Raw genomic sequence first — 72,089 nt, 5'->3', positions numbered from 1 at the left:
GCTGCCAGGCATTGTTCAGGAGCTGTGAAATGGCAAAAGGGAACACCACTCTGCTCATCAACTTTCCCAAGCGCTGCAGACTTGCTGCTTAACTAAGCAAAACCCAAGTTCTTTTGGCTGTGTCCCTGCAAGGTGTCACCCCTGCCTCTCCTTATGACAGCGCTCCCGAATTCGTCTGCGAGATAACTCTTCCAAATCAGAACTTACAGAGTATTCACCACCCGGCTCGAGGACCCCACATTCTGGGCAGTAAAACAAGCCTTTCCTTACGACTCGGGTACTGGTTTGCCTTCCACGACAGGGATCCTTCCCGAGAGGAACCCTCTGCCTCAGGTACTTAGCAAAGGGACCGCACAGGTCTGAAACACGCGAGCAACACAGACCGCGCTTACGGGGGAGACCGACAAGCAGCACCTGCACAATGCAAACCCGCACGAGTCATCCCGGGCCGCTTTTCCTTGAAAATCTTTTAGTTATCTTAGCAAGCGCCGTTCCCAACTCGCTCCCCTGCCCGGCGCTGGATGGAGGCGCCGGGGGCGCACCGGCCGCTGGCAGCGGCAGAGCCCCGAGCTCCCCGCATCCCCCCCCGCGGGCGTGTCGGTACTGACCGGCCGTGGGCACGTCGGGGACCAGCTTGAGGGGCCCGATCTGCCGCAGCTGGAACGCCGTCCGCACTTCGTGGCAGCTGGGGGACCTGCCCGCCGCCGCCCCGCCGCACAGCCCCGCCGCCGCCAGCAGCCACAGCCCCAGGACGGCGCCGGCGGCCATCTCGCAGCCCGGCACACGGCCGCGGGCCGCCCGAGCGCTGCGGGGCGCGGGCCGGGTACCGCTGGCGGTCCCGGTACCGCTGCCGGTCCCGGCGGCGGCAGCGCTGCCCTCCCCGCCGCCCGCGCTCCTCCTCGGCGGGAGCGGCCGCCGCCGCCCGCCCCTCCCCTCCTCTCCCCTCCCCTCCTCTCCCCTCCCCGCGGGGTCCGAGGGGCGCCACCGCCCCCCGATCGCGGCAGGAGGGGAGGGGGAGAGAGGGGAGAGCCCTGACACAGCTCCCGTGACACCCCTCAGCGGGACCACCCGGCGCTGCTGCCCGGCCCCGCGGGACACCCACACGCAAGTTCTCAGGGGGCACCGGTGCGGTCCCTGCGGGCCACGCAGACCGAGGGAGCAAACCGAGGTCAGCGGAAAGAGCCCCGAAGGGAGGGAGATAGATCAGCACCCGATCGCGGCGTGGGGCTGTTGGTAACAACAGGTACAGGGGGCAGACGGAGCAGGAGGGAAAAAGCCCCTGAGCGCTGCAGGGTGCACGGTTTGCTTCGATCCCGAAATTCCTAGCAGATAGCACGGAAGGGTCTTCACGAGACAAGGGTTAACTCCAACCAACAGTCCCAGGTGAGACGCGAAACTTTGCACCAGGATACATATCTTTCTGTACCAACTGCGGATATAAATTGTTCATTTGCACAAAAGCCAGCGTCAGACCCATCCTATATGTTCTGGGGGACATAGCCCCCTCCTGGGCATGACACCACCTTGAGAGCCGCCACTGTCACCATCAGAGAGCTGGTCCCCGATCTTTTTTCACCGTCCTAAGCTGCTCTACCACACACTTGAGCACAGAACTACGCTCAACACCCATGAATATTTTCCATTTCACACAAAACACTTCATTCCCAGAAAAACCAAACCCAAGCGGTCTCTCACAAAGAGCCCCATTTGCACAGTACCTTTCAGGCATCTGGAGCACGTTAGGAGCTATAAGAATGACTATTGTTTGAGGCCATTATGTGTGATTTCTTTAAGGTTACTTGCAACCTTCAAGATGCTTCTAATGTGCTTCTGGAGCAACGGGGGAGCCCACCTGCAGCTAATTTAACCATTATACATTCCCATAGGTAGTAATGAGAGGCTGAGCTCAGTGCTGAAGTTGCCCAAGTTGTATTTTAATAGCTAGAAGTGCAAATCCTTTAAACGATATGCTTGTATTAACTTTGTTCCTATCAAGACAAGAAGAGATAATTCTCACTTTTTTGAAGAAAAAGTAATTTGATTCAGAACATTTAACTGTTGACTAAAAAAAAAACCAATCTGGAAGAACAAACCAGCCATTTAATCAGGATTCTAAACTCCAAAGCAGAGAACAAGTCACCCTCCAAGCCCTCTGTTCTCAGTCCTTGGCTCATCCTGCAGTTTTCCAAGGTCAGACAAGAGCCTAGGACACCACAACACACCACACCACAAGGGCTGATGGCCATGGACACCAGTACAGGTTAACTTTGCTGTCAGCTTGATATGGGTTATACAGCCAGCAAGATTTAAGTTACATACACATATTAAAAGGCTAAAATCGAGGTGGCAACAGGTAGATTAAGGGAGACGAGGGAGCATCAGTCAAAGAACAATTAGCATCGTAAGGCACAGTACCCTGGCTGACAAACTATTGTCCAGCATGAGGGCTTATGTGCACAAGGAAGACAAACAAGTTGCCCCCAGTAGCATTTTGCTTTACCTTGGGCCCAATCCTAAGAGACTTTAATTCAGACAATACTCCCATTGACTTCAGTGGGAGCTCTGCCAGAAAAGAAATGGCAGGATGATGGATCTGATGAATAATTTACTTGACAAACAGCAGCATTATTTGGCATATGCATTATTCTATGAATATCATCAAATGAGTCCTGTGCAAGGGATTTTTGCCATTGTTTTCAGTGGGTGGCAAGTTCAAATCTCAAACAGCTAATTATTTTCTAGCATGATTTATTTTAATGCCTCATCTTTACATGCTAGGTGTTCTTTTCCTCACCTGTCTTTTTAAGTCAGGTGACACTTATTTTACTTTTTAATTGGTCCTCAGATCGTTAGTAAAGAACAGTCCATTATGTTACCATTTTCAGCTCCCCTCCTGTCCTCAAAGTCCTGCCGTGGAACCCAAGTTATCCACATGCCCAAATTCAATAAAAAGTGTGTCAGTGAATTGGAACATCCATACATTTAATACTGGTTACTTCAATTCATAAGGAACTATTGATGTTTCCTGTTGTTTTGTGATAGCTATAGAAGCATTAAATAAAGATGACATGTTATGTTTTTTGGGCTGGAGGTTAATTTTTTCCCCCCTCTGCAAAAAAATGTCGATCTTCCACACATTGTTCAGGTGTATGTTTTTATCACTGATTACATCCACAGCAATGGGATGGTCATTACCACCGTCAGCAGCCCCAGGTGTTTACACACACACACAACCCACAGGTAAACACTGGCCTCCCTGCATCTCTGGGCTGACATGTTACCATCACACCTCTCTCCTGACACTGCTTTGGTGACAAACAATAACCTCCTGGCACCAGTGAGTGTGCAAGATTGCTACTGGAACCCACAAAGTGTCAAGTGACAGGCACTTCAGGTGTTTCTCCCTGACCAAAGTGTCATGTTTGGAAGTGACTGACTCCCCAAAGGACTGAGAACACACACCACAGGCATAATACAGTGGGATTCAATTAATTTAGGCCTTATTTCTCTGAAATACATGCTCCACACACAGCAGGGCAGCCAGACTGACTTTATGGAGGTAGTCAGGTGCTTCATGGCAAACACACGCCTGGGGGCTCTGCTGGAAGGGGACTGCAGATAACAGAAGAGCTATTTAACCAATTATTGTACATGACATTCTATCACACTTGAGCAATTTGACTGGAACAATCACACCTTGTCAACAGGTGTCTTGTATTATAACATGAATATTTATTAACTGGTCATCACCAACTGTATCAGTACTTCTTACAATGAATAGCAATATAAATCTGCCCAAACAATCTGCTCAGCCTTAATCCTGCTAAAGTGACCACAATACCCAGCATGAGCTTTGGGTGTATAAGAAAAGCTGGGATCAGGCCTACAAACAGGGTTTTGTGTGCCTGCTGCCTCAGCCCTTCTCTTGTTGAATATAACTGGAGCTTTGGCAGTGATTTAAATGGAAGCTGGACTAATTCCCTTATGTTTAAGATAAGCTCATCTCCAACACTGCATTTTCCACCAATGGGACTTAATGGGCACCAGGTCTGCTCTTGCCAATTCAGCTGCCAGAGGAAAGCCTTGTGTGCGGGTCTCAGCCAGTAATCTAGTCTTTAAAGCCTTATCTTTAGAGGTCTGATTTTCTAAGGTTCATGTTTTACTGAAGCACCTCAAACAGGTTCCTTAATTTTACTTCTGTCCACTAAGTCACTGGAAGGAGCCCAAAACACATGCTGGTTTTCATTTTAAAAAACTTAATCAGCTTCAAAAGAAATGCAAAATCCTCTCTCTATAATTAGACAAGTTTCTTTTTTTCAGGTTTTTATAATTTTCATTTTTTTCTTCTTTTAAGAAAGTTAAACCCATTTTCTAAAGACTATTATACTTCAAGTCAGAGCAAACTTTAAAGCTGACTATGAAATTTTAAATATAGATCTTAAATAGTAAAAAAGTCATGCATGAAATATACATAAATATGCCAAGACTAAAAAGCACTGCTTGAAAATCATTTCTGGTAGTTTTACTCAATTTTCTCATCATGTTAAGCGATGAGCACTAGGAAACTAAAATAAAAATTACTGGTAGAAACCTATCATTCTCTTTTTTGTTTAGAGATCCCGTTTTGTTCTCTCATTTGCTCCAAGTCCTGAGCAGAAGGAGAAGGAGCATTCTGCCATACCATGAACTGTTTCCTGTGTTGTATGTACTCCACATGGAAAAAATGTGTGCAGACCTTTTTGGTGGTCAGAATGCAGGATTGCTGTGCTGGCTCATTATTTCATAGATATTTTTCACTTTACCAAATGTACAGTTGCCTGTCATATTTTTTTCTGAAAGAAAAAAAAACAACCATGCCTGAAAAGCACAGCTGTTAAACTCTACCATAAGACTCATTTTTAAAAACATTATTAGGCCACCAACCAGCCAAAGATCTATGACAGAAATACAGTTGATATGACAACACAGCGTGTCAGGACAGCCACTAGTTAAGAGAAAACATCCTACAGACGATGCTGAACACAATTCCACTTTTTCATAATTTTCTAGTGTTTCCTCTTAACAGTGTGAGAGCAATTATTTTGGTTCAGACCAAAAACCCTTCACAGCCCAATGACTTGTCTCCCATGGCAGACATCAGACCCACCGTGCTTATTTACAGATTACACTGTGTGCAGCGTATCACAGTTCTCCCTCTCCAGACCTCGGCTCCAAGTCCCACTCTGGCACCCAGAGGCTGCTGAGCATGTTCTCTGACATGAGCTGAGAACATCAGTCTAATCCTCAGAAGAGCAGCTTTTCTTTATGGCCATAAAAAAGACAGCCCTGAGAAATTAGTATCTTAGTCTCAGTAGAGGTGTAAGGGAGGAAAAGGTACAGATTTTAATGACTCAGTAAAACAGCACCTCCCAGGGCTGGTCACTGCCATGATCCAAGAGGAACAGGCTGTGGAGGTGACTGCATGATAACAGTTTTCCCATCTCAGTAGCACCAGCTCTTTCTGTTTGAATTCTTCCTCAAGCATCCTGGTCACCAGGCAGCTGAGAAGATGAATGTACTCTTTGCCCTTACCTGCATGGCTCAGCATACAAATTAACTTAACTGGGACAAGCAAGTAGGCTCTGAACTTACTCGTGTGAGAAGCTGCCACACACAGCCCCAGGGAAATCAGGGAGATTACTCAAGGAGCAAAGGTTGCATAACGTAAGCAGGAGTATCTAGCTCTGGTTTCACATACTTCAAAAGGCCAATAATGGAAATAAGTTCCATATAAAAGAAGGCAGTAACTTATGTAGCATCTTTCAGAAGCTGCTCCCCCCCAACAGCAGGAGAGCAATACCACAGCAAACACCAAGAATTCACAGCTGGTTCCAAAGACACCAGCACCGAACTCACAGTGCTAAGGATTATAATACACTGCTAAGAGGACACTTATAGGAAGTCATTTTTTGCCCTCCAGAACGGTCCAGCTGGGTGGACACACAGGGCAGGGGGATGTGTGGACTCAGGCCGGGACACACATGCCCCACTGAGCAGTTCTAATGCAGAGCACCCACCCCCTTTGCCTCCCACAAAATGTGTACTTGGGGCTTCCATAGTGACAGGCATACATCACATTTAAAGTGCCAGATTTAGCCTTAAAGGCTGATTTTGATGTGTATTTTAATTTCTGATAATTTTACAAGAACTCCTGGCTGTTTCTTCTCTGACTGGTAAAAGTCACAACACGTTTAATGGACATTGTTAATGAATTCAAAACAGCTTCTAAAAATTCAATCTATTCTTCCAAAGTAGTGCCCTTATTTAAAGGCTTATGGTATGGAACAAGATCATCTTCCAAAAGTACAGTTCATAAAAAATTAAAAAGATCACATAATACTTATAATAGAGGTGTGAATAGCATCATTATAATACTTGTAATAGCTTCTTCTAGCAGAACATAATGCCCCAACTTTCATTTGTCTAGCTGGGCACTCAAAAGATGATTTTTAACTATGTGTCAGAATTTGAAGTTAATTAAAACTAATTGCCCACTGTACTGTAAGTGATGCCACTGCATTTCCAAATAGCTCTGTTTCCGTGGGATGATTTACTTAACACTGGTGTCTCTCACTGACTGAATTCTCTGTTTGCCTTAATTGTGTTGTTCAAGTTGTTTATCTTTCTGCCTTGCAACTTTACATGAAAGGTCATCAATAGCAAAGTTCATCATAAGATTGACACTTGATCAACATGACAGAAAGCATCCTAGAATATCAACTAGTTTATCAAAATAAATCAACTCCTCTGGTATCTCACATTACTGTTCCCACCAGCCAGCACTTTCAGTCCTCAGAATACTTGTTTATGTGCTCAGCTCTGTAGGAAAACTTTATAGCTCAGCACCACTGCACTGGTACACAGTATTTGTTATCTTTACCATATGGGTGCAAAGTAAATCTCTTTAATGAGAACACACAGAGCCAGAAAAGATTGCTGCTGCTCCCTCACACCACTAGCACATGCGCAGACCTTTTCAACTTTTTTGTGTCCAGAGTGGAAGTGTCCACATGGTGGATCACATAACATGGTAGTACCTCCTCCCTTCAGGGGGGGGGTATGAAGGGTGTGAACCCTTAAATAAGAGCAAAGGTAGCCAGGCACAAGTTTCTGCAGCTGCCCCCCAGCATGAGGGACTGTGGGACTGCAGCAGCAGGCAGGGATGATTTCTGGAAGGAGCACAAGAAACTGAGGAGGAAGAGAAGGCTCTGGATTTCCAGCAAGCCACAGGTCGAGTCTGGTGAAAAAGCACAGCCCTTCCTGCAACTATGACACAGGCAGGCTGGTTGCCACCACACATGTACAGCATGGCAGGTTCACATCACCTGCTCACTTCAACCCACTCAACTTCCCCCATCTGACATCTGCAAAGGGTGCTAGGACAGAATTTCTAGGACTCCTATCAGCCTTGTGACATCACACCTGCAAAGCCTGATGGTGGTAATGGAAGCTCCCACGTGGAGCCCTTGACATGGTATCAGTCTTTTCCTTACACTTTGGTCGTAGGAGTTACATCAACAGACCCAACAATACACCTGTGTGAAGCACCTGCCCTTGGGCCAAAGCATTTTCCAGTCAGCACACAGCATCCTAAACAGAGAGCTGGAACAAGCCCTGAAGGAAACTTTGGTTGCAATAAAAAACTTATTATAGAGGACCAACAGCTGTATGCTTATGTTTTCCAGCCTAAAAACATGCCTTAAAAATTACTTAACACCCACAAACTTGCCTCTCTCCCTGAAGTCAAATCCTGCCTAAACCCATCCCAAGTGCCAAGAATCCTACCCAAGCCCAGCTCCCCAAGGCAGGTGGTGGTCAGATGGGACAGACAGCTCGCTCTGTGGACAGCCATCAGCTCGCCCTGTGCTCTTGGGCAGGAGCCTCTGCAAAACCACTCAGCACAGCTCATCCACAACCTGTACAGAGACCCACTGGATATGAGGGACTGCAGGGGAAGACTGTGTTAAAATTGCTGGCATGGAGACAGACCATCATTTACTAGTAAAATCTGCAGTGGAGAGATGTACAAACTGACAGATGTGAAAAAAGCACCACATTTCACCAAGTTCAACTGCCAGATGTTGGATTCACACCATACTCCTAGAGCACTTTGTTATGAAGGGCAACAGCAGCTTGATAGCCTGGAGACTGGATCAGCATTAGCAGAACAGGCACTGCTGAATATGCCTGGGAAGTTTGCCTATGCAGTCTGAAACACATGTGGTTAAAACATGCTATTCATAAAAAATACATGTTGAAAAGAGCTTTTTCTAATTGGCATTCACTGTTGTCAGTTTTATACAGACACTTCTGCTAAAGATCTCAGTGCTGAGGAGCTTGTGATAAACATTTCCAATAGGAGAATTCTGAAGTAGAAATCTACACTTCGAGAAAACGGTGGAAAGCTTCCTGGTTCCACAGTGCTGGAAGCAAGTTTCACAGTTTCTCTCTGGTTCAACATCTGCCCAGTATGTTCACTGCAAGTGGACTTGTAGGGGTGTCCCTCAGAACAGGAGCTGGAAATGGTGGAATTAGGTGAGTCACTGGGCCTGACTTCTCCTGCATGATCATTGTCAGGGCAAATACTCAACCCCTTTGCAAACTAAGCCAGTGTGATACAGAATCAGAAAAAATAAAAAGTAAGCACACTGGGCTGCATCTGAAGGTCTGATAGATACTAATGCGTACACTGCATTTTTCAATAGCTATATTTAATAACTGGTTTCTTTTGTTTAAATATTGAAAGTCACCTTTTGCTGTTTTGTCTTACACCATAAAGGGACTTGTAGATCTAATGCAATGAGTAATCCTGGAGCTGCAAAGTGCTTTTCCAAGTGAGAGAACATGAACACAACAGCTCAGTTAAACCTCGTGTGTGAGTGCAAACTTTTCCCAGTTGCTTTTGCTCATGAGCAGTACAGCAATTGCTGCAATTCTTCACATAAGCAAAATAGGGATAATTTACCCCTTTATCTCCAGCCCTACTATGGGAACTACTCTTAGCAAAGTAAGTTTTTTCCCTGCTCTATATCAGTGGTTCTTGCCAGCAGATCAGCAGTTTAAGTTGCAGCTCCTCTGGGGAGGCATCACTGCAGCTTGATGACGTGACTTTTATGGTGCTTTCTTTAACAGAGGGTGTAACAAGCAGTGACACAACCCCTCTGCTTGGGGGTCAGCCTGCTGCCATTCCTCCCTGAGCACACACCTCTCTCCAGGAGTCCCAGCGATTCCTGGCTTCATCTGCTACACACCAACTTTTTCATGCACATGACTGTAATCTCTCTTCTCCAAGAGACTGCAGGAAAAAGCAGATGAGCCCTGAGCAAGTATAAGTTAATGCTGACATTTGCTGGAATAACGTGCTCTCTCGAGCCTCTGCATCTGACGCCAACAGAGGCTGCTGGCGACACGCGTTTATATGAGACTTTCTGCTAAATCAGAGCATCATCTGCACAAATCAAGCACTTAGGAGACATTCTGAGATTTGTGGTAGTCCCTAGAGCCATAGCTGAGTTCTGAGCCATCTATTCTCACTGACTGCTGAGATTTCTTACAGGCAATTTTTAGTGACAAAACTCAGGATAAATCCCACCCGTGATTCACAAGGTAACAGGAAACCTTTGTTCGACTTTGAAGTACAGATTACTCGGTGGTGATAGCACTACCTATTCTATACAGCTCATTTTCTTTCTTCAAAACCACATCCAGGGCTGGTCATAAGTGATTTTCTGCCCTGCACAATAAATCTGGAACAATTGTGGGCCCCAACACATGACACCTGTTGTCCTCAAGTTCTTCACACAGTTGGAGAATTGAAGGAATCAGGATTTTCTACCTAGTGGCAACTGTCTGCATGCAATCCAAGATTCTTCAAAGGCAGTGCAAAGCTCCTGTGACCCCAGTGAGCTTTGGAACAGGTCTGCTGGTGCTCCTGTACATGAGTCATCTCTGACCAGTCAGAGACAACAGCTCATGCCACGCTGTAGCTCAAAGGGGTGACACCCACTTATTGCTCTATTTTCAGATTGATCCATGTGGAAAGATCTACAAAATCTTCACCCTCCGAGGCAGCAGTTACAGCTGCAAATCCAGGAAGATCTCAGCCTGAAGCTGAGAGTGACAATATTTTTTTTTAATAGGGTTTATGTACCTTCCTCCAAGCAAGGTCTTAGCCACAGCTCCCCTCACTGACTGAAGTCAGCATGCAAGAATTTAGCCCTTTAAGTTATGAATTACAGGAATAGACGTGTTCAAAACAAAGCCTTGAAAGTCACAATAAACTAGACACTAGGACTTGGTGTTTACTCACAAACAGAATTTGCAAGATGTAGCAAGCTTCCTCATGAGGGAAAACAGTACAAATGGGGTATTTTTTTAGCTCTGATATACCTCTTAAGCTGTGGCATGCTTCATTTGCTCAAATGGAATATAATACATCTTTGTATTGAATTATACTTGGGTTGATTATTAAATGAAAACTATTATTCCATTATGGCCATAAGAAATGGAAATGCTGCATATGGCTGTGTGCAATCCATTAACTGGCTCACAGAGCCAAAGGCCCTTCAGAGACCATTACAAATCCATCCCATGTCCCTCTCTGCCAGATTTTACACACTGATATCTGCACTGGATGCAAGAAGCATCACGTATAGAACCACTATTAATCAGCCTTTATATACTGTTTGTGCCAACAAAGAATATTCTGAACTTAAACTTACTCTTCATATATTGTTTTTAGGTAAGTGTGTGATGCATGGAGAACAATTTAACTACTCTAGCAAAAGTGCCTCACACTGCAGAGTTCCCAGCCCATTGGTCTGCAGCAATGTCCACCTTAACTTGCCTCTTGCAAGACAAATAATTAACCTAACACATCTTGCAGTTTGGGGATATTATCAAAGTGGGAATAAACAGGAGAGTTGCCTCAGTTGGACCTTTCAAAATCTTCCACAATACTCCTGCTTTGTTTTTTTTTTTTTTTTGGTTTTTTTTTTTTTTTTTTTTTTTTTTTTTTTTTTTTTTTTTTTTTTTTTTTTTTTTTTTTTTTTTATGCTGCATGCCATTTTCTGTGTGCAGAACCTTTAATATTAGAATTATTTACAATGATTCAGCATGATCCTTTGTTTTTGCAATATTCTTTGAAACAATCTGATCCTCCAGCTATGAGGCTGCGTGGTTTCTATTTAAAAAAAAAGGTCAGGTTTACAATGTGAAATCGATCTTTTGTTATTTCCTTTGTATCATCTGATGGGGGCAGGCAGCTTGGATTCAAAATGACACAAAGATAACGACTCAACAACAGATACTAGTTAAAAGCAAAAAGTTGGATCCAAGTTTTAAGTAGGAATGTTTTGCTACCCGAAACAAATCTTCCCTTTTGGTTTTATTTTGTTACATGAATTTTCCAGGCTGTTTGATACAATCAGTTCCCTCCTTTCTCCATTTTCCATGCCATATTCACAAACTCACAGCAGTACTCAAAGTTTTACCTGGAAAGGGGGATCACAGAATGAGGTTTCAGCTACCTGTGAGTGACGGGACAGATGGACAGGACTGAGGGACATGTGACACAGAAGCTACACAGGAAGTGGTTTGGCACCAAAGGAGGACAAAACGCTCCAGTGAGTTGCAACTATCTGGACACTTTGTACACAGCAGGATTCCAATCGGGATAAGCACAGAAGGGAGACACTTTTAAGGGTGGGGAGGTAGGGAAAACAGATCTAAGGCATTGAAATTACCAGCTGGCTCTCTTTGATCCTGTAAGATAGCACTGAGCACCTCTTTTCTGATGGTCAGAGAATGTTTCTTAATAACACCTAAAAGAGAGAAAAACTCGGAAAACAAGCACAAGGAAGAACTAGGTAAGAACTGGGAGCTGCTTGGAGAGCAACAACATCAAGTGCAGTCCAGTGTGTTGGTACTTTCATTGCCAGAGCTTTCAAATGTCTTTACTTAACCAAAATCTTATGTAGTTAGTACATTTTCTAGCAATAGAGTGAAAGCTGATGTGCTAAAAATGTGTGACTCATGCAGGCTGTTCCGTTTCATTTCCTCCTGAGTAAAGACGACTGCTGTCATCTTTGTCTTAGGGCCAACATTTTGGATAATCTACCTTTGACACTTAGAGCCCTAAGCCAGCCGGGATTTCTCCTTGGGTCAGTTCCCAGCCCCTCTTCCCAGAGGAACAAACACAGAAAGCCGATGCAATTCCTCAAAAGTGAGGTGGCTCTGCAATGGGCGTGGCCAGCCTTAGCCAGGCAGTAATTAATTATCTAATTAACTGATCCAAATCCCTTCCACTGTGCACACAGGGATCCACAGGCCAGCTGCGACAGCATCTTTTTGGCAAGTCTGTTCTGATCTCTCATAGCTCAGCACACAAGTTGGGACAGCCCCACCTCCAAGGTATCCAATCCACCTCACAGGAATGAACTCTGAGCTGCAGGAGAATGGAACCCAAGGGTTTTTTTCCCATTTTTGTTGACCTGTTGTTACCAGGGTCAGTGTTATTTCAAGTCACACCAAACAGGAATGGCAGATAATCCACCCTGCTAACTCTAATTCATGGCAGACATGCTCTTATTAGGCATTTAAGGTCCTCCTATCTGATCAGTTCAGGCTCCCAAGCCCCTTCCTAGGAACCTGTGAAAAATCTAAATGTCCTTTTTAATCACCAGGCTAAAAATCCAGTGAGCTGCCACCATGCCCACTCCAAATTCTCTTAATAGAAGCACATCTTTTAAACAGGAAAATTAAATTCTGTTGATACCTCAGGTCACCCATGAGAAAACAAGCGTGAAAGTAGCACTTTTTCCTGGACAACAGCATTATTTACACCAAGCTGCTTGCACTAAATCATCTTTCCTCATTTTGTTTTTTTTCTGGAAAGACTCTCTCCTCCCAGTACTTGTTTCATAACAAGAGAAAGATGAACATGCACAGAAATTCGCAATCAGGACTTCCACAGCTGTTCACTGCAGCAGAGAAATCATACAAACGACTCCCTCCTGTGCCCCTTGCTGCACCCTCATAAATCTGCATTCCCATTTCCCCTGGCACAAGGACAGCGGAGTTCACAAACTGCCAGAGCCAAGAGAACAAGCTCTCATCCTTATTACTGTCCAACTGCAAAGGAGAAAAAACAAAACCACCCTGCTTTGGTAGAGCACAGAGGGTTTGGAGGTCTCTGCAGCAGCCAGGCATCCCTGGAATTGCAATTAGCTGACAGAAATGGGCACACCAGGGCTGCTCCTGGCTGTCAGGGAACTGCCCTCTTCAGATGGAGCCTTGCTCTGTTAGGAAGCACCCTGCAGAAAAAGGCACTGTCACTAATTTAGAATTCCACCTGAAAAAAGGGTAAGAATGTCACAGGAATTGTAAGATTTCAGGCAAGTTGGGACAAAGCTCCACAGGGAGCTAAAACTTCAAATAGAAACATAAAACTTACCATTAAAGGCAAAGCTAGTTCAAAGTATTTCATAGGGAGGAAAAAAAAAAATCAAACTGTAAAACCTTGGATCTTCTAAGGACCACAATCCTCTTTCAGTTATGGCAGCAACTGGGGGATGCATTTACCCCTCAACCCTTCTTGACTCACCTCATCACTGGGATCAGGTTGTTTTAGGAGGGTAATTTCTCCCTGCAGCAACAGGTCTGGCCTCAGCTATCAATCCACTGCCCTGCCAGCTGAATAACAGTCTATCCCAACAAAAGCAGAACTGGACTAGAGCCAAAGCTCTTGGTACCACAAAGTTCACATTTTAAATGGGGTATTTTCCTGCTATTTAGTAATTTAACAAGAAAGCAGATTTTTCCCCATTTTAAAAAACCCAAGTATCAGTATCTCTGGCTGGATATTATACATGAATTCTTGAGCATCTCCCATTTAGAGAATATCACTGGCTTCTATTTGGTTTTTTCCCCACATTTTTGGAGGTAAAACAAAATAAGCTTTTCCTTTCTAAAGCCAAACCCTCTCTCCAGATGACAAAACTCTGTAGCCATGAACTGAAAATGATACATAAGGAAAGCCACCTCTGCTCAGAAGAGTTACTGCAATTGGTTGATGAAAGGCATTCTGATATGGTCAAGTTGGGTTAGAAATAGAACAGAATTTCTGCTAATAAAAAAAAAAAAAACAGTTCTCAAGTATTGACTATTAATTTCAAATGAAATTTGCTTAACAATGCTTTAAGATAGCAGTATAATTATGTCATTTCCCCAATAGATTTATTAAGTCCTTCTGTGTGCACCAAGATGACATAAAACACGATACACAAATCAGAAAAAAGAATTACTGAACACTTCTCATAATTTTTTCCAAGGACACTGAAATTTCTCATTAAAAGAGGGCCTGGCTGCAAAGAACAAATCCATATAACAAATTAATATACTGTTGACGAAACATGTGGAATATATACAAGATTATAAATATGGATTTTATGCATCACTGTACAGAATATGCAGTGAAATCTCCACTTCCCACAAATGTAACAAAGGAATAAACATGTTGCAGGAATGGATTTATTGCACAAAGTTCCACATTTAAGAGGTCTCCAGAGCAATATTATATACTAGGTACACTCTGATTGATAGCAGCTTCCACTGCAGGCCCCTTTATCCCACAGCTTATTTCCCTGTCAAAGCTACAAACTAATTTTTTTCCCTTTTGCCTTTTTCTTCCATTCACTGATAGTTAAAACACTTCTAAGCAAAGTTTCTGAAAACTCTTTCTAATATTAAAAATGCTATACTTGCACAGATTCCTAAAAACATCCTTGCTCATGAAGTGCACTTTGACTCTGCTCTCTAGTAAAGGAATCCCACCCTATGGGAGAAACCTAAACAGTCTTTTGAAACCTGGGTTGTGAGCAAGGAATGTCAGAGCAGCCTCTGGCCCTTCCCATTTATAGCCATGGGAATCTCTTTACCAATCACACAACCTGCAGATCATCCCATTTTCCTGAAAAGAGGCACTGCCATTTAACAGAAAGCTGCACAGGGTTCATCTTGTCCTAAGGAAGGAGGGTACATCCCTCTGCAACTCCAGCTGAACCCTACTGACAAATCCATTAGGAAAAATGGCAAGGAAGAGATGATCTCCCTTTTGAAACCGATGGGAAGTGAGTCAGCATTATCTGAACGAGATTGTATTGTTATTTTTCTGTCTGATTGTCACATGCATTTGAAGCTTTGCTAAAGAATCAATCTGTAGTGCCCCTTTGATGATAACATGAGCTCATTTATTAACATGAAAATTAAAATCTGACAGACACCTGCACATATGCTCACTGAAGACTCTGTTACTGGCATTCAAACTGCTAGTGTTACTTGCAAGGCTGACATAAATCCCCTCATCTGCAGAACTGGGGCCTGCAGAGTGGACAAATATACTGCACAGTGGCTTTCAGACACATTGTACCAATTTATTCACAAGTCCAAAGCAAAATCTGCTCTAATTGCATTGAATCAGCCTCACTTCCTTTGAAGACACCAGTTTTATGCCAAACCTTGGTAACTGAACATCATTTGTTTGTTGTTTGTATTGAAATGAAGTGCTAACTAGTACATCTCCTGTTAAAGAAAGAGTGGCATTGAGTAATTCTAATCAGTTCCTTTATGAGAAAGTCTGTTTCCCTTCTGCCCATGTTTGCTGTCTGCATGCTAATTCACCCTTGCTTAAACATGCAGTGTTGTCACCCCTTACCTAACTGAATCTGGATTTTTCTTATTAAGCCACATTAAGACTGGTGTAATAAATGATTTATTCACCTGAAGTGCATTTTTCCTGAGATAGAGACATACACAAACACCATCATAAGTCAGTGTCAAATACATGCTTGCTTCTACTACACTGTACCATTACTGATTTCCTGCAGTTTGAGTGGTTTTTTATATATTCTTGTCTCCTCTGGCTTGTGCAAAATGCTGCCACTTACTGCATTCACTAGAGAAAACCTATGGCCTACTACCCTACATTAAAGCCCTGCTAATTAATTACAGATATTCTTCCACTGTGTTCTGGATCAATGGAAGAAAAAAAATGTCCCACACTTTCCCTTTGTTTTTCCATTTCCACACCACATCTAATGGCTCTTGTATTGAAACCCTATGCTGAATCTAATGAGATGCAAGACTCCACCATGTCCATGGTTACTATTTACTAACAAACCTGATGATGTCAGGAATTTAATTAGGTTGTTTCTAGCACAGAGATTTTAAACCATGAAATCACTAAAGTGTCTAATCTTTTCTTTGTTTGGATTTTATAAAAAAGTAAACCCCAAACTAAACACTGTTCCTGTCCCAGAAAGTTGAGCTTCTCAGGGTTTGCCAGGCATAACACACTAACAGGTTTAAGAGTAATTAACACACGCTATTCCACACACTGTTTTTTTTTCCAAACTACACCACAGCAGCAACTGCCACTAGCACTGCTGGACTTCAAGATTGTAATAGTGTTTTTCTTACTTTCAAGATTTATAACTTGGCTGCAAAAGTGAGCTTCGGGCTAAGATCTGGCATACAGGCTCAAGCAATTAATTTTTTAGCATCAGAGTTGTTATAAACTAGCACGGAGTTGGGATGTGTCTGTGTACCCCTCTCCTCACTACAGAGCAAAATGAGGCTGTGGAAATACCCCTTGACTGTCTCTGCACAACCTGGTGCCCTTGTCCTGCTGCCCTGTGCATCCCCTGTGCATGAGAGCCCCTGCCTGCCCCACTGTCAGGGGCTAAGCAGCCTTTGATGGGAACACAACTTCCTCGGCCTCAAAGAGGATCCAGCCCAGAGGTCAATGTAGGGAAGGACAGGGATCTCCCGAGCACTCCTGCCCTGGGCAAACCTTTCCCAAGGTCCAGGAGCTCTTTAGGGAGTCAACAACAAAGCCACCGAGCACAGGGGAGTGAGTTCCAGGAATCCATTTCATGATTTGTGTGCAGAATTTTCTTCCAGGGCAAAGGGAACTGCAATCACCCACATACTCATGTATACTTTTTTTTTTTTTTTTGGTCAAGTCCTTACAGCCCGTAAAGATCCCAGGGCCAGACTAAGCTGGTCTTGGGTAGGCAGACCATTCTGTCACGGTGCTGCTGCCTGCAACAGCTCCATGTTACAGGAGTAAGGACAGGAGCGGACAAAGCACCTCCCACACCTGGTCATCCCTGCCAGCTGAGCTCACAAACCTAGGACACACATTGTTCCAAGGTGGGATCATCAGAGGGCTCTGCAGCAGAGATGCAGCCTGTGTTCAACCAGAGACAGAGCCTACAGGATTATCAGCGAGCAGGGAAGTACAGGTAAGTAAGACCTGTTACATTCTCTGCTCTAATCTAACTAAAGGAAAGCAGGAAACTCAAGGCAGCGATGAACAAGGTCCCTATCCCTGCTTTCACCACCTGCAACCCAACCTGATCAGAGAAATTCTTCCTTGAGCAAGACTTCAGTCAGAAAACAACTTTCAAGACCCCTTTCTTTGCACGATATCAAGGTAGTTTCCCCCAGTTACAGTGGGATGGAAATGCAGCTCTTCACCATCAGCATCATACTCATATCAAACTCTGGGCCACCTGTTATGTCTCCTGTTCATGCTGATCTCCAGCTGAATAGCTGTGTATTCATTACCTCTGCATGAAACCCGCCCTGCACAATGGAGTCAGGGTCCCTGCAAGGAGGCTACTATAGTACAGACAAGTGACAAATGTGAGGATTACTGTAATGCCCTCGGGAGAATTAGAGCATGCCAGGAAAACGCAGTCCCGTTCATCTCTACAAAAGGGATAAACCCATTCTTTATCACTATTACCACCAAAGCTTCTTAATGTGCAAAGCCAGAGGTATCCTGTCGAAAAGCAGTAGGATATCAGACAAACTAAAGAACTCCATTAAACACAAATTTCCCAGAGTCATATCTCTGCAGTTTTGACAGCTTCCTCTTTGGCATCAAGAGCAGAAATTTCAGGAAAGTGTCTGAAGTTCTAAGTGACGGGAATGTGATCACAAAGACAGAGAAGGGAAAAAAAAGAAAATCAAAGGTATAACTTCAAAGGAAAAATAGGCTAGAAGTCAAACTCAAGTAAATTAACACATGGAATTACTAAAGGCCCCAAAGAAGAGTTTTCCTGAGCATATCCTTTTGAATAGAAAGATGTTGAAAGGTAGATTGGTAGAAGATCATTGCACTGGAGTTTTAAGACAGTGGTTTGGCTTTGTCGTGTAAGATAAAAGCAACTCAGATTTACTGCTACTTCATGTAGCAAGATTCTCATGAAGTTCAAGATAAACACTGAAGAGGATTATAGTGGGGTAAGAGGGTTTTTACTTCTGAATGATTAAACTTTTCCTAAAAAATTCTAACATGGTTTGGTGAAAGCATTTTGCTAATCTTAAGCAAGTTGTTTTGGTTACAGAAGAAACCAGAATCTGAAGTTTCCTCAGTTCAAATCCACTTATTTTCTGATTAAGACTTTAGGAATTAATACCAAGATGTAAGTATTTAACAGAAGTTCTTTTCAAGTTTTTTGTTTGTTTAGGTTTTTTTTAATTTTGAACTTTGAAAGTGAGGCTGCAGTTGAAGTACTTTGTGCTTCATTTTTAAATCACTAGAGACACTGGTAGAAATAAACTGAGTCAAAGATGCAATCATGCCACAGCCTAGAGAGACTACAGAATGGGTGTCCCTGAAGAATCTCAGCTAGCTTGTTCAGAATGCTCTGCACCTGAGTTTGGAGCAGCCTGTCTCCCCAGGTCCCTCCATCTCAATGACTCAGTGAAGCCAGTTCTCATTTATTCAGAGAGTTCTGAAGACAGTGCCCATCTCGGTATACTTCAGTCTCTAAGCTTATTGGCAAAAGCCAGTCCCTTACAAACTCAAAACCATTTTATTGAATTTCTACACAGGCTCGTGCCAGCCTTCCAGAAACAGGAAGGAAATAATCTGTTCCTGTAAAAGCAAAGTAGCAGTTAAAAAGACTTTTGGACAGAAGGATGGATAATTGTCCACTGTTCCCAGACAAGTTAAATTCCATGCACTGCATTGGTAGGTGAAGGCTGCCAGCTCAGCACAGCACTCTGTCATTTAGATTTTGCTTCCCCCATTTTTCAAGGCATGACTCCCGAAATGAATGAAGGGACTCCTGCATGTGACCCTTTGTGAATGGGGCCACATCAGGCCTTCTAAGCCCACAGCTTTTGCCATTCCAGGAGTGAGGCAACCAAGGTGTTCCAAGGGCAGCTGGAAGTACCTGTGGGTGAAAGACTTGGCACCGATTGCTTTTTTAGAAACATTTTTGATCAAGAGATGCCTCATGGCTCATAAGTCACCTTAAAGCAGCACAGAGAGGACACTGAAGATGAGTCTGAGTGAAAAGCTATTACTTAAGTGAATGACAAAGACTATTCTAACTGAGCATTTAATTACTTTGACCTTGTAATAAAAAGCATCTTCTTTATTTCTGTTCCAGGTTTACATAATCAGTGTCTTCCCTCTTTGATCACTTAACAACATGCATTTCTCCTGCACAGAGCTTTGCTATTGTTCCCATCAGACTCCAGAACGCAACTGTGCGCTCTTACTGGACAAAAAGCAGAAACAGCAAGTTTGGGCACTCTGCCATTGCCATTGCACTTATTTTCATCTTAAGTGCAAACTGTCCTTTGTTTGGCAAAGAATAAGATGTGTGTGTCACAGTGGGGAGGGCAAAAATATGAGCTGAAAGTCAAGCAGGGTACACTGTGCTCACCACACAGTGTTTTTGTGGGCTGAAAGTCACCCATGATCAGCTGATCTAAGACTCACCAGGAGAGGGGGGAGAATTCACATGGGAAGCCAAGTAAAAACCCCAGGAAAAGTCTCCCCAATAAATGCAGATAGCAAAGAATTAGCAAGATACCTTGGTCTTTATTTGCTATTGGAGTCTGATCTTTAAAGCAAAAAGACAAAGGAATGGGTAAAGGAGAATTGTCAGAAAGGCAGGTATAGCTTTCAGCATACTTGTGTTGCTTTCTGCCTTCCACTAGAAAAATTAGGATGAAGATAGGCAGAAGTAGAGGATGAAGGAGCAGGGCTAGCAAAGACAGATGGGCTTCAGTCTGTGGTAACTGGAGGGTTCTTAAAATGGCTGCTTAGTTGATGCGTTCAATAACCACAGTGCAGAATAAGGGCCCGAAGCCAAAAGGAAGGAATACAGCTTGTCACATCAAATAAGAATTTAAGACTCCAAGCTTTCCCCTGTGCTGGGCCACAGTAAGAAGTGGTAAGTGTAAAAATACTACAGATGCATAATAAAACATCTCATTGATTTAAATATTTCCTCCACGAGAATGATGGCACAAGGGAAGGCAGCACGGAATAGTTTCAGAAAGGAGGCAAAGCAGCTGCAATTCATTTCAGCAGCAAAAAATCAGTAGCTTAAAACCAAAATAAAGAAATACATTTGGTTAATTGAGGAGTCTCTGGAGAGGCAGTGTCAACAAAGTCCAACTGTGGCTTAGAAGAGATAAAACTGATCCAAAAATTCATCCTGGGAAGATCTGAAATGAACAACTTGTACAATATGGCCTTATCAAGAGCCTTACAATAAAAATCTGAAAAAAAAATAACCCTGCCCTTTTAATTATTTGGCAGGAAGTTCTCTAATTAATCACTAAAAGTTAATCACCATTTTAGCAGTCACTGTTAACTATTTCAACTCAAGAACAGTACAGTCTCATCTGCCCAGACTCAAGACTACCCAGAAGTACCAAAACTAACACCCAAGCCTCGAATGCACGAGATCTGCATTCAGTTTGTGGCAGAGCAGCAGACTCCAGGGCCCATTTTATAGAGATAATAAAAAAGCAGATAAGGGCAGAAGAGAACCTTCTGCTACGACATAAAAGTTTTAAGTTTAAATCTTTTCAATCAAATCTATACAGACCTTAATGAGAGTTTTAGTTGTTATAGAAAGCCATCTCTTTTTCTGCTTGTGTCATCATAAGGCATCACTACCTTTAGTCGTGGTGGAATTCTTGTCTGTTTGTGAAAGGGGATTGACAGATAGCAGCTCTTATCATCCATATCTTTTCTCACCAGGCTTTGCAGCACAAGCTCTATTCCTCAGGATATGGTGTCTGACACAAAGGGGCTCTGAACAGATCTGAGATCTTCAGCAGCATCCACAAGATAAGCAGCAGCTGGATACCCCCCACAAGCAGCTTCTAAAAAGTCTGCAGCTGCACAAGAGAGGCTAAAAACAATCCCCCTTTCTGCCAGAACACAGAGAATTGTTTAGTCACTCTAACGGGACTATTAGTCCTAATGATTAATTTAAACAAAAAAATTGTTCTATGATCTAAAAGTGGTTCACACAGGAAGTGTTGGACACCATGCCCTAGGGAATTCCATCCTCCTTTCCTATGGTAAGGAAAAAATGTTGTATCAGGAACCTGAGTACAAACTTTATTCTAGGGCTGAACTGCTCCCACATTATTCAGATTGACCTGTACCTGGAGAAATGCACTAGACAGAGTTCACAGCGTGTTTCGCAGTGACAGCACCTGCAAAGACAGTCACTCATATCTAAACATCTCCTATGTGTATCTAATATTAAATATAAAGTACCTGAAACCTTTAGGAGCAGGGAGAGGCTGAAGTTTATCCTGCCTTTCAGTTATGCTACAGACCGTCACACTGACAGGAAGATTTCTCTGGGCCTCTATTGTCACTTATAAAATAGGAATAAAATACCTCCATCCACCTGTTTTTAGACCACACATTCTGTGTTACAAGTCTGAGTTACTGTATATTATCCATTGTGAGAAAGATGCTTAGCCCTGGTACTCCAATGCAAATGAAGGAGTGAAATATCATCCATTTCTTTTCAAATTAATGCTTTATATTAGAATACAGCAAAACAGATGAAAAGGGAAGAAGAGGGTCCACTGACATAGCAAGGGGGTATTCTGTGAGTTTGCCTAAAAAACAAACTCAAATTGCTTCTCCATATGGTACAGTACTTATTTCATGTCCCTTTGATTAAAAGAGTAGACTTTCCACAGGTCCCAATTCCACTTACAGATGTTTCCAAAAAGGCTCCTTGGGGTGCCCAGAGCAGCAGTGCTGGTGGTTTTCACCTCCCTGTGGGTGGGTGTGCAGCTCTTGGGACAGGTCACAAACACAGCAATAAAAATCCCAGAGAGCCCTCTATCCCTGTATCCCGTGATGGAGGTCAAGCCTTTTCCAGACTAACCCCAGGCTGAGACAGGCTCGTGAAGTTGGGTTTAACAGGTGAAATAATTTGTTCAAAAGAAGTTGCTCAAAACCATCATGTCCATATACCCAGGAACACTGTAAGAAAGTCTGCTGAGCTTCAGAATAATCCAGCAGAACTGGCAGTTGCCTCCATGTAACAGTGGCCACTGCGAGCAAGCACCACGCTCACATTTAACATCACCTAAGGCCATCTGCATTTAATGTGCAATGGGCTTCCCTAAGTGAGCTGCCAGAGACCTGCTCCGACCTGCACACTTTGGATGGTCACTTTGCTCTGTGCTGCTGTGCACTAAGTGATTTGCATGCAAGCGTGGCAGAAATCAGCACAGACACACAACATGCATGTTAAAGCACCACCAATATGCTCTTCTGGCGTAATGCAATGTGTCTCAAGGCTTGGTCTCAATTCTGCAGGCTTTAACTATTCACTTGCAGAGAAGAAGCAAAAGGTGTAGACTAAAATTTCCCCTCCCTGCAGCATTTTGCCTGGTTGCTATTTTTTTAATTTTGATCTGCCAGTATTCCAGTCCTCACCAGTGTCACTCCACACCTCCTAAGAAACATGCTGCAGCTGCCTAAAATCTCATGGCTTTTGGTTCAGTCTGCTGAACTGGTAAAGTGGAAGGAGACTAAAGAGGGAAAATATTTAAGGTCCAGATTAGAGCCAGATGCTAGCCAACTTGGTTTTTCTGTCAGCATAACCTATACTTAAAATGCAGTTATCTTAGATTTGGATGCAAAGGTGACAGGATTGTTTAAATGGGCTCGACTCTCACCGCCCCAAACCCCAGGTATGTCTCCTCTCTCAAGAGCAGCTCCAGATCATACCTTGCATAGGCTGCTTTCAGATAAAGAACACAGAATAAGTAGATAAAGGAATACTTTAATATTTCAAGTGAAGCAAAGACTGTTTCAAGTTTGTCTTTTTTATTTTAAAATCACACTGTCATACCTTACTGCACTCGTATTCTGAGAACTGGTGAATATTACGACACCTGATGCATGTCTAAGGGCTCACACCACTGAACCCAGGGAAATGGGATGACTCTGTGCTTTAGGGTCTGACTATGTCCCAAATGTCTGGTGCTGAGCAAGAGCTCAGAGCTGCAAAGGCAGAGTGAGCTTTAAGTACCTTGACTGGACGTGGCTGGCAGTAGAAATACAGCACCTGGTCCAAACATTCTGGTGCTCACCCCAGAACCTGGTAAAAGCCTGTGTGGGAGCCTCCTCTGAGCTCTTGGCATCACAGCTGGTCTGAACGAGCTGGATTTAAGCCCAGGTTGGGAACATGTACTTGAGATGTAGCCACCACAGCAGGAGGGTTGTACTCCATGACACTGACAATTTCCCATCTCCAAAAGCAGCAGGGAATGGCTCAGGATCCGAGAGTTTCAGTCTCCTGGTTTATGCAAACATGTCAGAGTGGAATAGGGATTAGAGCCACCTTGTGCTGACTTCAGGAGCTTGGTGTGAAGAGCCTGAACTTCGAAAGCTGCTCCCTAACTCTGCAGCCACATGAATAGATAAGGACTGTTACTGATCACTCAACACACTTTATTTTGCTACCTGTTGAAGTGTAAAGGCATTGCAACAGAACTTCTCTCAGGCAGCCCTAGTACTCTCAATTTCTTTACCAGATAGATAGAAAGCAGCTTTGTAAACTGTCCGTAAAGTTGTGCAATACTTCAGCGACAGAGTTACATGGTCTGCAACCCAGATGGGTTGCTGCTAGTCTCAGTGGAAGATACCATTAATTAGCTGCTGACAGCACAAACCAGCTTTAAATTGTACAGTTTGTGGAGGGTGGGAGAGACAGCAAATTAACGTGATCTTCAGGGGACAGGACACAAAGGTATGCCATGACCTCTGTCTCATCACTGTCCCTGTAGGACTAATGTATATAAAATTTAACAGCCAAAGGAAGAAGTGAGAGGGATTCATCTCTAACAGCTATCAGATATGCTCTAGCAGTTTGGCAGTTGATAAAAGCAATGGTTAGGTCCTCTGCCTGAGCAGAATGAAGCTGTACCAAGTGCCAGGGGAAGGTCTCCAAGCATACAGCACAGACGTGACCCAGCTGAACGCCAGTGCAGCTCTGGCAGGATCACTTGTGAGAAAAGGGCATCTCATTCCATCCCTTCCACAAGTATGGACACCACACACTCAGAATGAGAAGACAGAGGGCTTTAGGGATGTTAAAGAGACCCAGATACCAGAGTTCTGTGTACATGCCCAGCCTCGAGTGCCAGCTTCATCACTGACAGGGAAAGCATCCTGTGTCTCCCTGTAGCGTCAGATACAAATACCAACTAATCCTTGTATTTCTGAAGTTCACAAAACAAAAACTAGAATTAAAAACCAACAAGCAACACAGATGGCTGCTCAGACTGCAACCACAGCAGTGAACAGCTAATACAGAAATCAGACTGTGGGAACCTACACATGCACTGAGCACACAAGCAATCGTGACAAATCCATGAAATGACTAACAGGAAAAGTCACTTGGGACTACCACGACCCCCAAAACAGCTGAAGAATGAGAGAAGAGGCTAAGAACCACCAACAGAGGTCTCAGATCAGGGGAAGCAGTAAAGTGCCATTCAATTAGCAAGAAGAATTTTGTCGTACCTGTCTGCCAATCTTGGCTGATTTGACTTCCAGCAAAGCTCATCTCCAGACGCACAGCACACTACCAAGCAGAGGCCTTCGAGTAGGCCTTTCAAAAGTAGAAATGATCAGTCCTGTAAGACTGAGTATGAGCAGAAAAATAATGCACCCTTTGTCCTGTACTCATAAATTTCCTTTCATGTAACCAATCAGACAAAATACTCCTGGAGTGAGATGTCACAGCTGACGAGTCCCAGGCATATTATCAGGCACAGGCTGTGCCAGCTGATATCAGGATGAGCTGATGGCTGCTGAACAGGCTTGGCATTAGTCACTTGTGGCTTTTGAGACACACGACTTTTACTGGGAGAGGAAGGAGCTGAAGGGCTCTTCACACTACAAAGATTCTCAGCAAGAGGAAGGGTAACTCTTTTCTGATATAAGTCTGTTCTTCTACTCATCAGCTTCCTTGCTGACATCCAAACATCAAAAGTTACATGCATCTGAATGTTACCACATGGATTCATAGTTTTGCTGGTTCCCACACCAGAAGTGGTTTAAATTTTCAAGAAATTCAGTGGACCAGTTTAAGAAAACAAAACTATTCCAAAACTTTAGACATTAATCGTGGGTGCAATTCCAGTACAATCAGTGAGCCAGAAGATGGAAAAAAATGGCAACGTCTTTTATCTCAGAAAGACTAAGGCTATATGGGCTACAGAAAGAAAAACTGCCTGTTTCTTGTGAGTCAAAAACGAAACTACGCATTTGACAAAGAACAAAAACATAATCCAGTTCAAATGCCACAATCTAACCTATATTTGTCAACATTATATTTCACATAGATTAGGGAAACAGTAATGTTTATATGATATCAATAAAACTCGGAATCTTTCTTGCCCCAAGTCGTGGTCAAACTCAGCTTGACACACGTAAGGCTTTCTCTACATCTGCTTATATACACAAAGGGTTTTTTCATATATAAAAATTGAGATCTGGAATCTGCATGCATGGATACATGAAGGATAGACAGCTGACAGCCACGAACTCAGTGTATGAGCAGCAATAACTGAGGTCTGGGCTCAATATATATACACATATGTATATATATATATATAGGTTATACACAAAGACTTAACAGATTGCTTCTTGATCTGGAAGTAAAACGGGTACCTCTAGGAACTAGAAAGATCAAGCAAGGGTATTTAAAGGACTTAAATACACAGGTAAACACGAAAGGGATTTTACAAAAGCCACCTGAATGAGTTAACATTTGCCTCACTGCAAAACAGCCTCCTTTGTTAAGATGTGCAAATCCCTTGTAGGAATTTACACACATTTAGCTGCTCCAGTGATTTTATGAATCTGTTTCCTTGTCCAAGCCATTACATGTGTTGGCTCAAAGTCATCAGCTAACTAATGGGACAAATCAGAATAACACACCGCTCAAAATATAAATAGGGAGAACAACTTGCTAATGGATAAAGAAAGATTATTTGAAGACAAACCAAGCCATTAGTGGAGACTGAATAAGCAGATAATGAATAAATGTTCAAAAACATTGTCAGCACAAGGACAGAGCAGGTAACCACTTCATCACAGAAAAAGGCAAGAAATAAAATTGGCAGTGCTAACACTGTGACATGTGGTTTCATCACACATTCATATCTAGGAATGATTAAGTGCCTACACACACCCTGCCTGCTCAATCCTTTGTAATATTGACACTAAACTGATCACTGGTTCCCATCCATGTTCTGAAATAACCATTTTCTCCAAAACCTGTTTTAATGAAATTTCCCTATAACAGCCTGCTGTGGCAGAGATGATTCATGCTTCTATGCTGCTCATCTGCTCAAAAAACAGCTTCAAGTTTCATTATCCACTCAGGTTTTAGGCTGAGGCATCAGCAAGATGACAGACTTGACTCTGATCTCACTGAGACTGCCATCTGCAGACACCCAGTTCCTGTGTTAAGAATCCAGATTCATCCTAAGGCAGGCAGGTAAGAAATCAGAAACCAGTTCTACCTTAAAAATTGAACTTTCAGATCGCAGTGTTAATGAGACAAATAAGACAGAAGCCTGTCAAGGACAGGTTAGAGATAACCCGAAAAGAATCATGCTTAGGGATTCTGAGTATGCGTGTGTTTTGTTTGGTTGTTGTTGGGGTTTTTTAGCTTTTCTACTTTGAATATGTTTATATACTAAAAAAAGCGATCTTAAAAAAGGAAAAACATTAAATAAATACCTTTGCAGGGGAAGTAACGGTTAAAACCCATACAGAAGATTACAACAATACACCAACAGAAACCGAGCTTTGTGCTCATTACAGGCATTTCATCAGATGCTTAGACAGGAACCAAAATACACCACTCTGTAGGTGGGCAATCAGGTACCCAACTCTCTCGATCCTTATTGAAGCTCAGGCACTGCCCCTCTGCCCACTGCCAACAGCAAACTGAAAGAAAAATGTTTAGTGACTCTCAGCTAGGAAAGAGGACACTGACAGTTGTTCCCCCTGATCTGGGTCTCAGTGGAACAACAGTTATTAACTGGGGTTCACTGGGAAGTTCACAGAACACCCAACAGGGGTCTAATTCTCTTTCCAAATTAAATTTCAACTTGTCTTGTGATGGCTCTTTGGCCACCTCTGGGAAATCAGGCAGTGATCTCAGTCAGCTCCTAATGAGAAGGTATCTGTGCCACCACCAGCTGCACATGGATGCTTGCAGGCATTTTGTTTGCAGTCTCCATTATCAGGTCAGGAACTGAATCCTCCAGCTCAGAGATGAAGCAGGACCAGCTACACCCTTGTGGAGCTGCCACATTAACACATTCTTGTTAACCTGAGGAGATGTAAATTAGTAATAAAGTTACTGGGAAAAAAAAAATTGCTAAATTTAGCAATTTAAATTAACCTTTAGTGCTCATCAAACAAGATGGAACAGCAACAAAGCAGGAAATCAGAGGCAAGACAGGTAACTGCTCTTCAAAGCACAAAGCCTTGTACTACCGGGGAGCCTGGACCAGCTCAGGCTCAAGGAAAGACCAACAAAAAGCAGTGCAGGAGCTTTGCTGCAGTTGTTTTACTGAGCAGCAGGATTTGACCTAAACTGTATGCAAACCCATTTGAACAACCAATGATAATTTGATTTAGCTGATTAGTGAAAATTTAAATAATGTCAAAAAGTAAAGGTGGAGAATATTCACAGTGAGTGGAACTTCAACACCTACTGCCTGCAACAATTTGGCTACTCAGTATTAAAAGGAATACTGTGAGGAGCTGTTATATGTGTCTTTGAACTAAGTGACAGGAAGCAACTCCCACTGAGGGGGAATAAGGATGATGAACATATTGGAGGATGTTATACATCATTCTCATTTGTGCTGTTTCCACTGATCTAGAGGAAGCAAGGACTAAAAATAAAAAGCCTCCTCAGAGTTTAACTGGGATTTTGTCATCTGGTAACTTTCATATTTAAAGGAAACGCATCTGTTGAACTTCGAAATTGAACAGAAGGAAAAAATTATGGAGAAGTCAATTTTGCTTGTAAGTTTTGCTCAGTAAACAGAGCTACCCAACCAGTTGCATTGAAGGGACTGGCACAAGGTTTATTTGCCAGCTTTTCCTGTGATGTTACATAGGGAACAACAGTGTTTTGTCAGCAGAATTTCTTGCTTTTTGGAGCACACAGAGAAAATGTAGCAACAACCTGAAAACAGAACAGATGCATTAAGCAGTAGCTCAGCTTGCAGCAGAGTATTGTCTCAGATTCTCCCTCGTACTGATACAATTTATTCACTCCACAGAAACTGATATTTACATTAGGCAGCTTGCTCCAAATACTTAAAAACCAATTCTGAATAAAAATCCAGAGTCATAGCAGGGTTTATACCTTGTTTTTCAATACTTAAAACCATCCAATTAAATTAGAACTTCTTCATCTCTTTAAAACAAAGCATATTTCTAGTCACAGCTCTCCTCTCAAATTTCACCAGAGCAACTTCTGGGAAAGCATTTTCCTAATTGTGCAGCAATTTTGGGTTTGGTTTTATGGTCTCACTGCTCAAAATGTGCAAAGGCTATCTCATTCCCACCCCCACTTCAAGAAGGGCCCAGGCCCAGTTGCTAAGTTGTGCCTACTTTTTCTAGTATCGTCCAGGCAGGTTTAAAGCAAAGGTATCCTACTGGAAGCAAATAGCGTTCTCTGTGGAACCCTCAAAATCCTTCAAGTTTCCTTTAAGAAACACCTCATAGTAATTTTCATTTAATTTTGAAGTGTAGTTGAACTTATACAATGTTTATAAAGAACAAGGTTCCACCACACACCCTCCTGCTCTTTCAAGTGTTTTAATGGGGATAATTTACTTAAAAATGAATGCACAGTCTTATAACAGGTCTAAGACATGAGTATCTAACATGAGTATCAACAGCACCCTCAGTGCTAGAGGAGTAGAAGGTAAAATAAAGGTTGGATAACTGCCAGTAAGTGTGTAGCAAGAAGGGCATCAAATTAGGGAAGCACCTCCATCAGAATAGAGACCAAAGAGCTAAGAGTCAAAAGTGGAGGCCTTGCAGTGCATTAGCCTTTCTTGGTATTATCTGTAAAGCACTGGGCTTGCAGAGGAGCTTGGGGTTTGTCTGCTGTGCTTACAGCTTAGCAACATCATCTCACAGAAAGTATTACAACCATTCCAGATTGCTCCTGTTTGTTCCAGACTCCAGTGTAATGCAGAAACTGATGTGGAGTTCATTGACCCACACAAAGGACGAGTCTATTCACTTGCTCTGTGCAAATCCACTTTCTTCAGTGTATTTGCACCCTAGTTACACACAGAGGTAACTCCCCAGCTTTTGAGGATTCACAGCCAAAAGGACTCCAGGAGTCACAGCACAATCTTGCTTTCAAGCTTGGGGCTCCAGCAGAACACAAACGTGGAGGTTCAGACTGATGAAGGTACCATGTAAGATCTGACATCTAACATTTGAAGACTGAAGGTGAGGGGATGTATGAAAACAGAAGTCTCCTTCACTAAGTGTATTTTTCAGGTGAGTGCATTTGTTAACCACCCAGCAGCAGCAGGTTCTTAGGTGCTGAAGCAGAACAGATACCTGCATGCAAGCAGGGAACTGGAAAAGGTTCCCTGAACTCAAATATTAATGGTCATTCAAAGTTTGGTTCTCCTGCAAGTTCTCCTGGTGCCCTGACAGAAAAAAATATTTAACTGTTTCTCAAATTTTATCTTGTTATTCCCGGGGGGATGCCAATCTACCTGGAAAAGGTACTATCTCTGTTATGAAACACATTCCTGGTAGTTTAAAACTCCCATAGGTAAAAGGAGATTATTAACATACTAAATGTTAATACCATTTGGTAGCTGTCATATGAAGTACACAATTTAATACAAAGACAAGTTCCTCACCTGGTGTAAAACACAATAGCTTCTGCATTTATAGTTATTGAGCTTTCCCTTCATTCCAGATTCCCTGGAATTTGTAAGCTATTATTTGTCTGGTAATTTATAAGTTACTCCCTCTCACTTTACCACTCTCAGAAGAAATAGGTTTTATATTTCTTGGGTTTATACTTGCAGAATCCCCTCTACTTTGATTTGCCTTAAGACAATGCAACCATGCTGTAACCATGTGTTTGCTTACTGAGGCCACAGTAAATCTTTTTTTAAGGATTGAAAATATCCTTAGCAATGTTGTCCTGCCTTCCCAAGAAAAACAGTATACTGATGGGTTTCTAAAGCAAGTGCAGCTGGACTTACTCTGGGTGGGAATTTTCCTTAGGGCAGTCTGGCTTCAGCTTTTAAGACTTGTGTTGGATGCCTCAGAAAATGTGCCCAGTTTCTAGGAGCAAGGAGAAAACCCCCAAAGAGGCAAGAATGCAAGCCTACAAAAAGGCTAAAGAAGATTATAGTTTCCTAAGAACATTTTGCCCTACTCACTGCATAAATAATTGGCAATAAAAGTTTAGCCTGCACACAGTGCCAATTAGAACATATTTCGATTAGATTTGAGTGCAAAAGTGTTTACTGTAGTCATCTTATTATTTCTGGAAACCTCATATAGCTGATGTCTGATATCTTCCCCTTCTCAGTCCGTTGGCTGATAGTGAGTAGAGGATAAAGCAGAATGAAACATTTATAGGTAACAGATACAAGACTGAAACTTCCTTATTTGTTTAGATTCTTTTTCACAGTTAACTCTTGTTGCTAGTCCTTTACACGTGGCTTTACAGACTGCAGTTGGGAGTATCCTCAGGGCTTGCCCGGTGCTGTGTTGTGTCTGTCGCACATGGAGCCTCAGACAGCCAAGGCTGTAGAGCTGGAGGCACTTCAGGTTCACTGACCATCAGTGAGACACGCTCTGGGGTGAGGGGAAAAAAGAGAAACATTCAGATACATGTCAGGCTTGATAGCTCTGACATTTAGTGCGTGTTCAAACCCATCTGCCCATTTCAAGGGCCCCTAAAGAGTTGGAGGAACATGTGCTGTGTGTCCCCCCAGCACTCAGCAGAAAGTTTCATAAAAGCTCACTTGAGCCTCTGTCCAGTGCAGAGAAATTGTGAGGGATTTTAAACAATTAATTCCTGGCCTGTGACCTCTCCTGGTTGCCTTGGGGTGATGTGGTTTTAGCAGCAGGGTTGGTTTACTGCCCTTGAAGGTAGGCTTTGGAAGCTACAGATGAGATATAATTATTGCAATTGCTACACAACTAGTAGTCCACTTTCTGAATCATTCCCTACTGTGTATCAGGGAAGAGCTTACAGGAGCAGAAACCAAGTTGCCACTGCAGATAAAAAATTAAAGGCAGCACCATATCATTCACTAGATTTATTCTTATTTCTAGCTAAAGCCACGGAGAGAACTTCCCTCGGAGCATCTGGAAGTGTCCCTGGGAGATAAGCGCTTGGAATCTGGCTCCAGCACTGCTACCTCAGTAAGAGAGGAACAGGGAACAGCTCAGACCCCTGTTGTTCTGCTGTGATGCTCTTGCTCAATTTCAGGGAGCTTATTTGCAAAACAAGGTTATTTTGCTTCCTTCCTCCCACCTTTTGTATGAGCTACCTAAATTACCTTTATTGAGCAGCCCTTCTGTCCCAGTCCCAATTACAGCCCAGCAGACCCACCTCAGGGGCAGCCTTGATATATAAACTACCATGCAGAGAACTGCCACTATGAAAACCTGAATATTTTCACTTCTTGACCCAAGTACTCAAGAGCTGTTATTTTACTGTCACATTCACAAAGATCTTTTTTGCATTTAATTCACTGTATAACTATAGCTTTCTGTACAACTAGAATACTAAAGGACTGAAATAACTTCTCAGCTACAGTCTATATATAACACTGAGGAAATGTAATTTTAAATCTTTTACACTGTAGAGGAACAAGCAGTGGAGTTTTTCTCTGTGTGGACATGCAGTATTTTGTGCCAGGTAAAGATAGGTGTCCATGAATAACTCCCATGGTTACTATGTTAAAAGGCAGCAACTGGTAGAACAGTTCACATTTTAGTGAGCATCATTTGACAACCATTTTTTCAGCACTTCAACATGAATTATCTTCACCTTAATTTTAAAGGATAATATAACATGGTATTGAGCTTCCTCAGGCTTATATGATGCAGACATATTAATTTCACACTAGGGCATAGGCTGGGTTCAGCTGCAGAATTAGCTGCCCTTTGATTGTACCAGCGCCAGTCCATCAGGACTGTGCCCTACTACAAAGGAGCCATCTATAGAGCACCTCATCTTTATACTTTCCACATGCATTGCACCAAAACATCTACCCAAACAATTTCTGAAGGAGAAGCACCTTAAGAGACAGAGGGTTTGTGCCGTTCAGGTTCTGGACATTTCAGTGACTACAACCAAACCCCACAAGGAATACGCTATTGTCCAAAGAGGGAAAAGGAATCAAACTGCAAAATTATTCACTCACTAACTCCACCTGAGTATAGCTTCTAGGGATAACCTGCACTTGGGTGATTTCCTTATTGTACACTACACCACACTACAGCAGCAGCAGCATTTCCATCCCAAGGCTCTCACCCTCCACAGCATGGCTGGGCCTTTGCTTCCCCACTGAAAAACACATCCTTTTGCTGCAGCTGCACCTGAAAGCATTGGTTCACTTCTAAGGGCATGACACACCCGAAACATCAAGCATTTGGTCTTATAATATGCCTCATAAAACTCAATCTGCTTAACCAAGCTAGTGCAAGCACTGTAGAATTTGGTGACTATAAAACCTAAACTCAGATGAGTGTCTACATGGTCTCCATGCTGAGAACCACAGCAGGCAGCCACTTAGCACGTGTCATCAGCCAGTCCTCTTTGGAGTCACCAACACTGCCTTCATTCCTTCCCTGCCCTTCCCTCAGCTGAGAGATGAAACCTCTCCCTGCAATGTAGGGCGTTCAACTTCGTAATGACAGAGTTACACTAAAAGATGAACTGTGCATTACTTCACTGAAAAGCCACCTTAAAAAAAACCCCAAAACATAAAGCAAACAGATGTTACACATCTGATCCTTAGCATGCATCCAACAAGAGCAGCCCAGATTTCCAGGACAAATGTGTCAGCTCTACTTTCATTTAGGAGTTATCACAGCAGCTGTGGATAAATGTGCTTGTACTTGGCAAGGAATGATTAAAATAGGTTTCTTAGGAGAATTTCTATCATAGATAGAAATTTTATGCTTGACAGTGCAATTAAGTCAGAGAAAAGCTTCAGAAAATATTTAGTGCTTCAATGTTATATGAATACAACATTTTATTTATTAATATTTTAAGAGAAAAAGTAGAGCAGTAGAGTGAAAATTCTCACTTCTGAGTTACTGGGGTAACCCTAACCACTATTCCAAACACACTAAGTGATGTGTTCCAAGAAGCTTGTGGGTACTACAGCACAAGAGCAGCAGTACACTGGCTGCTGGTGTACAACTGGCAGACCTGCATCCATACAGCACATCCCCATTTCCCCACACCCTGCGTCCTGAGATGCACTGTAAAGAACCACAGGTTGAATTCTTCCTTCATTTACACTGGCACGATTGTACTGGCTTCAGTGGGACTGGATTAGCACAGCAGGAGGAATCTTGCCTGTGATCTTTCCCTCAGAAGCACAGCAATCAAGCTTGCTGGAAGCGCAGACAACTGCAAAAACCCCACAGACCTTGGGTTTACCTGGACCCATCAATACATATCTGGGAACAAACCCTGAAGAATGGACAGGTTTCTCAGCCCTACACGCTTCAAGCAACGTAACAACTGCAAGGAACACATTTCTAAGTGAGTGTTGTATAAACATTATTTTCTGCAGCCGTCTGCATTTCTTTTTTTTGCTGTAACCACACATACTTAAGAATGACTCACGCCCATGACAGAAGCCTGGAATTCCCGTGTCCCAAGCTACAAGCCAAGAGAGCAAGCTATCCAGTTTCCAGTCTCCTCCTGTTTTCAATCCAGCATTTCCTCTCACCCAAACCTCCCTTCTACATAGTATTTTACATTCAGGGAGTTTTAGAGACAGTCTTGTCCTCCTCTTCTGCTCTTTATACACAGATGACCAACTGTGGCTGCCCAACCCACATTGGGCATTGACCATTCTTCAAGACAACCCAAAGCTACAAGGTCACTCCAACTTGTTTTAGAAGCACCATGGTTTAGAGGACTTATTTACACACACACATATATATATAAAAAAAGCCACAGCAGCTCTGCTAATATCTTAACATCTGCTATTCCTGGCCCTCAGTCCTGCAGTAGGCTCCATGTTACCTCATTCCTTGTGCAAGGCAAAGAAGGTGAGGTGAGCGTTTGCAGTTCATGAGCATCCTCTAAAAATCTCTGCACACACCCCACACACATCACACATTTGTTTCAATGACAAACAGCAGTGGCCAATTCTGTGCCTCAACTGGGAATGCAATTAGCCTAATTGGCTGTTAATCTACATATAACAGGGACCTGGGACATTCTCAGCGTGCAACTCCTCTGCCCACAGAGGATCCATTCGAGCTTACACTAGGGCTAAATCCAACCTGTAGTGCCTGGTGCTTGTTACAGCACTCACTGTGTTTCTTCCCTCATAGCGAAAAAGAAACCAGCAGATGAATTGCAGATGGAGCCGAAATCCTCCTAGCCACATTCAGTTTGGTTTCTATATCATCACTTATTCCAGATACCATGAGATGTTCAGTTGCACAAAGGCACGGACTCAGATGTCTTATTAATGTTATCTATTATTCTGTGCCTGGGGGAATGGGGAGGGGAGCCTTACCTCTCCTAAACTGCATATTTTTAACATCTGCTATTTTAATGCAATTTAAAAAAATTATTTCTGAGCTCTGGAGCAAAGAGCCTATTGGATGGCAGAGTCCCTCAGAGCCTAAATTAGGTGTTTCAGGTCACAGAAATCTCTTATTTCAGCCATTTTTTTAGAGGCACACAGTACCTGGGGAGAAAGTTCTGCTTGTTTGCATCTAGCAACACGCAGTGTAGAAGAATGAGGATTTATTTAAAGCTACATTTTAAAGAGAAGATGTGACTGTTTAATGAGGTTGAACACTGAACTGAATGTGCTTTTAACCCCTTTCCTGGCTGTGTAGAGAGGAATCTCTGCCAAATGAACCCGAAGACTTCCACTAGGAAAACTCACCTGCCCTAAACACGAGGATAAGATGAAATTATGTCCTGAGGCTCATTGTGCAAAGAGGCAGAGAGAGAAGGGAAACCGCTATCTCGAGCTTAAACTCACCCTTTTGGGCTTTTGCACGGGGGAAAGTCTCTGTCAGAGCTGCATCTGCTCAAATGACCAACAGATTGCCCAGGCACTGGTACACACACCCCTGCTGGGCTCACCTTCGAGCCAAATGCATCCTCACCAGCGCGGGGATTTCCCATTTAACTGCCCAAAGGGCCGAGGACACAGGACTGGGGAGATTGAGCTAAAATAGCCCCATCTCGTGACTCCTGTCAGTATTACATAAGACATATTACTAAAATAAATGCATTGTTTTTATTTTAGTTCTTTCAAACTAAGCAGTATCTTGTACTGGAAGAGGTTTCCCTTCCCAACACGTTTTCCACACACACATGGCATGTTAGGGCTGTTGGCAGCAGACCCCTGCAGAAGTGATTCCCACAATTCCCAAAAGTGTCCCTGCAGACCTTGGGCCCTTTGCTCCCAGCCAGAGCTGCCCTCCACGTGCCTTTCCCTGTCTGTGTTTGGAGAATGTGCTCCCCAGGCACTGCAGGGAAATATCTTCCAGGGAAAGCACAGACCCCCTGCAGACAAGATCAGGTTTTAAAGAACTCCTAGCACACAACTCCCTATCAAACAGGGTGGGGAAACAGTCAAACTCAAATGCAGAGGAGCAGTGGTCTAATAGGAAGGGGTCACCAAGGCAGTGCCCACCACACCACAACCCTTCCCAAACTAGAAAAATGCCCCACCTTGTTCAGGGCCATTTAGACAACTGCAGCACTACCCCTTTAGAACAGAGGGCTTTCCAAAAATTCTCATCTGCGTTCACTTTTTGTCCCAGAAACATGGACTTAATCATGAAATCTGACACGACTGAAGTCAGTGGTTTTGATCCCATGGATTGTTTGTACACTTAATACAGAAAAGCTGTATCTGATTTTGTTGGTTCCCACTAACAATCAGTGCAAAGTGATGAGGTATTGATGTTATCTGAATTCTTTTCTCATTACATCAAACTACAGAAAACATGCTGTGGCAATTTGCACTTGTGACATAATGAGTGTCAATTGCTACAAAGGAAGCACAGACAATCTGAGAACTAAGAGAGGTGAGGATTAAAGTGGTTCTTGCAGACACACACTTTTATATTAACTAGGAGGAGTATTGCTATTAAATTCCACAAGCAGGCATAACTCAAACTCAGTTGGTAGCAGTGCCCAATCTCCCACATTTTCCAGTGCAAGGAAGCATTAGGAGGATCTGGTTCTCCTCAGGAAAGCCACAGGGCTGTTGTGTCCCTTTCCAAATACTGACTGGGACACCCTCCACATAAAACATAAAGGAAAGCTCAAGCCTCCATCCCCAACTCATCTCAGTGCTTTTCCAGTGCCCCCCAAATATTTGCATGTCCCAAATTTCCTCTCCAATCACCTTAGCCCAGAAGGCATTTCTTCCGCAATCTCAGAAGCACATCTTTAGCTTCCCCACTCCAAACTCTCTTCACCCCAAGGCTGCTGCAGCAACAGCCCATGTGTGATGGGACAGATGCTTTGTCACTGCTTTGGGCCAGGTTCTGCTCCCAGTGCAGGAGGAGGAGAGAAAGCAGTGCTTGCTTTGTCTGTGCCAGCCCTCACAGCAGCACGAGGCTCACCCCAGAAACCCCACCCATCTCTCCAGAAGCTGAGAGTCATCTGCAGCCCCCAGCGTGTCCTCACCTGCTTGTTAATGGCCTCCAAAGGAGCTCATTTAAAGCTTGCCTTGGTAAGTAGAGATTGTTTAGTCTTTGCAGTGCAGACGTGCCTAATCCACAGCAGCATAAGATCAGATCAAACACTTGGTATTGTTTTGCTATGGGAAGCAGACTATTTTTAGGGGGGGGGGGGGAAGGTTGGAAACCTGTGTAATTTCCAAATATATTGCAGTTATTAACCTCAACTAAATAAGAAAGCTTCTATAATTTCCCCCCCTGTTACCTAAAGTGAGGGGTTTGCCTGTTTTATTCTCATTTTGACTTGTCTTGAAACCAAGAGCTTTTCATGCAGGGATCATCACTTTCAATGCATTTATACAGCACCAAGCACAAAAGGACACTACACATGTGGGTCTTTAACAATATCAAAATATAAATGTATAATCATATGCTGCATCACTAACCTGCAGGAAGCACAGCTGGTATAGCACACAGGAGTCCTGGGGCAGGACTCCTTCTGTTCTGCTGCACAGCGTGGCAGTGCAGTAAGTCACAGCCTAAACCCAAGCTTTTAGGTTTGGGAATTACGTACCTAGAAAGTTTACATCTGACTTTTTGAGGCATGGGCCAGGTTGGCTCCAGCTTACTGAAATGCTGTAGCTGCAGGACACGGAACAGTAACTGGAGCACATACTGGTCAAGACCAGATACAGGCATTAAAAGTGGTTATTCCCACACTTTTTTGGTCCCTGAAGTCTATCTCAGCTGGATGCACTGCAGTGTAATCACCTTGACACACAGATACAAGAGCAACTTCAAAGAACTCCTCTGTGATAAAACAGCAGGACTTGCCTTAGCTCAAGCAGGAGCCCTCAGCTGCAAAGGTTAAGCAGATACAGTTGATGCCCCAGTTGAGATGAGCTAAAAAAGGAGATTATGTGAGTGCATTTGCTCTTGCCTTCATTCCTCCTGTCCCCCAAATGGACTAAAGCTTTGCCCTGTCAAACTGTGTTTGGGAAACAATGTGCTCCATCTGTTAGTCTTGTCTTGCTGCTTTTCCTGTAGAAATACAGTGGCTTTCCAAGTTAAAATCGAGGCCTCCAGATCCCTGATGCTCTATGTCTCGAGAAGGCATTATTAGCCTGAGCCTGTAGGTGGGGAACAGACAGATTAACCCGTTTGCCTCTAGATTATTCACAAAGCCCTTAGCTGAGCCCAGGGCTGAACTCAAAGCCTGTCTCCCAGCCAGTCCTTCAGTAAGACTTTTCTTCTCTCCAATAGGATCTGTGATTTTTCCATAGAAAAATGTAGAAATTATCTGTTACCATTTCTGCACATAAATTTCCACATCTGAGGTTGACAAAAGGAAGAAAAACACAACAGTGGGGAGTCAAGTCAGAGAAGGTAGCATATGAATGCTGTCAAAACTATTCAGGGCTGAGATTCCCAGGTTTATACATCCAAAGAACTGAGTCAGCTTCCTCCCAATAAACATTTATTGGGACCACTGACCACTTCCAAGGTCAGCATGTGCCAAATACTCACATTAATTACAACAGAACAAACAGCTTTTAGCAATCACGAAATTCATCATTCTCCAGGTGCTGATAAGCCTGTTCCCAGTCCTACTCCAACTTTGTTATTTTTAATAACTTAGCCTGGAAGGATTTGGAATGTGAATTCCCTTTTCCACTCACTCCTTTCTGTTAGTACAGCCAGGGATTCCAGCAGTTGGTTTCCAGTGATATTTACTGCTAAAAGCCTGTCAGACATGCTGACTGGTAAATATGCATTACATTGGAAAAAAAAGAGAAACCTCTTTCTGTTGATGCACTGGATTTCTGCTCTCCAGGTGGTCAGCTTCACACCACCCAGGCAATTTCATACCAAGGGAAAAACCTCATTTTGAATTCCAGAACTTCAAGTATTAGTAGCAGTAAAGAAAGCGAGCACAAGACGTGGTGTTTTCAGTGGGCCTTCCCTCAAACAGCCAGCAACATTCTTAGCCAGTAAATGCTAAAGCCTGTAAGCTCCAGCTCTGGTCTGGTATCTCACATATTCCTGCAATTCCTTCTTTTAGTTCAGTCTTGCTGGAGACTTCCTGCACTGGGGCCTTAGGAGGGGACACTGAACTCTTGGGGGCTTATGCTGGTTTAGCACCTGTGGACCCTTCCAGCCACAAAACTTCATGGGTGGCCAAGGTAGCCCTGATGGCCACAGCAGCTTCCCTCGTGCACTTCATGAAGGACACGATCAGCAGGTCTGACAACACCCCTACTTCCACTCAAAACCCAGGATTTCCAAGAGGAGCCTCAGACAATGGGTGCCTGTGCAGAGCCTCAGCTGGGAAAAACCTTTGAACCAACTGCAAAGGAAACTCTTTCCGCCTTTTCACCCTGGAAAAAGGAACCAGGGGGATAAGTGTTCCTCAGTTCTTCTCTCATTGCCCAGATTTCACAGCTGGGGAGAACCCAAGGTAACCTTCACAGAAGAAGATAACATCTCCTAAGGCTGGGTTCCGGTCAGGTCTGTGCACACAACACTCAGTGTTGGAGTTCAGACCAAATGGAGGTCTGAAAGACTTTCAAATGTGCCAAACTGACATAAAAATCTAGTTGGTGGCAGTAAAAGGTGCAGAACTGAGTCTAGATTACAAAACAAAGTCACAAAGCTTTCAGTAGTTCAGATGCAGCTCATACTGTGCAGAACTATTACAAAAACATTGCTCCAAAAGCACTTCCCAACATCTGCACTTTTTAAAGTCACAATTAAGGGCTGCTGAATGTTCTGTTCCTGCTGTTTTTTCTAAAAATCATGTCTTGGCAGAAAAAAAACAATGTTACATCTTTTCTGCTGCAATGTCCTTCCTATGCCAGCTACAATGCCAAGCATTATTTATAGCCACATAAAGCCAGAATGAGCTTATACAAGACTGTCTTAGTAAACCCAAATTAAATTGCAAACAGATCCACTTCTTTGTGTAGCCAATTTGTTATCACAAATCTAGGATCTAGAGAAGTGAAAGCCTCTGTAACAGAAAAGCTCATCAGTTGAGTCCTGTTCTCCTCACTCAGGTAGAATCATATAATCATGTAGGTTGGAGAAGACCTTTAAGGTCATCAAGTCCAAGTGTTAACCCAGTATTACCAATCCTAAACCGTGGATGAAACCCTGTTCTCTACGCACCACATCTACATGTCTTTTAAATACTTCCAGAGATGGCAATTCCAGCACTTCCCTGGGCAGCCTGCAAGAAGCTGGAGTCTCCCTTGCCCTCAGCAGGACAGGATGAGGCAGAAGAGCTGGGCTGGCAAGGCACTGTAAAGCCATGCAGGAACCACCAGGTCTGTTGGCTTGTCGTAATTTCACAGTCCAGCCTTTCAAAAAATTAACCCTGACCTACACCCCTGTAGCCTGGTTTACAGTCAGACAGTTGTTTCAAGGTAACACAGCAGCAGTCCTGGAGAAGAAAGCAAACTGGAGACACAGCCCTGAGGGATGGTGCATTGAGCACTGAAGAATAGGTGATGTGACTCACCCCATGACTGTGCATTACAGGATGCTGATTATGGCTCAAGAACAGCAGGGAGATACAGGTATGGAAAGAGTGGGGAGTACCTGAAAGTGGTGGACACACTATGAGAATGAGACCTGCATTAGACCATGACATAAAATTTCAAAGGGACCGGGTGAAAACATCAAAAATGATGGGCATCTTGCAATGAAAGCATTGTCAGCTCTGGTGTTATTTCTTTGCAAAACTAGGAGTTTTCCCCTGTAACAATCAAGAGAGGAGGGTATGTGCACACATACGTAGACACCAGGTATTTCTTAAAGCCTATTTTCAACATACTTTTAAAGTTATTAAAAAAAAAAATCAAGGGGGAAATTTCATCTTGCAACATTCTTCTTTCAAGCATGCTGTAGGGTTTTCACAACCCCAAACCACAGTGACTATTTAAGGGAAGGCACAATGAAAACACTGCCTTCCCTTGGAGCTGTTGCTAGAGATGCAGTCCTCAACTGACAGTCCTTTCTTCCCCAAGGGGGGACCCAACGCTATGTATTGTCCACTAGACATGCCTGTGACCCCATTGTCTCAACCCAGCCCATCCCTTCCTCAGAACATTCCTAGAACATCCATAATTGGTACACAGGCCCAGTGCTCAGCCACAAAACACCCATAAACCCTCTTCTAATCAGCAGAGCTGAACAGCACAGCCCACGATGGCACAGCCCACATTCCACAGCTTTTTTTCACACATCTGACCACTACACACCACACAAAAGATGTTTCCAGCAAACTTTTGTATGAGTCTGGGCTTACATCAGGTTCTTAAATTAGTGCAGTGTAGGTTACTGCCCTATAATGCCAAAATGTCATGGTATTTGCAAAGAGGAGAAAACTATTTACGCTAAGATTTTTTTCAGAAGCACTGAAGTCCCCATCAAAGAGTGCTCGAAATCCTTCTGGAAATTGCTTCTTCACTCTATTTTAATCTTCCTATAGAAATAACTCATTTAACTGGGGCAGAGATGCTGAACAAGCAATGAAAAGGTCAATCCTAGCAACGAGAGCTATTTCAGTCTGAGGTATTATACCACACCTATCTATATTAAAAACACTTTAGCAAGGTTGCAAAGCCAGGTGTCCAATGGTTCAGAGATCCATTGAGCTTTTGTCTTGCTTCCTGAAAAGCCTGCATGATGATATAGTCTAATTACATGATAACATCTTACTTTTCCCCAGAAGTTCCCCGTCTCATTCAAGACACAGAATAAAGGACAATATTACATTTCATCTGTTGTGACCTGTACTTACCCCCTGCTCCTCTTTACTGCACACTGCTCAAAGCATGCACTAAAGAAAAATATTTCTTTACAGCCTCTTCCAGTGCTCAGCTCTTGCATGCAAGCACTTCAAACAAATTATTTTTACAATAAAACAGGGATATGAGGTGCTTTTACTTTGTGTATAGCAAACAGACTCTGCACCTAAGATAATGCACTCCAGAGCATCTCAGGCAGCTAACACCAGCTTTCAAAGCTCTTGACCTGATATTTGGTTCTTGACATAGAACAAGACACAGTCAAAATTGGCTTAAGATGATGTTTAGGACTCTGTGAACTGACTGGAAGATAATGGATATGCAAATATCCAAGTCATGAGACTCTTCACTCCTAGTTTTCTTTTCCCATCTCTCCACATTTAGCTTTTATCCTTTCTGCAGGCCAGCCACACTCCTCCTCTAGAGCTCCTGGATGTCGTATGGCCACCAGAAAAGGATGTGGAAAACCACATTTCTGTGGAAATGGTTATGTACCCCTGGAACTAAGGCCAGGCATTGCCAGGATGAGCTGGGAGACAGCTCCCAAACCAAACCAGTTCTGTCTGCAAGACTGGACAGCATGTAAAGACCTCTCGCTTGGTCAGGTTTGGATGGCTCTTGCACACAGGAGCAGAGGCCACCCCATTAAACCAAAGCATCCTGTAGTGGAAAGTGTAGTCCACAGCTCAGTAGCCTCATACCTTTATAAAGAAAAGTTTATAAAACAAACAGTAGCTGCATAAATACATGTGTCACTCTTGCTGAAGCTTCCCAAAAACATCCAGCTTGATGCAGATATGCAAACTGCAAAGTTTTAGTCCATGGTACTCACATTCTGATAATGTTTGGAAGGGGCACCAGACCACTTAACCTGAAGGTCCAGGGATTAGCTCAGTGGGTTAGAACGTGGTGCTAATACCACCAAGGGTGTGGGTTTGACCCCTACATGGGCCATTCACTGCAGAGTTACACTCAGTGATCCTTGTGGGTCTCTTTCAACTCACAATATTGTTTTGCCAGCTCCATTAAACCCCTGCAGTATGAACAAGTGGAAGCAGCAGTTCCCAGGCAGGCCCACTGCTGGCTGACAGGACATCCCAGCGCCCCAGACTGTCACCTGGGGGCCACTGGGCTCTCTGCACACCCCCTGTTCCAGTTGCCATGGAAACAGAGGTGATGTCAGCACCAAGATGGAAGCGGGGCTGAAATGGTAAACTCAAATTAACAACTGCACACGGACTGGGAGCAACTGAAGTCAAGAACACCAAATATCTCAGCTTGCATTTGTCTACTGCACATCTAAAACTGCACTTGCAAACTTCTAAGTGTGAAGCTGGCACTTTTGATGTTCCCAACACTCCTCTAGTATCCTGGGCTGAAGTATGGACATTGTCATTCCATAACAAGAGGTACAAAAGTGACAAACACACAGAAGCACCTCCCTTCTCACAGGCATGTCGGTCAGCAGGGCAAGCTCTGCAGCTTTCCCCAGGAACTAAAAGCAGAAACATTGGAGCAAAAGTATTGAGTGTCAGTGGTGATGATGAGAAAGTTTTGTCAGGAAAGAACAGATACCATCTGACACATGGAACAGCAGCAGTAATTTGGAAATTAGAGACCCAGGCATATGCTTTCTAAAATTATCCATGAAACTAAAACCAAGGGCAACATACTTAAAATGCTCTTACCCCAAGGCTGCAGACAGCCTGCATGCACACTGCAGGACTGCTGTCTGAACTGGACTGGCCAAGCAGCCTCCCCTGTGCTGGACCTAGAATCTGCCTTTGGATGAGGACAGACTCCAGCATTAGCCTGTCCATCCCCACCTCGAATGCCGATGTCTCCAGTGCTACGTGTTACTGTAACACTACAAGACACTCAGACATACCTTGGGTAGTTCTTGTTTCATGCCAGATTGGTCAAAGTATTCCACATTTATTTTAGTGCTGCCTAATTGACTTTCCTCCCTCCAGGATAGCACTAAGCACAGCCAGAACATTTATTTGTTTGATGTGATTTTCAACTAACTGCAGAAAAAAGTGGCTTCCCAGTCAGTCTCTCAAGGACAAAAGTGAGAGTGCAGACAACATTTATCTGAAAATAGCCCCAGATGCCACTCATGACCCTGCCCTCAGACAGCTATTCCTGGGTGGTGGCTGCCCAATAACTCACCCTGCACTAACAGAGGGGGAAGAGCCCTCCTGCCACTCAGCAGCACTGGGTCAGTGACAATCACATACAGACAGGGCAAAACACGGGCACTGGTTTACCAGGACAGTGCTCAAAGATGTTCATTTAACCCAGCCACAGCTTCCCCTGGGGAGCCTGCAATAAAAATGAAGTGCCCGAGTACCCGTGAAGCACCATGAGATACATCAACCACCAGCTCTGCAAGGTTCTCTTTTTACCAGCCAATCCCCACCTTTTCCTCACTCTATCAAAACCTCCAGTTTCAATCTCCTGGTGTCAAAACAAGAGACTTGAACATCAAACCGGGCAGCAGAAGTGCTTTACTTTACACTACTTGCACTCCAGGGACACAACCCTTGGAAATCAGTCACTCTAGTTCTTCCCTGGGCTTTTGCTGTTCTGGGAAGCACAGGAGCAATGCCACAGTACATCAGACAAGGTCAACATAGTCTTTGCTGCACATGAAACAGGGAAACTGAGAGGAAGCCCATAGTGAGGATGCAGGCCTAGGAACAGCCCTGCTGTGGACAGTCACAAGCAGGAGTCACTTCTTGTGCCCCTCAGCGACACACTGCCGTGATTCAACACATGCCATCCCACCTGCACAAGTGCATAAATAGGGAAGATGGACTCAGCAGTATTGGAAGCACCCAAATGTTTGGGAAAGGATTTGGATGGCAAAGGGAACGACTTAATGGGGCGTGTCACATAAAAAGTGAGAATAGAAACAGTGACAGTGGGGGGAAAAAAGATGAATAGGGGCATTAAGGTGGCATCATTAGCCTAGCAGAGGGAACAGCAAATAAGCAACCAGGTTGGGAGAAAACATGTGGGAGTTACATTGGCAGCTGGATCATCAGACAACATATGGCCATATTAACAATGAAGCTCTCGTGAAGTCATTGAAGAATGAATTCTACCACAAAGCCTGAAAGCACAAAGTTTACTTAAAAGGATAGACAAACCCCAATGAGTTATGCATGTTCTTCAAAAACTAACTTGCAGAAGGCACAGCATCATTTCATGCTACACCTGCAGTCAGCTGCACTTGGACTAGACCCTCAACCTTGGCAGTTCAGTGGTGCTATTTTGATCTGGTACCCATGAGCACAAGCACATTTTCCCCTCTGTGCTCAGGCTGTTAATCTGCAAGAACCTGCTGTGCTCTCTACTGACAATGTCATGGTTTGCTGGTGTGAGAAGGTTAAGGGGTGGGATAATGAACTCATTCTCAACCAGCAATAGAACTGGGTACGTGAGGTGAGCTCAGACAATCTGGACACACAAACAGGGAGGGCACTCCCTCTCTCCAGAGGGAGAACTGGCAATCCTGCAGTATCACTCTGAACTTTGTATAAGGTAATCGCTTCAAATATTTCAGGTTAAAACCCACCCAAAAGTAAGGAAAAAAACTTGCTCTGCACCAGTCCCTCAGCAGCACATGGGCTGGGCAGCAAAATCTACCTCACACTTATGAGTGGGGCTGCTTGTTTTAGGACATCTGCCTCAGTGAGACACTGAATAAGGGCATCACTCCAGGGAGGAGTGTCTCCTTTCCAGCAGCACGCCCACTTGCCATCCTTACCTGTACTGGGTGGGGCCCTTGCCTGACATCCACAGTAAGGAAAACAGACAGGTCAGCGATTCTGAATTTTGGCACTCTGAGCAGGCAGTGCCAAGCCTTTATTGAGCACAGGCAGCATGCCCTTGCAGTCCTGTATCCATCAACATTAATATCCAGTAAATGCCACAGTTCTCCCCTCACTACTGGTTTTACACTGCAGTCAAGGCCCCCAGAGCCAGCAGTCCCACACATTTGCATCTCCTGCAGTGCTTCAGCCCTGCTACCATTGAAGACTGAGGCCAGAGTCAGGATTAGCATTTGATGCCTTTAGGATCTTGTGGCTAATAAAGGCCAGGAAAATGGTATGAAAGAAACCAGGAGCCTTTTCAGAAAATTGAGACAGGTGGCAGGGAACAAAAATCCCTCTCAAACTCTGCAGAAAAAAATGAGGTTTGGGTTTGACAAGATGATCTCAGGTTCATAGAGGCATCCAAAACTGGGGCCAAGGTCAGGCACAATACAAAAGAAAACACATAAATATTCATGCCTGGCTTTATGACTCTTTAAAAATTCAATCCAGCTTCAGTCCTAATTTTCTTATCATTGCTGTCCCCATGTATCAACAATGTGCTGTTGATATATATGCCCAGTGTAAAGATTAATTGGAGAACCACAATTCAGGAGGGGCAACTTAATTCCATCCTGCAGGTGCTCTGCAGTATTTCATACAATTTGTGGCCAGGACAATTTTATTAGTTCCATGCAAGAAGACTCATGCCAAGTGCTGTTGCTCAGCCTTGGGTGGCAGAAGCTGCTCCACAAATTCCAGGCCAAAAGAAGAGGTTGGGGAGGGGACAAGACAGGTTGGTAGGGGGTACCTGTTAGTTTAAGGACAGCAAACAGAGAGAGTTCAAATATATCAGGATGAAAGGCAAGTGCACAGACCTTTATTTCAGACTGAGAGGGACTCTCACAGCAAGGGTTAGGGCAATGATGCCATTGCTTTTGGCTCCAAAGATTGGAAAGTCAGACATTGTGGGGTGGAATTTCCTTTCTGTTGCCTCAGTGTTTTCAAGAATAAGAACTAAGCCTGATATTTACTCCTGATTTGGGGAATAATTATCCAACAGCATGAAACTCCTTCACCTGATTTGGACAAAAGCAAAGCAAAGACTATCAGATTAATCCTGCTGGTACAAAAACCATTACAAAAATGCATTAACAGATGTTGTGCCACTACTTCAGGGAGACAAAAATATGACAAAAGATAGTGTCACTGAGGACAGGAGAATGAAGCTCTGCAGCCACTCTGCTCAGCCCACATTCAGGTGCTGGGAGAAATGAGAAACTAAATATTTAAAAATAGAAAAATATGACAAAAAGAAATTTTGGCAGTTGACAAAGCTTTTGGCAGTTGACAATCAGCTTTACAGTTAGAAAGTTCTGAGTAAGAGGGTCTACAGAAATACATTTTTACATATTTTTACATCAGCTCTTAAGTCAGATCTCAGTCCTGCAGCTGACTCAGAGCTCTGCTCGTGGTGCAGGAACTTTCAGAGGTCTCGCCAAGACTGCCTTTTCTGTAATTTAATATAAATGCCAATTTCAGTGTGCAAATTATCTGTGAGACCAGCTCTTAGAAGAGCTGGCTATCCTCAACTCCCAGGAAAGTCAAGGAGAGTCAAAGAATCCACAAAGGCACAGGATAAGAGTAAATTAGAAAATGGATGATTACCATGTTATAAAATCCTGATACATTCAGTTAGTTAATGCTTCTGAAGAATACAAGGGTAGGCAATAATAGGAGCTAACAGTTCATTCCAAAGAATTAAAGGAAACTAGAGGCAGTAAAATTCTGCATTTCAGCCTAAATATTGTTATGTGTTTCTAAATGGGTGGGGGGAAAAGTCAGCTGTAAGTATTCTCTAGATAGAATAATTAAGCCTCCACTCTGGCATGTCTCTATAGGCATTAATTTCCCATTAACAGAGGATCAAAATTACAGTTTAATTATCCATAGAGTTCTAAAGGCATACTCTATTTTATTCAGAAAGTCATTGACTGGATTACAGGAAAAGTCCACCAAGCTCCCTTATACCTTTAATAAGGCAAAGCAAGAGACGAAGAGGGAAAGGAAGGCAGCAGAGCACTGTAGAGCACACCCTGCTCCTGGCAGGGACCTTCCCAGCCCAGACTCTGCAGGGATAAAGCCAGGGTCACCTTTATCCATCCTCTGGGGATTCCTCCACTTTCTCAGGTGCCGGTTCTAAGATTGGGTGAAGGTTCACATGCACATCACCACACTCGCTCACCGGCCTGGATTTCCCCAGGGCATTGTGGGACACAGCTCCCCTCGACAGCCAAAGCTCTCCTCATTTCTTTACATGCCTTTCAAAGTCTCAGACTTCTATCATCCCTTCATATACAAGTATTGATTCCCAAAACCCACATAAATAAGATTCTCCAAGGTTCAGGTATTATAACTTTAACATAATGCATAAGCACAAGCACCTTCTGGACACACAGAGTCCTCTCCACAAACAGCTGTTGCAGCAGGGAAGGTCATCCCTTACCTGTGCAGGTACCCAGGACCGGTAGCTCCTCTGCAGTGGCAGAGCAGGACACCGAGCACAGTCACTGACGTCTGGTGCCCTCTCCTGGCACCAACAGCCACACGACCTGATAAACCCTGGCTAGATCGTGACAGTCGGGATATTTCAGAGTCTATTTTCAGGACTCTGTGGCAGCCAGTTAAACCATACATCAGGATTTTCTATCAGATGACAATAAGGTGTGGACAGAAAAACTATTTTTCCTCTTTTCTTGGTATAGATTTCCTTAAATTAACATTTTTGAGGAAACAAAAGCTTCCTGCTTTCCAGAGGAACGGACAGTTTAATTTTAGTTACAAGCTTTCTCATCTCATTAAAAGCAAAATGAAATAGCCTTGTGAAACACTTCTGATTGGAAACGAGTCTTTCAATTACTCTAGAACTTCTCCTCAACCAACAAGTAATGCAACTAAGGTCCCCAACACATAGAAGAATTTCTCTGAAGTTACCTTAAAAAACTGCTGGATAATTTATCCCAATTAAATGTTAAAACATAGAAAATGTACGTGTTACCATAGACATTTCTCTGCTTGGAAGGCTGTATTGTATAGAAGATTAATACATAGAGCATTGCAGTTTCACTGTATATTTGTGCATGAGCACTTGATCAATATCCTATAAAATCCTAGCCAAGCAGACACAGGAACAGCTCACAGATACATGGTATTAGTGTTTACATCTAGTGCATTGCCTCCTGTCTATAAAGAGAAGTCAATTTAACACACATATACATATATCTTTATTTTTTAACTAGCAGAATTTTAGAACTGGCCTACTTACCAGTCTCTTCAGTATTTATTATATAGACATTAATTACACATTAGCTCCCCAGCTGAATATTTTCTAGCTTATATTCAAAACTAACACAAGCAGTCATAGGCAAAACTTCGCTGCAAGTCAAAATTTTGAGAGTTCTCAGATAGTTTTTGAAAAGAGGACTATTAAGCTGGATCCTTAGCACAAAATTTTCTTCAAATGTTTAATGAATAAAAAGTTGTAAGGATAAACACAGTGATTTCAAAGTTAGCAAGGAGCCCATAGTGAACTGACTGACTTTGCTGAGTTGAGGCACTGATAATAACGTAACAATAACAGCCACGTAGACCACTTTAACCCCAGTTACACAAAAGCTGCAAAGCAAGTTCTGATAGAGAAGTTCTTGTTCCACATCTGAATCAGCTACCAGACATCACATTTATATAAAAATCCTCTAATGCATGTTTTATGTCCAGTATTTATCAGTACCTCCTCCTCCAAAGCTCTGTCTGAGTACACAGGACACAGGCCAGGATCCTCCATGGCCAGAGCTGCTGCTTCTTTTCCTCAGGCTGAACTGTGACTCCAGGCATCACCATCATCTCCAGGGACTCAGCCTGGGATCCCTCCAGGCAAGTGCTGTGCAAACAGAAGACAGCAAACATGGGAGCTTAAAACACTGCAGCCACCTCACCCAATTGCTTTAGCAGCATTTCTCTTTCCAAACCCACCTTCTACTCAGCTCCAGACATTACAGTTTGGGCCCCCAGGACTACCACTGCCCTGCCAGGATGCTTCAGGGAAAATACCTCCATGCTCCTAAAGAGTCAGCCAGAGTCAAGAAAAGGACTGATGCTACAGGGAATAGTACACAGGACAAGCTTTCTGGGAGTTTTCTCAATTTTTAACTTGTGTTTTATAATTCAGGTTCAGTCCTTTGTGCTTGGTGCGTTAACTAGTCCCTTTGACAGGTCATTGTTTTTCTTCCTCAGACCAATGCACTTGTGCTCGTTTCAGCTGGGAGAGAGTTAATTTTCTTCCCAGTGGCTGGTATGGGGCTACATTTTGGATCTGTGCTGAACATAGGGTTGATAATATAGAGATGCTGCTGTTGTTGTTGCTGAGCAGGTCTTACCAGAACTTGTACCAGTTCTCCAGCTACACAGACTGGAACAAAACAGGGGCAAACACAGTCAGTCCCCAGCCCTTGTTCCCCCAGTCACACTCTCCACTTGTGCACCTTTCCTTTGGCCAGAACAGCTGGCTTTCCTTATATCCCCCAGTTTCCCTGAGAAACGCCAGTTTGAGGGATACACTAGGCTACAAAGCAGCAGCATGGCAGGACTCCTCATTTTGCACAGCTGAGCTACCCTGCGGTGTGGGAGAGCAGAGGCTTCAATTCCCTGCTTGGCCTGCAGAGCCCCAAGCAAAGATATGAAATAAAGGGTTTAAAGAAACATCTTCTAAATCTCATCCCTCTAGGTCAGAATATGCATAACAACAACAAGAAATTGAGAAAGCCTCAGTGCATTCAAACACAGAGTTCTGCCTGGGAAGCTTTCTCCAAGCCTGAGGCTCTCCCTCCCCTCAGCACACCAGATCACTCACCAAGGGAACTTCAGGAAAAAACACAAGTCAGAAATTAAGCCACACCTTGTGATGAAAGGGCAAACAGAACATCCTTGCTGAGGATGCAGCCACCACCAGCCCCACAGCACACAGAGTGGCTGTGCTGTGGCACTCTCTGGCAGAGGGGCTGCCATCCCAGAGACCCCAGCAGAGGAGGCTTAACTCTTCCTCAGAGACCACCCACCTGGATGAGCACAGCAGGACATACTTATTAAAGAATATCTATTAAACATGGGGAAGCTGCAGAGGCCACAACTTGATGAAGGGTTAAAATATTGGAATAAAAATCCCTGCCAAAGTCTAGGAGCACAAAGTGCCAGACCTCCCATGTTTTTATTGCAGACTTCTGCAATAAGAGTCACTCAATTAGTCCCTACAAAAACATATTTGTCTGTACACTTTAGTCCCTGAACAACTGCTACAGGAGCCCTTTCACACCCTAGAAATGAAGCCAGGCTGGAATGCAAGTAGGTGGTACATGAGGTTTGTATTAACACTCATATATCTAAACAAAAAGGTGTCAAGCATTGAAAGTCATCAACTGCAAAAAATTCTCACAAGTACAATTTAATTGTAAACACACCCCTTGTCTTTCATTAGAGATGCTTAAAGCAACAGTGCATTTCCATGGACCCAGATGTAGTCGCTTAGAGAGAACCCAGAGTTGATGACCTCACAAAGACCAACCCTGACTGTTCATGTAGTGCTACAACAGCTACACAGATGCCTGACTTCACAGTCCAGTGTCTATTGGACCAACAGGACTCAGTTCTGCAAGGAACATTAAACATATTACTTTCTACCCTTAGACCTACCTGAAATATCTGAAATCATTTCAGCACACAGTTCACAACAAACATAATTTCTTCACAAAAGTGTTTTTGTCTCCAGAAAGATCTAGGGCCTGGTTAAAGTTTCTATACTCTCATCTCCCTTCTTCATCCACAAGTTTTCCTTTATACTTCTATTTTGCCCCTCGTTGAAGGCAAACGACCTTAAGAAAACTACTTTGCAAATTTCACAGAAAAAAATAAATTTACAATCACATAAAATAACTCTCCTGCAAAGCAGAGGCAGAAGTTACCACAAACTCCCAAAAACATTCCTTCCTTAAACCACTCCCAAATAACAAATAAGCCTCTCCTTTCCTTCTGCTCATTCTACTGAAATCAGAATGTGGAAGATACCTGTCTGCATCCCAGATACCTAAAGATCAAAGCCCTAAGATGGGAAGAGTTAAAGCTTCTGGCCCCTCAGGGATCAAAAGCTTTCTCTTTCAGGAACCCCCCTCCTCAACACTCACACAGCACAGCAGAGACTCCAGAAGCAGAGACAGACCTTTTTGTCCTGCCCTTGCTTTTAAGGGCGTGTGTTCCCAGCAGCCCTGGGGAGGCCATCAGCATTAGTGAGAATCACCTGAGGCAGCTGCACCTGCAGTAACACCTGCCCCTTAGCCAGGCTCTCACTGGGGCCTTGGGAAAGGAAAAACAAAGATATGAACTGTCCCAAAACTAGGACCAGGGAGGGGGGTTCACTTGAGCAGATCCATGGCTTGGTGTGATCCAGGGCCTGACAGCCACTGCCCCACATGCCTCAGTTCTGAGCCTGCTGGGGCGGAAGGAGGCAGGATGAGATCACCAAAATAAGCTCAGAGTTGTTGGTTGTGCCCTGCTGTGGAGGAAGGAGGGGGTGTCAGTGGCCCCCTGTGAGCAGTGGGGCTGGACAGACCCCCACAGCTCACACAGCTCTGTGCTTCCCACTCACTCTGAGGGTGCCCAACTTGCCGGACTCACCTCTGGTGCCAGAGGCTGGAGGGATGTGCCACAGGGTTTGCTCTGCTCAGGGCAGGACAGGGCTGCCCTCAGGACTTCTTCAGCCCCAGTCGTGGTGGGCTGGGGGGCCAGGAAGCAGGAGGTTTCCCAGAGAGCAGCTCTGGGGCTGTTCTCATGACAGAGGGCTATTTATTTTCATGTTCACCATCTCATGGTTTCCCATCCCTTTTGCCCTTTAGTCTGAGCCACAATTATCTGTGCCCTGTTCTGACAGTGCAGCTTGTGAAATGCACGACTGAGATATTTCTGGGTCAGCCAAATTCAAATTCTTGTACACCAGCTTTATCCTGTGTGGATTTGCTGTATTATTCAGATACCAGTTGATTGTGATTAACATAGCAGAAGACAGAAATGCTGAGCCACCTCCTTGCAGAAACATGTATTCCCGAGATACCTGTACAGAAAAATGTGTCACTCTGAGATTATGCAAAATTAACAGGTTTTGGACAATGTGTTTGGCATCTTGATATTCTTGCTGCGTCAGTGGAGCCAAAATCATAGATTAACTCTTTAACTGCATTTATCCATCCTCTGAATTTGATTAGGGAGGATTGTTACAAGCAAGGCCTGGACCCTGTTGTGTCAGAGCCAGAAAGACTGTAAGATACAGCTCCTGCTTCAAAGGCTTTTTGCTCTCCATACCAACAAACAGAGCACTTATTATCCCCGTATCCCTGACAGGGAACTGGGTCACAGCCAGCCTTTTGCCTGAAAGTGGAAGAGGAAAATATTTCACCACCAGCTTGAGTTTAATGAGAGCAAATGTTGGGCGTGGTGAGCCCAGTGAGGAAGTTCCAGACACCCACCACATTCTGGAAAGGTGGGTGAACGGAAAGGCGAGGCTGTGACCCTTTAAAAAGTGTCCTCAGAGCAGAGGGTACGTGGCAGCCACAGGGGTATGAACAACTCTGCAGCAAGACAAGGTTAAATCTTGCAGAAGGTGGAAATGCTCCCTCCTGGGGCTGGCAGCTGCAGGCAGGGGTTCACAAGGGGCTTTGCCGTTCACGACTTCTCTTTGCCATCATCGAAGCAGCAAGTTCAATGCCATCTGTCCCCACGTCTGCCTCCCTGAAGCAGAATGGAAACTCCAAGTGTCTTCTCTGGCATCCTGCTGCCTCCCTACCTTTGCCACGACGTTCTGCTTTGGAAAAGGGGCATTTTTTCTGAGGCTCTGGGCAAAAGCTGGTTGCCTGACATACATTTAGGAGAAAGGAAATGAAAGAAGTATGCATCTGGTAAATGTAATTGTTCTCCAGCCTCATTCCTTCTGATCTAAAGCAGTGTGGATTTGCACTGAGAACAATGAAGCAACACTAGCGTGGAGCCAGCATGTATGAGGGGAAACTCAAGCTTCATGCCTCCAGCTTGTATTTCAAACACGATGCCTACATGGATTGTTGGGTATGACATAATTAAGATAACACATCATATAGTGCTGGAGCAGCATGAAACACCACCTGCCCTAGCTGACCTTTCCTGAGCTGTTGGATGCTCATTCATACCCAAAGCACATCCAGGGGTGAACAACAAAGGTATGTGCACGGCTATTCTCCCGTATGGGCTCAATTTATCCCTGAATATTGTCATCTACAAAATATTCCTGAGCAGGGGAACAGCTTGGGTGATAGACCATACCTGCCCACTTTCTCAGCGTGGTTTGATAGTTACAGGCTCTGGGCACAGCTGTTCAGCATTATGGTGCTGTAGAGCTCCCACTTCTCTCCCCGGCTCATCCCACGTGAGTGCCGTAGATCTGGAAGCTGGAGAGCACTGTAGCTATATATTTACATGCTAGCTGTCTTCCTCAATGAACAGCCTTCAGCCATATGGAGGAGTCTCTAAATTACTTCTCTATATTGCAGCAAAATCCACAGCAGATCAGAAGAAATGACCAGAAGTGCTTCTCCCCAAATGGCCTCAATTCTGCAAAGACTTAATAATTGTGAATATTTCTACTGAATTAATTTTTACATGTCTAAAAATCTTATTTTCTTTCTTTTTCCTTTCATTTCTTTCCTCCTTTCTCAAGAATTAGCTCATACCTGATAAGAAATGCTTTCCTACAGATAAGACCTTCAAGTGTCCCACACAGGTCAGGCACAACTAGGACTGCCAGTGGAAATCAAGGAAATGCAGCACATTTTGGCAACTTTCAAAATGTGTCTCAAGATTGGGATGTCTGACTGTGGCACACGTTACTTGCTTTGATGACAGACCACACTAAAAAAAGTGCCTTTCCTAAGAAGAGAGACACACAGAGCACGTCCCTGCTACATCCCAGTCAAGTGTCCTCTCCAGGAGGGTCCTTACCACATGGACACATGCTCCAAATCGGGTGAGGTCTGGGGCAAATGGCCAGTTGATGATGAAATGTATAACTTTCTGTTGCTCTCAATTTTTTTTTTTTGTTTGTTTATGCAGAACCAAAGCTGTGAAAGATTTGATTTGTACTCAAGGATGTATATTTTTTTACACACCAAAGCAGTTGAATAAGAACATGAAGCATAAAGATATAAAGAAAGGGAAGCAGAATGAAACAGTTTAGGTGAAACCAGGGAAATCAGTAAAAGTTTTGCATAAATACACCGAGAAGAATAAGCCCCATCCTAGGTCCAGGGAGATGACTAAAGATAGAAATGCCTATCCTATATTTTAATATTACAGTTATTACTATTTAAATCAAAGCAGCATTTTGGTCTACACTTTCCCGTGGTTACAGAGGTGCTTTTTTATCCTGAACTGTGCATTGGAGAAGAGGCTTGTCTCTCCTACTCAGTAACAGGAAAATGATGTATATTAAAAAAATACTTCTGAAGCCAAGTTGTCAAGGTTTCAAATTTCTCACTATGTAACTGAGTTTCACAAGATACCAGATCTTGGAAATAAGGGTCAGAGACTTGGAGGTTTTTCCCACCCTCACTATTTACATTCACAAATGCTTTGCAGCGTAAGATTCTGAGAAGTGGTCAGAACGATTTTCCCATGTTTGTTTATCCAGGGTGACACTGTGGCCAGCTAGCTCATGAAATAATAGCCAGGCTGTTTCAGTGTAACACACAAGGAACTGTACTTTTCATAGAGTTCCAAGTCAGATGGGGCCATCTGTCATTTTTGCAGCTGAACTGAATCAAGTTGCTGAAACCTCCAACCTGTATTACCTTTCCCTCGCTGAATTGCATTATGGAGTTAATTTAAATTTACTTCAGCAGACAACCGTGGCACTGGGGGTATTTCTGTTGATAAAGGTGTATCTTGGAGCCTTGGCCAGGTTGCACACATACAGAATTAAGCCCTGGACCCATACAGCAGATGAAATCCTGACCTTGGCAAAGTCAATGGCCAATCTTTCAGCTGCAGTATAATCAGGTTTTCTGTCTGTCCTTCCAGGGAATGAGACAGGAGGGAGTAATAGAAATAAGAAGGTGCTGAGTCCTGAGTCCACAGTCCCTGAATGTAACTGGTTACACATTGGCAGCAAACTTCAGACTTCTACACAACCACCTGTTTGGCATCAAAGATTACCTTTTTTTCCTGCAGATTTTATGCAGAGTTAAAGTCTGAAAAGGAGTTTCTATGAGAACAGCAGAGCAATATATTGAACCTTGAGAATCAATCATATAAACTATTTCTGAAAGTACTCTGCCCACCACCAATTTCACCCACATATGTGATCACAACATTCTTATTTTTGGTCTATAGCCAGCACCCATGAAATCTCAGGCCTTAGAAAATGCCCTGTGATTTACATCACTAGTGCAGACAGAGAGCTGTGAATGTTCTCTGCCCTGCACATGTGCATTACTCAGGTGGCACAGCAAAAGGGCTGTGTAATTCCCCATAGGAATGAAGAATGCAGGGATGACAGCACAGACCAGGACCTCTGTCCTGCACCCCTTCTTTGCCTTAAGGTCCTGCTTGTATTCAGAACTTCCAGCATGCAACTCTTCAGGATGAAAAGCTACAGCTCCTAAAGTTGCCCAGGAGCTCTGACTGTTCCCCTCTGGCTTTGGCACCAGACACACATTCAGACTGATTTTTCCACATTTCCCAAATGGGGGTCCCATCAGCATTGGGAGAACACAAGCCACCACTGGGGTGTTTAGTCGTCTTCAGTGGTTGAACCAGATAATGAAAGGCACATGTATTCCTGTTGGGAAAGTTTTCCCAGCCTTCCCTAACTGATGTCAGCATCAGTACAGCACTTTTTGCTGCTATGGCTCAGCAGCATTTATGGTAGGTTTCTTTTTTAACTGTGCTTTCATTTTTTTTCTTATTTCCTGCTCTTAAAATCTTGTCCAGTAAATTCCTTGTTTGGGTTTTATGGGCTTTTTGATCATATTTCTTAGAAGATAATTCTTTCGGGATGTCACAAGCGCCGAGGAGCTCGAAAGAATTACCATTGTTGACAAGATGTTTGGCCATGGACAAGTGTTACTCATTAAGGATATGTTCTGTTTTCTCCTTATAAAAACAAACTTCCTGCACACTCCAGTTACAAGGAAATGGCCTTATTTTTATAAGGATGCATTTATGTTTGAAGCCAGCAAGGGGCTTAATCCTTCTCTGGTCTTTTATCATGTTCATGGTTGCTTTCCCTTGCCCTTGCAGAACTTTAGAGAAGATCCTCTCTGTACACCATCAACCCTTGACCCTAAAGCAACATGAAAATACCTTAAAAACAATCTTATGTAGCTGCTGCAGGTTGGCACAGAATGTTGAGTCTACCATCCTTCCACATCAGAGTGAGGATTAGAGTCATCCCACCCATCCTGGTCTCCTGCTGGCTCTGTCCTTGCCTTGCATTATTAATAATAATTCCTGGCTCTCCTGCTGTGCTCATCATGTTGCAGCACGTGCACTGATGCAGACTGAATGCCAGGAGCAATAGCATGAACTGCCCGTGGTTACCCAGGAAAGCTGTCACAGAGCTCGAAATAGAGCCTGGCTCTCCTGGGTCTCATTTGAATTTTGTGTTTTCCTTCTTAGCGCCATCTTTACCAACCTTCCTAGCTGGAGCCTGGCACAGCTACAAAGGGCTGGCATGCAGGAGCAATCCAGCTGAAGTGAATGGAGATGTCGGAAGGCTTAAAACCAATCATCCAGACAAGATACCTGATGTCACCCAGGGTGAGGACAGTGGAGATCCAAAGTTCTGGCCTAAATCCTGGCAGAAGCCATGATTCATTAAAGCCCTAAACTAAAACATTCAGCTGTCCCATCCCTGGGCAGTCAGGCCTGTGAATGTGTTCAGCTTACCTGCTTTGCAGGGTTATCAGAAATAGTTGTTGCCTGTCCTGTTATCCAGAGCTAAGCACTCCACATATGTTCTGCCTTGCTTTTGAGCACTCTGGTCCTGTTTCCAGAAGAAATGAGGAATTTTGGCCACACTGTAGAGGGAAGAATCTGAGTCCCCACTGTGGCAGTTGCATCGTGTCCCAACTCTGTTCCCATCTCCCCCCCATGTCTGTGAGCCTGGACATTTCCCCCTTGCTGCCACCAGCCTTAGACACTCGTGTGCTCTCAGAAGGGCCTCACCTGCTCTCTGCTCTTCCTCTTTATTTTCCATAAATCATCTTCTAAGTTCCTTGTGATGTAAACACAGGGCCTGAAAAAGATGGTAAGTTGACAAAATCTTAGCTTACTTTTCAGCTTCAGAACAGATAAGAATGGTCAAGGGTTTTACATTAAATCTGCTTTATTTCTATTGTAACAACCTTCATTATTTCTTTTTAATCTTTCATTAAAAATGAAGAGAAGAAGGCAAGGAATGGGAAGGACGGTGAACACATTTGAATAATTTCTGCTTTAAAGCTTTAGACAAGGCTTTTCTTTTATTTAAAGCCTACATCCATGCATTCACTTTAGTAAATAAAAAAAAAATTCCAATAACACAATTTCCACAGAATGGTGGAGGCAGCCCCTTGGAGGCTGAGCCCTTTATATCTCCAGAACATCTTGCTGCCTTCAGAAAAAAGGCAGTGCTGTATGAAGGAGGCCAATGTTTACATATGGAGATGTATGTAAATGTTAAAACGTAACCCCACAAACCCCTGTAGGTTTGGTGTACCCACGCTTGCCTTTTCTCTTTTAATAAGCAATATTTAAAATATTAGCTGCCTCAGAGTTGATACAAAAATAACAGCTGTGCCTCTTCCAGATGGAAAGAAAAAAACCCACGCAAACAAGCTCACACTCACACACAGAGTAAAAAATGCTTAATGTGGAAGGATTTACAGTCTGTATGGCTAGGTCCCCGTTTCATGCAGATGAAAACGGGCATCAGCGTGATGATAAAAGCATTAAGAAGCACGTGAGAACAAGAAAAAGGGTGAGAGGTGGGCCTGAGTCAAAGCAAAGGCAAAAAGCACTGACATGAGGGTGGGCTCACGTGTATGAGCTGATGGCAAAGGGACAGGAGTGGGAGTGGTTTATGGAGCAGCTTTGGCGGTTCTGACTGAGTGGAGGGCTGGGGAGGGAGGTGTGCGTGGTGGGGATAGTTAATCATGTCTGAAGTGTTCTGGAGACTTCAGGAGTGGATTACGTGTGTCAGGCTCTGGCTCCCCTGGCAGTTTGAGAGGGATTAGGAATTGTGCTGGCTCAGGCAGTGAGATGCTGATGAGACATCTTATCTCCCATCCGTGTGTTTTTGATAATGAGGGGAGGAAGGACACTGGGGACTGGAGGGGAAAATGAAAGATCTTTGCCCCAGGGGTAAGCAAAAGGAAGGCTGAGCAGTGGGCAGGGACATTTCATACAAAGGATGAAGGGTATTCCCGCAGTTTGTTCAGTGGGAGTCAGAAACTAATGTAGCAGGTTAGTTATGCTGAAAAAGATAAGTCTGTGGGTTAGGGGAATCTTTGCAATGCCTGCTGGTGGACAGCCTTGCTCCAGGCTGGAAGTGCTGAAAGGAGCAGAGACACTAGCAGGGATGTAGAAGCACTGGGAAGCACACAGTTTACAGAGGAGCCCAGGCCTTGGGCTGGAAACGGGGAAACAAACCTAACAGATACATCACTTGACAGGTGGCCCCATTTATTAAGAGGTAGGGTGAGAAATGGGTTCCCCTGTCCCTTTTTTGTTTTGCTCTGAAGACCCTCTTTCTTCTGGATCTTGGGCTTGGCCAGCCTGCAAAACAAGTGATCAGCACTTGTTAGCAGTCTGCATTTTGGGGTGCTGCTGAGGGGAGCACAGGAGTGTCAGTGCATGCCCCAGGCCGAGGCTGGCTCAGGTGTGTAAGTGTGTCAGTGTGAATATGCTCTAACTAATGTATGATGAATGGTGCTCTGCTGGATTCCTAGGTAAGTTAGGCCTAAGAGTGAGTGACTGTTGTGCTCTAGGGAATCCTATATGAATCTTTTGTTGAATTGTTTAAATAAGGCCTTGATTAAGTACTGTTAAAACCCTTAGGCTGAAATCTTTGGTCAAATCTGGGGCTAAGTTTGGCAAGGGGGTCCACTCTGAACCTTGTAACTCAGTGGGAAGGTCTTGCTTATTTCTTTGTATCCTTACCCTTTCCCATCCCTACCCTTTTCCTATCCCCAGCCTCCAGGTAGGTAATTTTGTGCTGATTTCAGTTTCAGATTGATTGAATTTAGGTTTTAGTCCATTTTTTCTCTGTATGCTTTAACCATCTAGTAAGCAGTAGAGTGAACCTTGCCAACAAAGTCTGTTGTGCTTCCACTTTATATTAAACCTGCTTTGGCTGATACCTTTGCTAGTGATTCTTTGAGCAACCTAAAACACACATTCACGACAGCAGTGCTTCACATGTGCTCCTACAGGAGTCACCTTCATCAGGGCCCATCCTTTACTGAAGGAAAAGCAGAGCAGAGCTTTTGGGCAACAGCTGCTTTGCACAAAAATGGGTAAGGCAGTGCCCATGGGAAGGGAGGTTTGGGATGGACTGCCATGTCATGTGTTGCCCATACCAGGAAAATCAAAGCACTGGCAAGAATGAAGCATTAAAGGAAAAACTCCTGCCTGTTTCTCCCAACAACATCTGACAGTGCCTGCCCACTTTCTAGCAACTGTCCCCAAGTGCTGCCCAGCTGGGTAAGACAAGCCACCACATGCCTGGCAGCTGCAGTACTTTGTAACCTTTGCCTTCCAATGCAGTTCACATTTCCCTTGGAAAGCTCAGGGCAGGGATCACAGACAGAAAAGGTTGGGCCACAGAGAAAAATCACCTCAGTTCAGTCCCCAGGCAGCCTGTTTAGTCTTTGTTCTTGTCCTAAGCTCCCAACACTATAAGCCATAAGTTAAGACGAATTTAAAGTTCAGCATGTTTTAAAGGGTTTAAGGATAGATATGAGTGTGATGTTAGATGAAATGTACTGAAAAACATGTAAGTACCTTCATAATTTTCCAAGATCACATGGAAACACATTAGCAACACCAGAAGCTGAATCTGTGTTTGCTAAGGGATGCTTTGGGACTTTGCCAGGGGGACTATCCTTATCATTCTTCTCCTAACTCACTCACTACCTCCTTTAGCAAAATGTCAGTAGTTTGTTTCTTTTTCTTTTAACAGACAAACACATTGCTGGGGGCCCGAGGGCACTGATATACCCTAAAGGTGCTGAGCAGCTTCACCTGAAGCCTCCACCCACACCCCTACCCATGGTCCTAGGAACCATTTAAGCTCAGCCCAGGGCTATAAATCCTAGTCTCTCTGCTGTGGGATTGCTAATCTTTAGCTCTCCTAGAGACATGACTGATCCTGTTCTGTGGATCTTGCTTGTATACTTGGGATCTTAATTTACAGCAGCCTGGGGTGAGTCACTGCTCAGTGCTGCCTTCCTGTAATGGTGGAGGGAGCAGGGGGCTTGGGAACGTGGTATTGGGTTTTTTCCTTCTTTTACTGCCATAAAGGTGAATACTATTTGCACGAGAGGTGTAAAATGCTCCTGATTTCTTTTTGTATAGGAAGAAACTGTGATACATCCTTCAGTCACAAAAGCAGTCTGCTAAGATGGGGTTTATCACCTTTGTGATTTTGGTCCTGGTTTTTGCTGATCTCCTGATGCAGCTGAAGTTTTACCCTGACTTTATTCAAACTGCAAGCGTGGCCAGCAAAATGCTAACTCAGAGAAAAGTCTGAAGCAGTGTGTATGTGAGCAGACTGTGTGTCTGCAGAGCGGGGATCCCAGGCCGAGGACAGCAGAGGGAGCCGGAGCCCTGCGCAGCAGCCCCGGGCCGGGCTCAGTGCTTCCATCGCCCGCTCTCCCGACTTCGTGCGGGTTGTGTGACGCCGCAGGGATGAAACGAAGGTTTGTGCCAGGACCCCGGTAAGGCTGTCTTGGCCATGAACACGGCTTAACTTGAGTCAATGCTGACAAAAGTGGCGTTAAACTGAATACTGAGTCAGGTAATAGTCTGAGCTGTCGGTCGAGTTCAGGTGCAAACCAACTGTAAACTCACATGTTGAAGAGGGGCTTTGGGGTGTGATCATCAAATCATAAGCTGCATAGAAATAAATGCTGCAGCCAAGAGCTGCTTACCCTGTGTTTAACGGTATGTCTCAAGGAAGTTGAGTGTCAGCAAAGCTGTTTTAAAGATTAATTTATCCTATTTGGTCACCCTTTGTACTAGGTTCTGTCTCATTCAATCAGAGTTTAGTACATCAGTCCAACTTAGTGCCTTAAATACCCTCTCTGCAAAGTGGCTTGTACAGCTTGAAAAGGCTACTAGCTTAGAAGGCTAATGCCTGATCAGAATAAATAATGCCTTTAAATAGGCAAGCTGTAAGGCTAAGCTCTGCCTCCAGTGGATAAGACAGTAACCTCAGTAACTATAACTTCTCAGCTCCAAGAGCTGTGCAGGGTTTGTTCTCCACCTCCAACTGCAGTATTAGCACTGATCACTGTTACCCAGGAAAGCTGGGACAGAAGGGAACTGATGCTTCATTTTGGATGGTGTTACTGATAGTCCTCACCCTGTCAGTCTTTAAAACAGCAAAACTCTTTAAGATTGAGAAACAGAATGATTTTTTTCTTTTCCTGACAGATGTGTGACCCTTCTTGGGTTTGCTAACCTCAAGGGAACACGGGACACAGGAGATGAGAGTTCCCAAATCCTTCCTGCTCCTCAGCTGTTCCTCCTACTGAATCAATGCACTTGTTACACACTCTTACAAGTTGAGCTTGCTCTGCCAAATGCTAGAGGGCTGAGGGGAGTGAGATACAGGTGCTGCTGGTAGAGCTGAGCAGCATCTCGAGCAGCGAGCACGCAGAGTGAGGGCCCTCTTCAGTCACACCACCCAGATCAATATATTGAACCTGACAGAAGCTGCCTCCTTGGCAGAAGCCTCTTTTAAGTGTAGACACCCTCATTTGCAGCTGAAACAATCTCTTGACAGCTGGATGGGCTAATGCCCTGCTTTTGGGTAGCCAGGTCCCTTCCAGTGTGGCAGGGCACTGTGCAGCCCTTGCTCCCTTCATAATGTGGCTTTTGGTCTGGCAACTGCTACAGTAATACTGCCCTAAACAGGTCTCATTGATTGCTGCTATCAAATATACCAGCAACTTGCTCACGTTTCCATGATGGATTTTTTTGTACTCAAGCTTATCTCCTCATTAATCTTGTTTAATCAATTTTATTGTCCCTAGGGCAGAGCTGCTCATGGGCAGGTGTAACTGGTGACACAGACATAGCCTTGGCTTATGAATCAAAGAGAAGAAGAGACCCTGGGTGTAAAGAAGCTTCTGTTCATCCTGATGAAGTTTTAACTTTGGTAACAAATATTTAATGCACTTTTATTTAAAGAAACGTCTCTGTGAAATTAAAACAATAAACAGATGCTGATGGCTGAATAGCTTAAGTGTAACTTGAGCATTCAATCAATCTGAAAAGCAATTTATTGTGAGTATATTTCAAAGTGGTGGAAGTTATTGCTATGATACATCTAATCATAATGGCAGTGGGGAAAAATATATCCTCTCTTAAGAGCTGTGAAAAAAACCTGTCTCTCAGTGATCACTTTGTTGGGTTCCCTGTGGAGTTCAGTCATCTATGGCTGTGCTGAATAGCTGAGTGAGGCTAAATCAGAGACCAATTTATTTAAAAAGATGCCTTGGGACAAGCTTAGGCCTAATGTGGGTGCAGGAAGGGATAGGACAAATTCTAGATGTTTTGCTACCAGAATACAGGTGCTGCTGCCTCCCATTCTCCCTGCTGAACTGCTTGGAAGCAAATGCTCCTCACTGCCATGCACCTTCTGTGGTGCTAACAGGCATTGCCAGCTCTGTCTCCTGAGGAAACGGCATGTAGGAAACGAAGTGGACTTGTTGGATCTAATGCTCCATTTTGCCTATAGCAAATATAGTTTGAAATGTTAGTAAATCTAAACCCATTTTGGTGGCAGCCTGGATGTGAGGTTCCTGTCATTCATGGGAAAATCTGCAGATGGACAGTGGAGAAAATCTGTTGGTATCAGGGGTGATAGGAGGGGAGAAGTCAGCCTGCAGCTGTTCTTTGCTTGCTCAGCAGCAGCTGGCTGACTAGTAAGCAGGGTCACCAGCCTCCTGCATTCCAGTAGCCTTGCATGGACCTTTGGGAAAGACAAACCTGGTGCTTGGAGCTGGCAGGGCTGCCCTGCGAGGGAAGGGGGCAGTGGAGAAACAGCTGAGAGCCCTTTGCAGGAGCTGAGGACACCAAGGTATTACTGGGAGAGGCATGGGATACTTGGCAGGAGTATCTCATTGGGAGACAAGCTGCACTAGTCCTGCTGGCAGTGGAACTGCTTCCTTCTTTTGCTTTCACTACCTGCTGCTGCAATACAGCACTGCCTGCTACCTCTGAACTCCTGGAAGCTTCATTTGCATCTACAAACATAACCCTTTTTCGCACAGAGGTTAAAATGATAAGTTGAAATCAATGTGAACAGATGCACTTTCTCGTTGGCTCTTAAGTGTGATTTATTTAAGTGCAGAGCTAGTCCTTAACTGGTTTGTAAATCTGCCCTTCACAGTTGGCTCTAATACATCTCAGAGTGGTTCATTTAAATTGTGCTATGTCTAATCACATTACAGTTTTGTTAATTGTTTTGTAACTATCCAAATCCATTTGCTCTGTCTCCTTTCAATTGCTTCCAGGGGCTACTATTATCAGGATGATCGAGCCAGTTGCTGGCAGAAAAGGTGTCTGTTCACAAGAACTGGAAATATGTAATATTTTCAGTAAAACTGACTGCAAGAACAACCACGGGGCCAGCCTGAGAGCTCACCTGGAGCAGAGGATGTCTGAGGAGAGTAAGACACAGAGCAAAACCGCAGTGCTGCTTGGTCAGAACTATCTCTTGTAGCTCCAAATTTTCTGAGTTGGAATGGTCAGATACCATGTGCCTTTAATATTGCAGGTATTCACTTGGGTACTTAATTTTACATTTCCTTTTGTTGGCCCTTTTGTTATTCAGCTGCTTGGTACTGTGAGATCCTTGCCTGAATTCTCTTTGTCTCCCCTGGGCTTTACTATCCTGGGTAATGCAGCATCATTAAAAATTGTTGGAGCTTCTATATTCATGAAAAGTGAAGCAAAGCTCAAAGGAAAAGAAAATGAAGCTGTGAATGCCTGGAATATCTAGGGCAATTCACACCTGTCTGAGTAAATCATATAGTTGTGGGGATTTCTTTTTGTTTGACCTGTATTATTTGGACCAAATTGCTGGAAGAAGTAATCAAACATTTGTGTTTCTAGTGATAGTCTATATATCAGTCTCACTGGTTATACAAAAGTGTTGCAGCCCTGCAGAGGACATTTTGTCTGCTCAGCCCAAGGCCAAAGCACCTCAGGTGCAGCTCTAAATGCTATTTAGTTTTTAAGTAAGTTCTTAGAGAGCTCTGCATGCTTGTCCTTTTGCCTATTGATTAAATAGGAAAAATTCTGGTTTTTTTTTTTTTAAACAATGTACTTTTTTTTTTCAGTGGCTGGATGATTATAGATTTATGTGTGTGCAACAGCAGTCTAATATAGCTATTGGGAAAACAAAGGTATCCATAAGCTTGTTTTTATGTATTCCTTTATCTTTGTTTCTTGTTAATCGACAAGGAGAGCTGAATTGCTCTCCAGGGGTTGGCTTTGGGTAAAACATCCCATTAGCAAGGGCCCAGCTGAAGGCAGGCTGGCAGCTCCAGGAGTCCTCCCCATCGAGTCACACAAACAACTGTGCTGCCCAAACTGCATTCCCTTATTCCCAAGGACATGTCCTCTGTGCTCTGATTGATTTATGTCCCTGACACAGCTCTGTGTAGTATTTCTCTGGCTTTGAGAGCCATCTACAAAAAGTACATATTGATCATGGATCTTCCTGGGATGGGTGGGTAGGATAAACCATCAGCCCCTTCTATCATGTAGCAAAGCTTTTATGAATCAATGCCCTTATCTAAGAAACTTCATGCAAACATTAGAGTGTGGCACCTGGAGAACTGCTGCCAGCAAAAGTAACTGTGTTTGGGGAAAATCGTAAAACAATGAATTTCTTTCCAAAACGAGTAGAAATTAAAACGCTGGACTCTCTCAGCAGCTGCCCTCTTAAGTGCTGTAGTATCTACTGGAATGTGGCTGCTCCTGAGCCAGAGCCGCATTTGTGGGCACCATGGCATCTCCAGTCATTGCTCAGCAGTGAAGGAGCTGCAGAGCAGCAACTCTTAGCAGAGGGCTCTGCTCCCTGATCCACACCAGTGTGTTACAAATGCTGCAGGTCACTGCGTGGTGTGCTTTCTGGGTGGCCCCAGGGCCACAGTGCTCTGTTTGCACACTGAACCCACCAGGCAGAGTCCTTCAAGCAGCTGATGAGAACTCATCAGTTCTTCTCTAGTCCAATGCTGTGTTTCAAACAGACCCAACTGGGACACGTAGTCATGTACACAGCCACAGAAGCCTCCAGAAGAGGTTGTATCCCCTGATGCAGCTGTTCTCAGTGCTAATTCTCTTCCCTCTTTTTTTTAATTTCCTAGACCTACTTTAGAGTGGAAAGCCTGGGTAGCTTCATGGTAATTATTCAATTACAATTTGTGACTGTTTTATGTGTGTGATAGTAGAACTCAGTGCCTCTGATTGTTTATTGGAACAGGATATACAAGCTAGGCAGCAAAAGGGAAAGTTTGGCTCTGCAGGCAGTGCTGGTGGATGAACCTGGGTACATCTGCACCACAGGACTCCACTAAGCAAGGGAAGTGCCACAATTCACAGGAGTTGGGGCAAAGGTGCCAGCAGAACTTGGCTGGTGTAGGGACCCTTCCTACAGGCTTAGGTAATATTCACCAAGAGGATTAAAGCCTTTCAAAGATGGAATAGATTCTGCCTTCATAATATTTTTCTTTTCAGCCTCCACAAGAGTTGGCACAGCCTACTGTGCTACAAAGCACCCTTTTTTCTCCCCTTGCTCAGAACATCCTGAATTAATTCCTGGCAGAACTATCTAACTCTGTGTGTAGATAGGAACAAACTCCAGCAAAGCTGGGGCCTCCTCCGAGGCCACTCACCTGGATCTCTCCCCTCCAGGACTTTGTGAGTATGGAGACTTGCCCTGTACTCCTGTGGCAGATGGGTGGATATGACAGAGCAAGAGCACCAACGTCAGGACAGGCACACAGAGCTGGGCAATGCAGGTGTCTAGAACTGAGACAGAGAAATGATTTTGTAGACTCTAAAGGCAACTGAAAATGCCCAGTGAGAGGGCACAGCTCAGATCAGCAACTGTAAGATCAGATCTCGCAGCAGGAACATGCCCAGCGAGCTCTGCACTGGCATTTCAGGAGCTCCCCTCAGCAGAGGAGCCCTCTGGAAACAGCTGCCTGGTTTGGCAAGATGACCTGAAGGGCCATGTCTTTGAGGAGCATTGAAATCCCCACATTTCCCCATGAGTCACAGGATACTTTCTGTTAAACCTTAGGCCCTTGCCCCCATCTGCTGCCATCAGGAAATGTTCTTGTCAACTGAGTGTTCTCCAAACTCTGTCTGCCCTCCAGGTTTCTGAAAGCACAGGATCCGTTCAGGAACCTGCATAGGCTAGAGCCCAAAGCACTGCTTGGTGCTGGCAGAGGAACCTTTCCAGGAAATCAGTTTAATGTGAAAATGCATCTCAATGTGCCTTATTGACCCTCTGAAAGCACCTGCACCACCAGCATGATTGAGGTCACTGGGGACCTCCTGCTTTACTTGGCATAACCCAACTGCTTTTCGTGGGCACTTGCTGCCTGTGTACACTTTAAGGTCCAGGTTTTAAGGATCCCAAGTAAGGATAGAAAGCAATGTCAAGCATTTGTGGGGTTTGTGACTCAGCTGGAGAGGGAACTCCATATCCTTTTAGTAATTTGCTCAAATAAGATTTTTGAAAATCTGTTTTTTTTAAAGGGACAGAAAGAAAGAAAATCCAGAGGGCAGTGATGGTAGTAATCACTGAATTAGCTTCTGGATTTTCTCCCTCTGCCTTCAAAAAGCAAAAGTGTTATTGCCAAAGTTGATTCTGATTTCCTTGTAGAAAATGCCCACTGTCTCTTCCATGGACAGTGCTGAAATGTAATGCAAATGTGAGCAGTTAAAATACCTGAAGGCAACAAAACCAGATTGGTGCAGAAAGTCAGTGACGTTTTCCCCCCACCCTTCCTTACAGAGCACTGCTATTTTACAGCAATAGAAATCCTTTTGGAGTTTCCTAGCTGACTCAGAGCTACAGATCTTTACCACTGCAAGAAGAAGAAAAGCAAAGAGAGAAAAGAAAGGTAATTTCTAAAGTGAAATTAAATTAGCCACAAAATAAAACATTTCTAAAGACAATTTCATGTCCGTTCAGAGGAGCCTTTTGGATTTATGCCACCTTGAGGCAAAATATCAGTAAATACTTCAGGTCTTTTAATACTTTGTGTTGCTGTTGAGAAGATGTAAGAAAATGTAATTGGATCTTGTTATGCCTGAATTGATAATTAGACTTTATTTTGGAATGTATTCTTCTATTAAAAGAAGAAATAATAGACTTTGCATAATTATTAATCTATTGCAACATTCCTCAATTGTACAGATTACTTTTCAGAAACACGAGCATTATCTTGCAGAAAAGATGACATTTACTGGCTTATTTTTCTGCTGTATGCTGATGAGCATGCTAACAGGTAAGATTACTGCTGAATTTATCCTTTTTATGTTTTCAAGTAGCCAGAAATATTTTGTTATGAATGCAATAATCTTCTCTTTAGTACCAGGTATCACTTGTGTGTTAATCCCAACTGTTCTGGCTGTTAGTTATGAGTATTTGGTTTGTAGCACTGAGTGACTGCAGATGGGGATTCCTTATTCTACTGTTCAAGAAACAAAAGTCCTTTGGCTACACCAAAGTGGGTCCTACATGGGCATTAACCCTAACCCTTGTCATCTTCTGGCTACACGGGAAACCTTTTATTAACAGAACGTCTTTCTGTGCACGAGCTGGTACTGATGCATTTCCTCTTTATTGACAGATGCCCGATCCATCCGGGATGGAGATGGTAATTCCTATAGTATTTTTATTTGCTTTGTATCACTAATAATTAGGAGGGTAATTTGTAACTCCCAGACCTGATGCCCAGTAGTGACTTTTGCAGGAAGGCTTACTAACCTCAATGGGCTGTGGAAGTGCTTTCATCTAGTTCTGGTGGAGAAAGAAGAGTGGACTTATAGGAATGTCTTTAAAATTTATTAAAAGCTGAAATATTAGTGTCTAATAATAGAGCTAATATACTCAAAGTCTTAAAATGAAAAGGGACTATGGCCAAGTTACTAATTCTGTTGTATAAGATCATAACTGGAAAGCACCAGATTTGTAAATGTATAAGACATCTGAGGATTTCGTCTGTCCTGAACAGTAATACTGTATGTGCATCTGATTATTGGCAAGAGATACTGACCTCCACAACAAAAAGCTTAAAATTTACAAATTGCCACAAATCCAATTACAGAAATGTTGGACTAAATCCCTTAGCAATGCTACCCCGTGGTTCATGTCGCTTCGTGTGATTAGTCCATTGGATTAGTGTTTGCCTTTGATAAAATAAAAAACCCTCAACACCCTAATGATGTTTACACTGGCTTGCTGATGATTCTATCAGTTAACCTCTCTTTGCCTTTTCAGACAGAATTCTGTCTGAAAACAAAATTGCAAAAGGAGTATCTGCAGTTATCAGGTACTGCTATTGCTGGTGTACATCTCAGTTAACCAGCAGGACAGCCAGCAGCACGTCCAGTGCACTGATACAAATATTCCGAGAGTATTATAACAGATACGAACTGTAGAAATACAGAATAAGGTCTAATATGAACTTATAATTTAAATCTTTTCCCCATGCCCTGATCTCTTTCTTCACCGCTCTAAAATATTTTGAATGTATCACCTGTGTTTGTGCATGGCAAATACTTCTGCAGCAACCTTTGGAGACAGTCAGATGAGCCTGTGTCAATGGGAAAATAGAACCCCGTTTCAGGCAGTTTTCTGTTGCTCTCATTACCAGCAATTATGGTTTTCTTTCACACTGGGCCAAGCAGCAGCCTGCAAAATGAATCTAAGGTTAGCTGGTGTAAAAACAGTGAGTTCTCCTCTGCAGACAGCATTTTACTGGTTCATTTGTTTGATTATATGCCATCTGGGCCTGTGCACTGCAAACTGTACTCCATAAAATTAAGCTCTGACAACAGGATTGTTGAAGGCTCTTAATTCTTATTAAAGACCCTGGTCCCAAGCTGAGTGGAATGGCTCCCATTTAGCTAAATAGGCTTTCAATCAAAACAAAATACTGGATTTAGCTTTGCTGCACAGAAAGACATTTGTAACTATGTGGCCTCAGCTAGTGTTTACCTGTTATATATGTGTCTCTGTCCAGATTTGGGCCCAAGGGTGGTCAGCTTCTGCATTTTCAGAACTGATGTTGTTTTCCTGCTGAATTTGAAACAGTTTCAATGAGTATATCACATCTTCTGATATTCCTAGAGCAGGCACAAATACAACAGCTGTCTTCCAGGAGGCAAAGCCTTTCCTTTCCCTTCCCTTAGCCTGTTTCCTACAGCCCTCTGAGAAGAGGCACAACTGTAGTCCCAGGCAGTGCCAGGGAACTACAACCTCAGTCCTGGGGAGCTCTGTGGGCATAGGAGACAGCTGCAGGGGCAGAGTATACACTGCAGTGCCTTATGCCTTTTATTTTTATATTAGGCAAAGCAAATTGTGTGAAATGAGGAAAAAATGGCTTTCAATGGCAACCGCTCTTTGCCTTTAAATAACCAGCAACCTTCTAGAAATTAAATCAGCCAGATGAATTCTTGAACTGCCTGAGATGTAGACGGTGTGCCTTCATTCCTCCTCTCGATCTTGTCCCACTCTGTCACACCTGGTGCACTGGGAGCAGGGAATACTGGCTCCATTGTCTACAGAGTGAGGGATGGAGAGGAGTCAAAGGCTCTCCCTGCCTCTCCTGCCAGAGGAACCCATGAGCCCCACTGGGAATCCACAACTCCAAACTGTATTGGCTCCCAGGCCCAAGCTTTCAACAAAAATGCTTTGTATTGTAGTAATCTGTAACACTTTATTTTGGTTGTTCTTTTAAGATCTGTACCAGGAAGCTGTAGCCCTGCCATACTGGCCCTTCTCCTCCAACGATTTCTGGTCCTACGTGGAATATTTCCGGACCTTGGGAGCCTACAACAGGATCAATGAAATGGCCAGGGCTTTCTTTGCCCAGTTCCCTTTTGGGAGCCACCTTGGCTACCACGTGCCTGACCAGGAGCACTGAGTGCCTCGCTCAGCTTTGCCAGAGCCAGTGCCAAGGTGTTTGGGTGAATACCTGTCCAACAGCGAACACACACCTAGGCTGCCCTCAGCTGCTTTGTGATACTCGCTGCAGTCACACACAGCATTTCATGCTTTAAATTAACTTCCCTTTTACAATTTATGGGTGCCAAGGTGTTAGAGCGAATACCTGCCAGTGAATGCACCTGGGCTGCTGTCAGCCACTTTGTGATACCCCATACACAGAATTTTATGCTTTAAATTAGCCTCTTTTGTACAAGTTCTGTGTGCCCAAGTGGTTGGGTGAATACCTGGCTGCCAGTCAACACACCTGAGCTGCCCTCAGCCACTTTGTGAGGCTCACCGCAGTCACACACACTATTTCGTGCTTTAAATTAGTTTTGTTTTTACAATTTAGGGGTGCCATGTTTGAGCGAATACCTGCCACTGAAGGCCCCTGGCCCCCTTCAGCTGCTTTGCGATACCACAGTCACGCACAGAATTTCATGCTTTAAATTAGTCTCTTTTGTGCAACTTAGGGGTGCCAACAAATGCAGCTGGGTGGGCCTCAGCCACTAAGTGACAATCACTGCAGTCACATGCAGCATTTCATG

General features: G+C 43.8%; 2 protein-coding genes across 4 annotated transcripts in view; one reads left to right on the top strand and one right to left on the bottom strand.

Annotated features, from left to right (window-relative positions):
• The window catches only part of LOC114057732 (glypican-5-like), a 22,205-nt gene extending 21,414 nt beyond the window's left edge, over positions 1–791 (bottom strand). Inside the window, exon 1 of the mRNA XM_027884378.1 lies at positions 609–791. Coding sequence (XP_027740179.1) covers positions 609–768 — 160 coding nt within the window. The 5' untranslated portion in view covers positions 769–791. The remainder of the gene's footprint in view (positions 1–608) is intronic.
• Positions 792–37,301: 36,510 nt separating this feature from the next.
• On the top strand, positions 37,302–71,725 carry OTOS (otospiralin). Of its 3 annotated transcripts, none has more exons than XM_027884372.1 (4): positions 37,302–37,389; positions 68,746–68,836; positions 69,182–69,208; positions 71,295–71,725. In XM_027884372.1, exons 1-4 carry the CDS (start codon positions 37,354–37,356, stop codon positions 71,477–71,479), a joined length of 339 nt encoding a protein of 112 aa, XP_027740173.1. In that variant the 5' UTR covers positions 37,302–37,353; the 3' UTR covers positions 71,480–71,725. The 3 variants fall into 3 exon arrangements, with proteins under 3 accessions (XP_027740173.1, XP_027740174.1, XP_027740172.1); XM_027884373.1 differs by lacking the exon at positions 37,302–37,389 and adding an exon at positions 61,950–62,017; XM_027884371.1 differs by lacking the exon at positions 37,302–37,389 and having other exon boundaries at positions 68,517–68,836.
• Positions 71,726–72,089: the final 364 nt, after the last annotated feature.

The sequence above is a fragment of the Empidonax traillii genome, unplaced genomic scaffold, assembly GCF_003031625.1.
Source record: "Empidonax traillii isolate 1590-97213 ecotype Southwest subspecies unplaced genomic scaffold, ASM303162v1 scaffold143:size1492093, whole genome shotgun sequence".
Lineage (NCBI taxonomy): Eukaryota > Metazoa > Chordata > Aves > Passeriformes > Tyrannidae > Empidonax > Empidonax traillii.
Note: the sequence above shows the minus strand (reverse complement) of the source record. Positions and strands in the feature narration are given on the sequence as shown.

Excerpts from the sequence above, each read along its gene's own strand:
- OTOS (XM_027884371.1), top strand. The coding sequence starts at position 68,635 with ATGCCTGAATTGATAATTAGACTTTATTTTGGAATGTATTCTTCTATT. Across the intron at positions 68,837-69,181 it reads GCTGATGAGCATGCTAACAG|ATGCCCGATCCATCCGGGAT; the intron begins GTAAGATTACTG and ends CTTTATTGACAG. Across the intron at positions 69,209-71,294 it reads ATCCATCCGGGATGGAGATG|ATCTGTACCAGGAAGCTGTA; the intron begins GTAATTCCTATA and ends TGTTCTTTTAAG.